Source organism: Macaca fascicularis, chromosome 3 (assembly GCF_037993035.2).
Source record: "Macaca fascicularis isolate 582-1 chromosome 3, T2T-MFA8v1.1".
Lineage (NCBI taxonomy): Eukaryota > Metazoa > Chordata > Mammalia > Primates > Cercopithecidae > Macaca > Macaca fascicularis.
In genome coordinates this window covers 60,831,296-60,903,181 of record NC_088377.1, presented here as the reverse complement: position 1 = coordinate 60,903,181, position 71,886 = coordinate 60,831,296, and the positions used below count along the sequence as shown (strand labels likewise).

At 47.3% G+C, this 71,886-nt stretch overlaps 2 long non-coding RNA genes and 1 pseudogene across 3 annotated transcripts; all 3 read left to right on the top strand.

Moving 5' to 3' along the window:
* Positions 1 to 26,765: 26,765 nt before the first annotated feature.
* On the top strand, positions 26,766 to 38,981 carry LOC123572222 (uncharacterized). Of its 2 annotated transcripts, XR_012433189.1 has the most exons (5): positions 26,766 to 27,028; positions 30,096 to 30,164; positions 30,874 to 31,000; positions 32,780 to 32,883; positions 33,592 to 38,981. It is a non-coding gene; the product is annotated as an uncharacterized lncRNA (long non-coding RNA). The 2 variants fall into 2 exon arrangements; XR_012433188.1 differs by lacking the exon at positions 32,780 to 32,883.
* A 2,410-nt stretch (positions 38,982 to 41,391) lies between these two features.
* On the top strand, positions 41,392 to 41,844 carry LOC141409999 (uncharacterized). Its single transcript, XR_012433190.1, has 2 exons — positions 41,392 to 41,527; positions 41,634 to 41,844. It is a non-coding gene; the product is annotated as an uncharacterized lncRNA (long non-coding RNA).
* Positions 41,845 to 48,954: 7,110 nt separating this feature from the next.
* On the top strand, positions 48,955 to 51,927 carry LOC102142319 (suppressor APC domain-containing protein 2 pseudogene; annotated as a pseudogene).
* Positions 51,928 to 71,886: the final 19,959 nt, after the last annotated feature.

The window sequence follows — 71,886 nt, the reverse complement described above, 5'->3', positions numbered from 1 at the left end:
GTACTCCTGCCTGGGTGACACAGCGAGACTCTGTCTCAAAATAGATAGATAGATAGATAGATAGATAGATAGATAGATAGATAGATAGATAACCAACCAGCTCTTCTGTGAACTAACAGAGCAAGAACTCATTCATTACCTTGTGGCAGGCACCAAGCCATTCATGAAGGATCCACCCCAGGACCACACACCTCTAACATTGGGAATCATATTTCGACATCAGATTTGGAGGGGACAAACATTCAAATTATGTCAGATGCTTAGAGTTCTTTCAGATGAAAGTTGAGTCTTTAACCTCCTTGATAGCCAAGATACACAAAGCTGGTTCTCATAACTTTCAAAAGTGAATTAACTAAAAAGGCAGACAGGGGACTTTTGTTAGGTGCTTTGTTTGAAGAGAAATCCTTAGAGGGCTTATTTCTCCTTGGAGCATAATGTCAATTATTATTAATAGCTTAGAATATACTCTTGATAATATTAACGAAGTAGTCTTTAATACTTATATGTCTTTATAAGACTTTAAAATAATAATGGATTGACTTGATAAAACACCCTTTAATATCTACTCATTTATTGATTTATAGACTCATTTTTCAGAGATGCAATATAAGCTATAGTAATATATTAATGTTTTTCTTAATATTGATCACTTCTATACTTGGGATAGACCGTTTGTGCTTTTATATTATTATTTTAAAGTATCATTAAATTATCCTTATTGACATTGTTATTAATCACATAGTTTTGTATTCACAAGTGAGATTATTCTAAAATACTTTTGGTTATGTTGTTCAGGGTATTGGGAACAGGAACATCTACCTTATAGGATAAATTTTATAGCTTCCTGTCTTTTTGCAAAGACAGGGAGTAGAAAACACCCACATTAAATATTTCTCATTTGTTTCATTCCTTAGTATAATTTTTTTTGAAAATATTTGCAAAATAACTGACAAGGAATTTTATTCAAAATACATAGGAGTTCCTATAACTTGGTAATAAAAACCAACCTAATTTAAAAATACACACTCAAACTCAAAGACATATTAATGGCCAATAAGCACATGAAAACACGTTCATTAGTCAGAGAAATGCAGACTGAAACCACAAGATACCACTACACGCAAAGAAGTCACAATACTTGTGTGCAAATGTTCATAGCAATTTAATAACACTTGCCAAAATCTAGAACCAATAAAATGTTCAATAGCAGGAAAACAGATGAACAAATTATAGTATATTCATACAATAGAGTCCTACTCAGCAATAAGGACTGTTGAACCTCAGCAATGTTTATGCTGAAAGAATTACAAAGTTCCAGGGAAGGAAATAAAAATGAACCCTAGTCTATGATGAAAACATTTGAGCACGGCGGTGGTGGAGATTGCTTAATTGCCTAGGTAGAGATAAGTGAGCTCCTTTTGTCCTGGTAAGGTGTGAGCGAAGGAGAACAATTTACCAAAATTATAGCTTAGATTTATGTATATATATATAATTTTTTTTTTTTTTGAGATGAAGTCTCACTCTGTCACCCAAGCTGGAGTGCAGTGGCAGTCTCGACTCACCGCAACCTCCGCCTCCTGGGCCCAAGCGATTCCTTTGCCTCAGGCTCCTGAGCAGCTGGGACCACAGGCATGCACCGCCATTCCTGGCCGATTTCCATACTTCCAGCAGAGATGGGGCTTCACCACGCTAGCCAGGCTGGTCTCGAATTCCTGACGTCAGGTGATCCATCCACCCCGGCCTCCCAAAGTGCTGGGATCACAGGCATGAGCCACCACGCCTGGCCGGATTTATGTATTTCAATTTAAATAAATTTTATCTAAAAAGGGCATGTAGTTAGTAAACAGATACATCTAACTAGAATGGTGGTGTTGAAACTTGTATGTAACGGTTTAGTGTATCATTTTGTTTACTTCATATGTTTGAAAATTCTCCATATTAAGATTGGGCACGGTGGCTCATGCCTCCAATCCCTGCACTGTGGGAGGCTGAGGCAGGCGGACCACCTGAAATCGGGAGCCCAAGACCAGCCTGGCCAACACGGCGAAACCCCATCTCTACTAAAAATACAAAAAAATCGGCCAGGCATGGTGGCATGCGCCTGCAATCCCAGCCACCCAGGAGGCTGAGGCAGGAGAACCACCTGAACCCCGGAGATGGAAGCTACAGTGAGCCAAGATGGTGCCACTGCACTCCAGCCTGGCGACAGAGTGAGACTCCATCTAAAAAAAAAAAAAAGCCCTCTATATTAAGATGTTTACAAATCTAAAATCGATCGTCTGGGCCCCTAGGCCATATATCCAACAATTTATCAGACATCCCATGACAAGTCTGCTTGATGGTTTTCTTACCATCTTGAAGTCACATACCTCAAGCTTTGCATTTTAAATTTCACCATAGGTTTCTGTTGAGAATCCAGGAAAGCGGTGGCTATTGCCCAAGTCATGATTTTTGTTTTGAGACAGGGTTTCACTTTTGCTCGGACTGGAGTATAGCCATGTGAACACAGCTCACTGCAGCCACAACCTCCTTTTATTTATTGTAGAGACAGGGTCCTACTATGTTGCCCAGGCTGGCCTCAAACTCCTGGGCCCAAGCAATCCTCCCACCTCAGCCTCCCAAACTTTTCGGATTGCAGGTGTGAGCCATGGCGCCCAGCCCAAAGTTCAGTTTTGGAATAAGAATTTGGACACTTGACCAGGCGCAGTGGCTCATGCCTGTAATTCCAACACTCTGGGAGGCAAAGGTAGGCGGACCGCTCGAGGTCAGGAGACAAGTCCAGCCTGGCCAACATGGTGAAACTGTGTCTCTACTAAAACCACACAAATTAGCCAGGTGTGATGGTGCATCCCTGTAGTCCCAGTTACTCAGGTGACTGAGGCATGAGAATCACTTGAACCTGGGAGGCGGAGGCTGCAGTGAGCTGAGATCATGCCACTGCACTCCAGCCTGGGTGACAGAGCAAGAATGTCTCAAAAAGAAAAACAAAATTTTTGGACACTTGCCATCATTCAAGGCACTAGCACAGAGGCCTGTGGAAGGCCCTAAGGGAAGAAAATCAGAAAATTGAAACAAACTAATGGAAATGTTTTAGGAAATCACAGGACAGTCTCTGAAAGGAGGAAAGGATGGAATCCAAACTAGCAGCACCTCTGGGGAGGTTCCTGTTATGATTCCCACTTCCCAGATGAAGAATATTAAAGACTCTGAGAAATGAAGCACTTGCTAATCTCTCCTACATCAATGAAGAAATCATCCAGCCTATAAATGCGTCCTGAGTCTTCCCCACCTCCCCTGCAAAAATCACCTCACCCACGAGGATTGCCAGCTCTGCCCTCACAATAGAGCTTCTCCCTTACCAAATCCTCACCATGGCCTTTGAGGCCCTCTGTGATCTGCACCCCCACCCCTCCAGCTTCACCACCCTCCCCATCCCTGCACTGCACTGTTCCCTGGCTCTCGCTGCACCAGCGTGCCAGGTTCATCCCACTGCAGGGCCTTTGCATTTGCTATGCCCTTTGCTTAGATGCCTTTCCTTCCCAGCAGGCCTGGACTAGGTTGGGGCAAGTGAGATCCCCAGGGTGAAGCCAACCTGCCCATGGCTGAGCCTGAGAACAAGTGCTTCCTTCTATCCTGCACACGAGGCATCTCCTCATTAGGGCCGGCCTCCTGGATCTGGCTCTTCTCATGATTGGGGTATTTGCTTAAATGACCCCTCCTTGCAGAGAGTCCTGCCTGACTGTCTTAGACACAGGCAGCCCTGCTGGTCTCAAGCCTACCACACTGTCTTATTTTCCTCATTGCCCTAATTTCAAAATTTGTGTTTTGTGCCCATCTCTGCCCACTAGATTGAAAGTTCTATGAGGGCAGAGACTGTGTCTGCCTCGTTCTCAGGTATTTCCCCACTGCCCAGCACAGGGCCAGCACTCAGGAGACAGTCAATATCTGTAGCAAATGAATGGAGAATGAATGAATGAATGAATGAATGAATGAATGAATGAATGAATGAATGGGCTAGTCAGTGTCAGAGCCAAGGTTTGAACCTAGGTTTGCCTGCCTCCAAAGTCAGTCATCCCGGCCATGACCAAAAAAGGCAAGAGTGGGATCTGATCACGCAGGGGACCTGGGACTATGACTGTGTCCCTGCTTGTCCTGCTGGGAACCCTGCATCCCAAGGACAGGTTTTCTGAGGAAGCTTCTAGGCAGGGAGGGGTTTGGCCCCCATCACCAGGAGCCGCTCTGAGCCTCAGGCCTTCGGTGGGGCCAGCTGTGACTCCCCTTCTCCGTTCTAGTTTTTATTTTTAGTGTTGAGTTTTCCGGCACAGTAGACTCTCCTTAGGAAAAGTCCAACGAGAGGACAAGGGGGGCAGTTTTGAAATCCAGTGGGAAAGTAGGTCAGGCTGGGTTGCTGGCTGGGCTCCAGATGATAAGACCTGTGTGGAAGTTTAATAACGTGAGCGGCCATATCCATGACATAATTCATAACTGAGAGGAAATAGCAATTAAGGGGCAATTGTGCAGCACGAGACAAGCCTCCTTCACAGCTCTTAAAAGCAGGAGGAGGGGCCGGGCGCGGTGGCTCAAGCCTGTAATTCCAGTACTTTGGGAGGCCGAGACGGGCGGATCACGAGGTCAGGAGATCGAGACCATCCTGGCTGACACGGTGAAACCCCGTCTCTACTAAAAAAATACAAAAAACTAGCCGGGCGCGGTGGCGGGCGCCTGTATTCCCAGCTACTCGGGAGGCTGAGGCAGGAGAATGGCGTGAACCCGGGAGGCGGAGCTTGCAGTGAGCTGAGATCCGGCCACTGCACTCCAGCCTGGGCGGCAGAGCGAGACTCCGTCTCAAAACAGAAAAAAAAAAAAAAAAAAAAAAAAGCAGGAGGAGGAAGAGACAACACTGTCATTCTGGGGCTGCTGGGAGCCTGGCTGGCAGCCTATGGGGATCTGGGGATCAGTCAGTCTGTATGTACCTTGGGGGGTTTATACTCATCTTTCTTCACCTCCTTAGGACCCAGGGAACTGGGAGGGTGTAGAAGCAGAGTGTGCGCCTACTACGTACCTGGCTCGGCTCAGGCCTGGGGTGCGAGCTGTAAAAATGCCAGGTGTTTTGCTGCAGCTGGGAGGTTTGAGCGCAGCTGCACTATTTTGGCATTGCCTTGTCAAAATGGAAAATTGCTTTGATTATCAAGTGAACTGTACCCCAGACACCCAGATCCTTAGTGCATCTTCCCCGCCCCCACCGTTCAGTGACTGTGGACTTTCAGTTTCTCTTTTATTCGTTTTTCTGGGTGGTGGTTCCACAAGCACCATTTGCTTTTATCATCAGTTTTTAAAAAGCTACTAAATCCACACTGGCCCCTTCTCTGTTCCTTGAAGCAGCCAGGTGTGTGCTATCACCGGTCCTTCACACTTGCTGTGGCCTCTGCCCGGGGATTGCTCTTCTGCTAGAGATCCACGTGGCTCGGCCCTCACCTCCTTCAGGTCTTCACTGAAATGCGGGCTTCCCATGAAGCCCCAGCTGACCAGTCTTTTTAAAACTGCAAACCCACCTGGTGTTCTGGATCTACTGTTCCTGCTTTATTTTTATCTAGAGCACTTACCACCAATTAACCCTCTCTACAGGCTGTTCACTCATTTTGTCATTTACTTGTTCCCATCAGTGCCACCAGCAAATGAATTTGTGTCCATCTTGTTCTCGGTGGCATCCCTAGCACCAGAAACTGTGCCTGGGGCATAGTAGGTACTCAGTGAATATTGGTGACTGACTGAATGTTTGCCCTTGTAACTGATTGCCCATGAGATTATAATATGTTGACTTCGTTATCATAAAGTTGACCATTTGCTGGTTTGCTTTGGGGGTGGCCTGAGAATGACTCAAGGTCAAACCTTCTTAGATGCTGCTGGTGGGAACAGAAGTTGGGGTGACTAGGGCTGGCTCAGCTGGCTTGGGTATTTGCGGCTGACACCTGTTCAGATTGGTCAGGTATCAACTTGGATATACCGCTCCCCTCTGCCCTTTTTAAAGAGCTCCTTGGCCACTTCTGTCATGATTTTAAACACATCCACCAGCTGACCCCACCTGTTCATGAACATTTTCATGCAAAGGAGCAAAGCTCTGTGTGCAAAAGGGGTTTCTTGGCTGGGCATGGTGGCTCACACCTGTAATCCCAGCACTTTGGGAGGCCCAGGAGGGTGGATCACCTGAGTTCAGGAGTTTAAGACCAGGCCGACCAACATGGCAAAACCCCGTCTCTAGTAAAAAAAAAAAAAATATATATATATATATATATCAGGGCATGGTGTTGCATGCATGTAATCCCAGCTTCCCAGGAGGCTGAGGCAGGAGAATTGCTTGAACCCGGGATGTGGAGGTTGCAGTGAGCCAAGATCACACCACTGCACTCCAGTCTGGGCAACAGAGCAAGACTCTATTTCAAAAAAATTAAAAATTAAAAATTAAACAGGCAGGGAGGGCTTCTTTCAGAACTTTTCACAACAGCACATATGCATGCACACTCACATACACACACTGACTCCCACAGTCAAGGATACACACATCCCCTCCCCACACTCACTCACACACTCATACAATTAACCATATACACTTATTTTGCATTATTTAAATATTTTAACAAGTATGTGTTGTTATCATAATCAGAAAAACAAACACATTAAAAAAAATTCAGTAAAGTCATCTGTGGCTCTGTGAATTGACTTTGGATTTGGTCAGCAAAATTCAGTCAGAGAGTATAGAAATCTGTTATCTTCTTATGTTTGACACAAGGTTCTGGTGAAATATCTGGACATTTGGCAAAGTTTTCCCTGGGTTGGTTTTTGCCCGAAAAACAGCTTCTTTTTTTGCTATGTATTTGAATATAATTAAACTCCTAGAGTGGGTGCTTTGACGGTCTTGCCCACTTTCTGTTCTCATGGTAAGTACTCCAATTTTGAGGGGATCTCCATGCTTCTCTCATGTGATTCCCCTTTTTGGGGGAGCTAACTGCCTTCTTGACTCCAAATCTAAGCTAATTTTCTAAATCGTACCTTCAGCTGCAGTCACTGGTTCAAGGATGGACATGTAACCACATTAGAGTCTAAAGAAGAATCAACGTCAGGGGCCTCTGGAAAAGATGCCTTCCAAGTAGCCACTCGAAGAGATCTTCATCTGGACAGAATGAGACCTGGAATTGTCATGCTTGTTTTAACGCCATGAAGAAAACCAGCCAGAGGAAACAAACACACACACAAACAAACAAAAGCTAACACGCAGAAGTTGAAGCTCTGATCAAACCAAACCTGAAGCTCACCCTTCTACTAGGCTTTTCATTAATACAAGCCAATAAGTCCCCTTTATACTTTAAATCAGTGTGAGCTGAGTTTCTATTCTTTAAAGCCCAAAGCTAACTTGCACAACCTCCTTCGATAAGAGGAACCTCTCCCAGAGTTCTGCGTTCATGTCATTTTAGCAAATATGTATTGGATGCTTACTGGACACCAGGCCCAGTGTCTGATGCTGGGGGGACGAAGATGATGAAGACGCAATCATGGCCTTTGAGGAACGTGCTACCTGGTTAGGGAAGATGAGGGTGTGGGATTGTGCCATGATGACAGGGACACAGAGACACAGTCGGCTTGGGGTTGGGGAGGAGAAATCCTTGATTGACTGAGCTCGTCTGAAGGGAGAGTAGGGAAGGGAGAAGGGCATCTGCCAGCCTGGATGCTTGAGAGATTGCTGTAGGGCAGGGCAGGCAGCATGTGCAGAAAGGAAAGAGCTGTCGAGATGGGGAGCATGGCCTCCGGGGGACACCACATAAAGGGGGCTCAGGCAGGGCTGAGTCCCCAGAGAGAACCCTGCAACTTTAGAGCATGAGCCCCCCTTCCTCCTTCCCTCACTTGGTGCAGTCCAGCTGCTGGCAGAGAAGGTGGGGGTTGGGCAGGGACCCCTTGTCAAAGTCCAGCTTTTTCATTGCAAGAATGGAAAGACCAAGATATCAGCAAAGATGACACTGTGACCAATATCCTTTCAACAGCGTTCATTCCACACAAGCTCCTATGGCAGAGGGCAAAAGTCTACCCAGGCTTAGGGATTGGTGGGAGATATATAATCACCTATAACCCTGAAAAAATATAAAGCTTCGATCATGCTCTAGGGGTTTCTAAAAGACTTTCCAGGGAAGTCAGGGAAGGCTTCTTGGAGGAAGAAGCACTTAAGCCAAGAGCTAAAGAGAAAGGAGTTCCCTTGGCAAAGCTGGGAGGGAAGGGGTTTCAGATGGAGGGAACAGCCTGTGCAAAGGGCCTGTGGCAGGAAGGAACATATGTGAGCAAGGGCTTTGCATTCACACCCTGCTTTTCATGGGTCCTGACCACATGCCTGTAAGGTAGGTCTTGTTATCACCATTTTAGAAATGAAGACATTGAGACTTAGAGAAGCAGTGAGCTGCCCAGGGACACACAGCCAGGAAGCAGCAGAAATGGGAATTGAACCTGCATTCTTCATCATACCCTGGTCTGTCCCTGGTACGGATCAACCAGCAGCTTTCTGACTGCTGGGATACTTCTCTTTGAGAACACAACAGTTCTAAAAGTGTGGTCCTAGGATCCCCAGGGGTCTCCAAGACCCATTCAAGGGGTTCATAGGATTATTTGCCATTTTTACTCTTATTCTCACATGAGTGTAAAGAGTTTGAAAAGTTCATTGATAAATGTTTAGATTCCACATTGCAACCGAATTTAAGACATTACCACTGGCTAGGTTTTGTGTAGCGTTAAAGACTATTCATGGCTGGGTGTGGTGACTCATGCCTGTAATCCCAGCACTCTGGGAGACCGAGGCAGGCAGATCACCTGAGGTCAGGAGTTCGAGACCAGCCTGGCCAACATGGAGAAACTCTATCTCTACTAAAAATACCAAAATTAGCCAGGCATGGGGGCAGATGTCTGTAATCTCAGCTACTTGGGAGGCTGAGGCAGGAGAATCACTTGAACCCAGGAGGCAGAGGCTGCAGTGAGCCGAGATTGCGCCACTGCACTGCAGCCTGGGTGACAGAGTGAGACTCTGTCTCAATATATATGTATTTCACAATGTGACAATATCCTCTCTTTTTCCAACTATATTCCTTTGGAAGCCAGGTTTTCTCAGGTACTTTATCCTAAACAAAGTCTCACAGCAGATCCACCGCAGAAGCAGGTGTGAGGACTCGCTGTCCCCCAGAGGCCAGCTGTTAGAGAGAGATGCAGAAATACCCACAATCCAACAAGCGCCACTTCTCTCACTAAATTTGTCTGTTTAAAAATGCATAGTTATTTATTATAAAAATGTTATGTTCATGTAATGGATTTATCATTACATTTGAATGAATAAATAAATATGTTATATAGTTCTTAGTTTTCATTTCTAACATGAATATCGACTGGTAGAATCCACACAAGCAAAAGTTCCTTGGGGTTCTCAGCAGTTTTTTAAAATGTAAAGGGATCCTGAGGGCGGCTGTCTGGGGAGGCTGCAGAACTGCCCTGCACACTGCCAGGCCCCTTCTCTCTTTCTTTCTCCCTTCCACCCTTCCCCGCTGTAAGTCTGTACTCAGCGCCTCTGGGAAGGGCCGGGACACCAAGTACGGGGATCCCAGGAGGCTTCCTGGCTTTTGAGTTTGAAAAGTTGAGAGGAGCAGGAAGAACTCACATCTTGCAGAGAGCAAGGCTCCCCTACCCAGAGCCAGAGCCAGGGTCACAGGGTAGGTACAGAAAGGGGGTGTCAGAGGCGGCCCCTCGCCTGGGGTTGAACCCAGAGAGGCCCAGAACCTCAGGTAGCAGCAACTTCTCCAGGATTCTGGAAAGGCAACCTCCAACCAGCCCTTGAAGTAGCCAGGAAGCAGCCAAATGATCCCCACGACCAGGGACAATGGGAAAGGGACAGCCACAGCAGCATGCAGGGCCTCAGGTGGGGGCCAGCCTGCATCAGGCAATGCCTGGTGGGAAGATGACACCCAACACCAATCCCCCATCCTCATTCCTGTCCCCAACACCTTGACCTCACGGAAGGCCAGGGGACCCAGGGCCTTCCCAGGAGAAGTGGGGTGGGGCGGTGGCGAGGGTGGGAATCATTGTCAGATAAAGCCCCCTCCAGCCTGGCATAACCACAGCACAAGATGGAAAATCAGTTCCATTTGCGAAAACACGAAGAAACTCTACAGTGCCAGTGTGTGAACTGGGACTCATACCCACCCCATGTGGAAAAGCCCCACTTGTGTGGGATGTAGCCTCCATGACAGATCTCTTTCTTTGGGCATCAGAGAGGTTGAGTCACTTGCGTGAGGCAGCTCAGAAGGAAGGGGCAGAGCTGGGATTTGCCCCAAGGCCCTGACTCCAGCCCCCATGCCCTTGACCCCTGGCTGCTGAGGGAGGGTGTTCATCCTCCAGGCCTGGCCAGAGTGTGGGGCTCAGAATCCCAGGCTGGGCCTGGGGGTACAGCCCCTGGGATTGGAGGATTGGACCCCAGGGTCCCTTAGGTGAGCAGAGGCCAGTCAGCCATGCAGGGTGTGGTGGAGCTGGGTCTCTTGCCCAGGCTATGCACCAGGTGTCCCCTCACCTGCTGAGTACCCTGGGAGGGGCGGGTGAAGGCCTCACCTGGCAGGACAGGTTCTTCAAGGTCCTCTGCCTGGGCGGTGGTTTCCTGTGCCTCTCACTCCTCCTGGAAGGGTAGACAAAGATGCCCCAGATACAGGCCCGGGAAGGCCAAGAGATTAGCCAGAGGTCACACAGAAGGTCATGGGAGTGCCAAGACCACCCCTTATGGAGCCTTGTGGGAGGCAGAGCCCCTGAGGAAGAAGGCACAGAGCCAGGTCCCTGCACCTGCCCCTGCACAGAAGGCTGTTGGGAGACATGGGGCAGGTCCTGCATGGGTTTCTGACTGAGGCAGCATGGACATTGTCTGTGATGCTCCCCTCTCACCTTCCACATGTACCATCGTAACTGTCGGCTTTATGCCCTAAATATCTCCTGTATCTAACCACAACTCCTCACCTCCCTGGTCAAGCCCTGGGCCAGGCCCATCCCTTTCACTCATGGACTGTGGCCATCGCCCCTTCTCTGCTCTTCCTGCTTCCAGCCTCACCCACTCTCTTCTCCACACTCCTTCCTCTGTCTACAACCTTCTGTGGCTCCCATTCACCCAAGAAAAAGTCTAAACTCCTTTCTGTGGCTACAGGGCCCCTGGCCAGCTCTCCTGTCTCATCACCACTTCCAATATCTGCTCCTTTGGCCTGCAGCTCCGGTGAAATGACCTTCAGTTTCTGTCCACAAGACATTTACACGTTCTATTCCCTCTGTTTCCACTATTTTTTTTATTATTTGTAAAAATTGAGGTGAAATTCATGTAACATGCATTTAAACGTTTTAAAGTGAACAACTCAGTTGGCATTTGGAACATTCACCAAGTTGGGCAGCCCGTATCCTGGCATTATTTTTGCTGATCCTCCTTTTCATCCTTTCAGTCATCCAGATGTCACCTCCCCCAGGAAGCCCATCTTGACCTTCCCCTCTTCCCCATAGTTTGGATCAGATGCCTCTTTGGAGCTGCCAGGGCCCCTGTAGCTCCCCCACTGGTTTGTGTTGCCTGCCAGAGTGTGAGTGGGCTGAGGGCAGGAACCACATCTGATTCTTCTCGGCACTCATGGCACCCGCACATGTGTGGACTTGGGGTGTGTTTGTGATGAATGAGGACAGAGGCAGAGATGGGTGGAGAGATGGTGAAATGTGAACTGAGCATCCCCTTTGTGCCAAGCCCTGTGCTCAGTGTGCTTGTGCGTGTCACGCGGTGAAGGACAGAGCAGACACAGAGCCTGCCCCTGTGGAGCTGACATCCCCAGGGGTGGGGTGAGGGGTGGGCAAACATGCCCCTGACAATTACAAGATGGCATCACCACTTGTCTCCGATGACAAGTATAAGGCATTGTGGGAGCACCCAGAAGCCTCCTGACCAGTCTGGGCTGGGAAGGCTCCTTGCAAGTGGCATCTAAGGGTTGTGAAATACAGAGGGGGTGAGCCAGGTGGGTGCAGAGTGCTGGCAGGAAGTATCCCCAAAAGACAGCGCAGCAGGGACAAAAGCCTGACCCAGGGGGTCCCGACTGCAGTGATTTTGTTCTCCCCGGGAATATTTGGTGCTGTCTGGAGATGTTAGTTTTCACAACTGGGGAGGATGCTGCTGGCATCCAGTGGACAAAGGCCCCGGACACTGCTTAGTGTCCTGCAGAGCACAGGACAGCCCCACAATGGAGAATGGCCCAGCCCGGGCCGGGTGTGGTGGCTCAAGCCTGTAATCCCAGCACTTTGGGAGGCCGAGACGGGCAGATCACGAGGTCAGGAGATCGAGACCATCCTGGCTAACACGGTGAAACTCCGTCTCTACTAAAAAAAATATAAAAAACTAGCCGGGCAAGGTGGCGGGTGCCTGTAGTCCCAGCTACTCGGGAGGCTGAGGCAGGAGAATGGCGTAAACCCAGGAGGCGGAGCTTGCAGTGAGCTGAGATCCGGCCACTGCGCTCCAGCCTGGGTGACAGAGCGAGACTCCGTCTCAAAAAAAAAAAAAAAAAAAAAAAAGAATGGCCCAGCCTGAGGCTGAGAAACCCTGGCACAGAGGCAGGCCTTTGGGGGCACTAAAGAAGCTCAGGAGAGGAAGCTGGAGGGGGTGCAGGCAGCCCCAGCCCCATCCAGGACTTTGGATTTGGGGATGGGGTGTCTAGCCCAAGAGAGGACTTAGGCAGCAGAGGACCTGCTGAGATGCAGGGTCCAGGAAGCTCCCTCTGGCCGCAGTGTGGACTAGGATGACCCAGCTGTATGATCCAGTGGAAGAGAAGTCAAGGCAAAGGGCACAGAGAGTGCAAAGGTCCTGAGGTGGAAACTGGCTGAGTGGGATCTGGAGACAAAGGGGAGGCCGGCATGGGTGAAGTGCAGAGACTACTGGGAGATGCCATGCAAGGCCTTGGAGGCTGCAACAAGACTTAGGGGGTTAGTCCAAGAGCAAATGGGGAGCCCTTGAAAGTGTTTCACCAGGGGAGGGGCACTGTCAGCCTTGGGTCCTAGCAGGCTCCCTCTAATCGTGGGTGGAGAATGGATCTTAGGGGTGAGGGCAGCACAGGGAGATGAGGAGGAGACAAGGCTGGGGTCAGGTCAGGCCAGGAGCTGGAGTGAGGTGTTGAGGGGGTGTGGCCGCCAGGCCCAGATCACGGGTTTGATGGGAATGATAGGCAGAGGACTGGAGAGCGGCTCAGAAGCTTCTAGCGGGCTAGGCAGCCTGGACAAGGGGCCTTTGAGGCATCTCTTTTCACCTCCTGGGGACCAAAGGCCCTGATATCTGTGCTTCCCACCCCTTCCTGGACAAGTCCAGCCTCTTCATGGATGTCCTCAACCCACGCACCTGCAGGAGGCGGCCTGGAACGCTTGCTGTTGGGACTTTCCCAGAGCTCCAACCCCAGGACACACTGCATCTCAAAGTGGAATCCAGCTGCTGGCACCGCCTCTTAAAGGCCAGAAGAGGATGAAGCCAGAAAAGGCCCCGTGTTCCACAGTTGACTCTCAGCAGCGCCAGTCTCTGCTGTTTGCAGGGCCTGAGTTTGAATCCTGCCTCTGCCACCACATGCTCAGTGCCTTGGGCTCCTCACCTGTGAGGTGAGTACAGCAGCACCTTCCTCAGAAGGCTGATGATCATTTGAAAATGAGAGAATTTGTGGAAAGTACCTGGTGTATAGTCAGTGTTCAGTAATTGTCATGAATATTACTATTATTATTAATTAAGGCATTGAAAATAATTCACATTTGCTCCCCTCCCCAGCTGGAAGGGCCAGGTTTGGCTTCAAATCAGCCAGGACATTGTAGCTGACGCAGGGTCACACACAGAGCCCCACGCCAAGCTCCCAGGGGGATAAACCAGGGGAGGGCTGTTCCCCTCATAACTGACAGCCTGAGAAAAATTGCAGTTTGCAAGACACTCATGTGGAAAGGGAGGACTTTGGAGCCATGAACCCACTCCTACGCTCAGATGCCAGGGTCTTGGGCAAGTCCCTGAGCCTCTTGGAGCCTCATTCTTCCCATCTGCGAAATGGGAACTCTGTTGCCCATACAGGTTCCCAGAAGGTGGAATTGCACCCTCTCTACTCTACTTTTGAGACACAGGAGGGGCTAACTCTGCCTCCCAGGGATGGCATCGTAGCCCCTCGAGTCCCCCTTTAAGGCTGAGGGCTCCTCTTTGCCAAGCAGCTCTTGTCTCACAGACCCTTGTGCCAGCCCTCAATTGTTCCAGTTCTGCAGATGAGGACTTGGAGACATGGCCAAGTACATCACAGAGCTGAGGCCATGCCAAGCTCGGCACCCTCCCAGCTGAGGTGCCTCCCCCTTGCTCCCCTCTCAGCTCTTGAAGTCACTGGGACTCATCGTCTCAAGTCAGAAAGTGGGGACAGATGGTGGCAGATACACGGGTGTCTGTTGCATAATTAAGTGAGGGCAAAAAATGTTGCTTGTCATTAAACAAGGAACCAGGACAGTAGCGGCCCCCGCAACAGCTGGGGCGGCTCAGGAAGGGAAGGCCGCTCCTCTGGAAGACTCTGGCTGGGAGTGAGGGGTGGGGGATGAAGCCTGCGGAGGTTGTGACCTCTGTTCCTCTCCCAACACCCCAGCTCCACATCTGCCAGCTGCATGGCCTTGGCTCCATCCCCTCCTCTCTTTGTGTCTTGGTTTCCAGACAACAGTAAGAGTGGGGCTTGTCCTGGTCTTGTCTCACCTGTTCCCACCTCAGGGCCCTGCACTGCCTGGCAGGTGCTTCCCACACCCAGATCTTCCTCGGGAAGCCCCTCCACCTGCTCCAGGTCACAGCTCAACTGCCTCCTCCTCCTAGCGGCTTCTCGACCTCTCCCACCCCGTCACCCGCTTCTGTTTTCTCCATAGCTTGGCTTGGTGCCCTGCACAGAGTAGGTTCTCAGTAAGTACTTATTAAACAAATGGAGATCACTGGGTCATTTGTCCCTTTTATCTGTCATTCTCTTTGCTCCAAAGCCATTTACCATTTCACAGATGAGGGAAACTGAGGCAGGTGAAAGCGGACACACGTTGCCAACCTCCTCAAGTGAAGCACCAGCGACGTGGATAGCCACTGAGCTTGATTACCCCTGGGTACAAATCCTGGCTTTGCCTCTCCTTGGCGGGGGCACCTTGGACAAGTGACTGTGCCTCAGTTTCCTCATGTGTAAAAATGGATGGTTATATAGAACTCTCAGGGTTGTTGCAAGAGTCAAAATGAAAGTGTTAAAGCAGGTGGTAGCCACTAAGTACCAGAAATAATGTTTCATAAAATATCTGCTGAATTAAGGAGGTGAGAATCATTGTCCACATTTCACAAATGGGGAAAACTGAGCCACAGCGAGGTGAAGCTAATTAAACAATGGAACTGAGTATCAAACCTAAGTCTATTCAACTCCAGAGGCCTCTTTTGTGCAATGAAAGTAACATTGTGGAAAATACTAGGCCTCAGGACTTCCAAGTGATGGGAGGGATGGGAGACAACCTAGCATGTAAGAGGATGACTGGACAGGCACAGCCAACCTCCATGTGGTGAGACAGGTAGGCAGCAGAGACGGCCCCACCAGGGCCCACATGAAGGATGGTTGGACCTGGCCAGTCTCCACTCTCTGTCTTTCTGATATTCCATTGAGGAGTCTTGCTCTGTCACTCTAAGTCCATGGAGTTTGAGCAAAGCTGACCCCCACCTCCAGCTTCAAGGATGTGCATGTGGCTGAGGACCTGGCCATGGGCCACGGGGTGTGGTGAGAGATGGCCACATGATCCAGTCACAGCCAGTGAGAGCCAGTCTGGGGGCTTGGACAGGAATGGTTGAGAAAGAGTGCTGGGGTTTCCCTCTGGCTTGCTGGACTGGTAGGGTCATATTAGTATCAGTGGGTGTCATAGTCACAGTGGCAGTAGCCGCAGAAGTTGTAGTAATAAAATAACAGCTAGTACTTATTGAGCATTAGGTGTGTTAGTTAGTTAGTTAGTGCTTCACATATATTGATTAACTCTGTCTTCCAGAGAGACGTGGAAAACAATATCATTCAAACACCTGGATCTAGCTATGCCTGAAGCAAGCACCCCTGGAATTTTTTTATGTGACCCAATAAATTATCTTTCACCTAAACTGGTTTTAGTTGGATTTTTGTTCCTTGCAGCTGAGACAGCCCTGACTAATCCATCTGCCTTCTGGACATGATCCAGGCTTCCATCTCCCCATCTTTATTGTAGCTGAAGCGGCACACCCATTAACTGTTTTATGCCTGTCGCTGACTCACAGGTTTCCATTGGAGCTCTTGGTCCATCCTTCCCAAACAGAAGCCCTAAGCCTACTCTTTTTCCCATTCGCGCTGAGCGGGATGGAGGGTGTGTAGGCATGAGTGCACACCTGTGTTCCAGGAAGGTGCTCTGTGGGGTTTGCTTGGCCCCCAAACACACCTTGTGATGACTGCTACTAAATAGTCCTCCCAAGCAGAACAGCTGCTTTGCATAAATGGTGATCTCACCAAAACTTCCCGACAGCCCTGCAAGGCAGATATTGTCATCCCATTTTAAAGATGAGGAAAATGAGGTTCAGAGAAGCAAAGCCTGAGTCCCACAGCTCTAAGCAGAAGATCCTGCACTCCCTAACTCCAGAGTTGTGCCCCTTCCAAGACCCAAGTTCACAGACCACAGGTGCCAGAACTCAGGGTCAACTTGGTTTATAATATGTGTGACAAATCTATGTGCATGTAGAGCCTATGAGTGTGTGTGTATATGTGTCAAATCCCTATGTATGCAGAGTCTATATGTGTGTATATCTCTCAAATCCACACATACAAATAGAATGCAAAGGAGTAGGTATTCTATAGGTAATCTACTTGAATATTGAATGTGTGTCTAATATATGTGCCAAATCTATATGTATGCAAAGTGTATATATATGTAATATATATGTAAACCTATATGAATGTAGAACATATATGTGTGTGTATAAGATGCATGTAGAATCTACATCTATGTGGACATATATGAGGGTGTGTGAAATATGTGCATGGGATCTATATGAAGGATATATATGAGTGTGTGTCTAATATGTGCATAGGCTCCATATAAGACATAGGACATATATGAGAGTGTATGTGTGTGTGTGTCTAATATGTGTGTGGAATCTCTGGTTTCACCTGCCCTGCATCTCTGGGCAGCAGGTACATTGTGGAGTGGGCGAAAACAATGACCACATTTTCCCACCTCAGCCTGCACCACCCTGGACCAGCCACTGTTCCCTGCTCCCCTCTGGCCTCCTGCAGTCACCTGGCCTTCCTGCTCTGCCCCTCCTCCAACCCATTCTCCCCTTGGGCTGGGGGGATACTATTAGAACCGAGGTCAGGTCAGGGTTCTGCTCAGAGCTTTCCATGGCTCCCATCTCTTTTAGAGCAAAGCCAAAGTCCTTGCAACAGTTTGAAAGGCCCTGCCTGGTCTGGGACCTCCCTCGTGGCCTCCCTGACTCCTAATCGACCCTGTCTCCCTCTTCCCCTTGGCTACAGCTGTCCTGCCTCTTTCTCTGGGGCCAGGCGCACTACAACCCAGCACCTGTGCACTTGCAGTTCCTGCCCCCCACGCAGATCCCCTGCCCCAGATGTCACTTAATTCACGTTCCAGCTGAAATGTCACCTCCCTGAAGAGGCCTCCCCAGATCCTCTCCAGCTCCTTCCCCTGTGTGGACGTTCCTAAGATGCTCCCATGCAATGTTGTCCCACCACCCAGCACAGTGCCTGACATGTGGTAGGTGCTCAGCCACTGGCTGATGGGTGAGGGGGCAAAACAAGCCAGGAATCAGGTCAGCGCTTGTCCTGCTGAACTTCCTCTCAGGCCACCCAGGATCTGCACGGCCTCACCTGACCTCTGCCCACCACTGTCTTCCCACAAGCTCACCCACTCCACTTCCTTCTTGTTTGGGGCTAGAAGTTACCAACAGAGCCTTTCTCTGCCTACATTTAATGGCTTACTTTACAAAAAAGCAAAAAGACAAGTGTCAGCAGCAACACCCTTCACCTCCCATTCCAGAGTGTTTCTCAGTCACTACTGGGCCCCATGGGGAAATTCTGCCTTCTGGGACAGTCCCGCCTGGTGTGCAGGAACCGGTGTTCCAGGTAGCTGAAGTTTCCGGATAACTGAGGATAACCTCCGGAATCAAGGAATGGAAAAAGCGTGGCCTGTGGTTGACTCTAACCCACCAAGGAGTTCTGTTAGGCTAGTACTTTTGTATTTTAACAGCTCTGTCGAAATATAATTCACCTAAGATAAAATTCATGCTGTAAAAATGTACAATTCAATGGTTTTAAGTACATTCATAGAATTGCGCAACCATCAGCACAATCAATTTTAGAACATTTTCATTACCTCCCCCAAAACACCCCGTATCCCATGCCTACTCCCCATACCCCCTCACCCCAGCCTCCTCAAACCACCAATCTACTTGCTGTTTCTATAGATCTGCCACTTCTGGGCATTTCTTGGGAATGGATTCGTGCCCTATGTGGCCTTTTGTGTCTGGCTTCTTCCACTCAGCATCATGTTTTCAAGGTTCATTCACATTGTAGCATGAATTCGTAGATCATTCTTTTTATTGCCAAATAATATTCCATTGTATGGACCCCCACATGGCGTTTACCCATTCATCCAGTGATGGACATTGGAGCTGTTTTCACTGTGCCGCTATGATGAATTGTGCTGCTATGAACATTTATGTGTCAGTTTTTGGTGGACATACACTTCTGTATCTTTTGGGTATATACCTAGAAGTGGAATGTCTGGGTCATATGGTAACTCAATGTACACTTTTGGGGAATTGCTAGACTGTTTTCCAAATCAGTTGTACCTTTATACAATTCTGCCAGCAAGATATGAGAGTTCTAGTTGCTCACACCCTCGCCAACATTTGCTAGTATCTGTCTTTTTGATCATTTGCCATCCCAGAAGGTGCAAGGTGGTATGCCAATGCTTTGCCTTCATTAGTGGAAAACATTTAAAATTTGGGTGAGCTTCTTATTTTTTAATTTTTATTTTTTGAGACTGAGTATCTCTCTGTTGTCCAGGCAGGAGTGCAGTGGTGCAGTCTCGGCTCATTGCAACCTCTGCCTCCGCAAAATTGATGGTTGTGCAATTCTATGAATGTACTTAAAACCATTGAATTGTACATTTTTACAGCATGAATTTTATCTTAGGTGAATTATATTTTGACAGAGCTGTTAAAATACAAAAGGATTCAAGCGATTCCCCTGCCTCAGCCTCCTGAATAGCTGGGATTATAGCCAACTGCCACCATGCCCAGTTTTTTTTTTTTTTTTTGGTATTTTTAGTAGAGATGGGGTTTCCCATGTTGGCCAGGCTGGTCTTGAACTCCTGAACTCAGGTGATCCACTCGCCTCAGCAGGCTGAGTGCTGGGATTGCAGGTGTGAGCCATCGCGCCTGGCCTACAAATTGGGAGAGTTTCTATCAAAATCTGGATCTCTGGATTCTCCTGAGGAAGATGGCTTTTTGGCATGACTGGGATGCATTCCCTGTGGAGGCTGAGTTGCAGCCACCCTCCAGGCCACCACAGTCTTCATCCAGCCAACTCCCTTGTTAAAGGGACTTCAGGGCTCTTTTGACATTGAGGTCTATAACATGTGTTTGAGCCCAGAGGAGGTCGACAAAGATGAAGAACTTTCATCACTTGGCCTTTCTGGAATTGACTTTCCCTCAGGCAGACTGGGGGTTGAACCGCAAATACATTTTCCTACATAGTATATCCCACACTGACACAGGGTACAGGTTAAGGATCCCTTATCCGAAATGTCTAGGACCAGAAGTGTTTTGGATTTCTGTATTTTCCAAATTTTGGAATATTTGCATATGCATAATGAGATATCTTAGGGATGGGGCCCAAGTCTGAACATGACATTTACTTTTGCTTCATACACACCTTATACACACAGCTTGAATGCAATTGTATACAACTTTTAATAATTTAGTATATGAAACAAATTTTGTGTACATTGCACTATCAGAAAGAAAGGCATCCGATGCCTATCTCAGTTACCCACATAGACAATCTGTGGTTGTTTGGCATCACCCTTATTCCCAACTCTGAATTTATATACTATCAATAAGCAACCAGTGAATATTACTATTATTATTAATTCAGGCATTGAAAATAATTCACATTTGCTCCCCTCCCCAGCTGAAAGGGCCAGTTTTGGCTTCAAATCAGCCAGGACATCGTAGCTGACGCAGGGCCACACACAGAGCACCACGCCAAGCTCCCAGGGGGATAATCCAGGGGAGGGCTGTTCCCCTCATAACTGACAGCCCAAGAAAAATTGCAGTTTGCAAGACACTCGTGTGGAAAGGAAGGACTTTGGAGCCATGAACCCACTTCCACACTCAGATGCTGGGGCCTTGGGCAAGTCCCTGAGCCTCTTGGAGCCTCATTCTTCCCATCTGCGGAATGAGTGACAGAGCAAGACTCCATCTCAAAAAAAAAAAAATTGAAACGGGGTTTCACCATGTTGGTCAGGTGAGTCGTGAACTCCTGACCTCAGGTGGTCCACCTGCCTCAGCCTCCCAAGGTGCTGGGATATCAGATGTGAGCCACCACCCCTGGCCATCACTTATGCCTTTGTCTAGCTCAGGGAATGTGCTTTTTTCCAGCAGAGGAACCAATCAAATATGCCTTTATCTCAGGTGAGCAGAGGGATGACTTAGAGTTCAGTAAAGTTCTTGGCGCTCACAAGGAATTTCCTAGTAGGCAAATTGGGTGGGAGGAATGTGGATTATTTATTTATTTATTTAGAGATAGTCTAACTCTGTGGACCAGGCTGGAGTGCAGTGGCATGATCTCGGTTCACTGCAACCTCCTCCTCCCAGGTTCAAGCGATTCTCCTGCCTCAGCCTTGCAAGTAGCTAGGATTACAGGTGTGTACCACCAGGCCCGGTTAATTTTTTGTATTTTCAGTAGAGACAAGTGTGTCACCAGGTTGGCCAGCCTGGTCTCAAACTCCTGACTTCAGGTGATCCGCCCACCTCAGCCTCTCAAAGTGCTGGGATTACAGGCATGAGCCACTGCACTTGGCCTCTCTCCCTATATCTTCATGTGCCTGCAAACCCAAGAGGGAACTCCTGGCCCCTTGGTTAGGGTCAGGGCCCCAGAGGCCCAGGGTCAAGGCTATGGCTCCATCCCAAGGACGTGCATCCCTGCAAGAGGCTGCATTCAACAGGCATGGAAGAGGCTCCGCTGGAGCCTGCTCGAATTCCTGCTGTGGAAAGCAAGAGGAGGTGCTCCTTGAAGAAACAGGGGGATCCCACCAGTCTCAGGGGTTCTGTCCTGGCCTGCAGTCCTGGATCATCCAGCCTGTGCTGGGGTGGGGAGCCAACCTTGCCATTCTTGGCTGAGGCTGAGGGTGAGGGTCCCACTTCCCCAAAGGCCTAGCCCGGGGTTCCAGCTGCAGGCTCCACTGGGCATCGCCAGGCCCTGTTCCTCCCCTCCAGACCTGGCGCTCACCCTCAGCAACGATAGCAAGACACGTCTCGTGACCCGTCCACCAGGCTCCTCCCGCACTGCTCTTAGCCCTGCAGATGGTGGCCGAGCAGTGGAGCAAAGTGTGACCCAGTGGACCAGGGTGGCCTGGAGACGAATCCCCAGACAGCGCAGATGAGGCTGTGGGGCAGCAGGTGAGTGGGTCTGTGGTGGGAGGGGCTCCAGGGAGTCCGAGGACAGGCTTCTTTCCCCCCAGCTGGAGGCCTCCACATCAAGAGAGCAGGGGGTCTTCCTCCCCCAGCCCTGCCCTCCTGTGGCCACAGTACCTGAAATGCCTCCATTAGAGAGACCACAGAAACCACCTGGGTGAGTTGGGCTCAGTGTAGATTTGGCAAACGGTGGGACGGGGGACACCATGACCTTATGACTTGCTAAAATCCCACCATAGAAGTAACTGGGGGTGTCCAGTGGCCTTGGAAGCCAGCTGGGGAGATGGGGGAGAGGAGGGTGAGGGCTGGGGGAGGTAGCTGAGGGTCTTGGGCTGTTCCAAGTGGGAGACCTGGGGAGGGGGTGTCTGGGCAGAAGTGATTGGTGATATTTCAGGGGACAGGTCTTGGGTGGGCACCTGACAGTGGGGGCTCACCACCACTACGACCCCAATGGCCAGGGTGATGTGCCTTCTCTGTGGGGGTTCCTCACTGACCTGGTGAAGCTGGGCACTGCCATGAAGGACTGTGTGGATGGGAGTGAGCCTGGGGCAGGCAGGTTGGGGACCGGGATCCTGAGGTTTGGGAGCAGAGAGCCTTGGACTCAGCCCTTCCATCTCAGCAAGCCTCCTCCCATGTGAGCCCCACAGTCCTCCCCATGCCCTGTGAGCTGGGGCGTCAGGCCCATCTTACCTCTGATGGTGGAGGCTCCAGAGCAGCTGCCAGTCCCTGTTCCCTGAGTGGTGAAGCTGCAGAGCTGCCTGACTGCAAAGCTGCAGGAGCTGGACTCAGCCTCTCCCTCAGGCGGTGCCTATGGAAGGAGAGGAAAATTGTGCCCCTCCCAAGTCAGGCAGCTCCTAAGTGGCCGAGCATTTTCTTTCTATACTGGGCCTCCGTTTGTCAGAGAGTGTTGGGGCAGAAGGTCCCTGAGCCACAGCTCCCACACCTCCTCATCTAGAGCCCAGAGCCTGATGCAGAGCCCAGTGCTGTTCTGTGCACATTTCTCACACCTGCTCACTTTGGGGGAGGGCGGGATGTGGAAGTCAGAGACTCCCACCCACTTACCCTGGGTAGAACACTCCCTGGCTCCATCCTCTGCATCCTGGATTTATTGGGAGGGTTTGATACACAGAGGAGACCCATCCCAATGGAGGGTGTGGGTAGGGGACAGGAATCCTGGACAAATTCCTAGCGGGGGGCTGTTTATCTGTTTATATCCAACTCTGAGAAAAGGGTGAGGCTGCATGGGATTGGAGAAGAGGGGGCCGATTAAGTGAAAAACCCTAGAGATCGGCCCCAGTTTACTCCCTCCCTAAGGGCCCTTCAGTGTCTTCCACCCAGGCCCTGTCAGCCTCCTGTTTTTCCCTCTGGCCAGGAGATTAAAGTCCTCCAAGAAATACAGCTGCTTCCGTGACAAGAGGGAATTATCATCTTCAGACTCAGGAGGAATATGGGGTTTGTTTCAAGTCCATGGAGCAGCACAGTCCGATTAAGAGGTGAGAGCCTAGCTGATTGACAGAGGGTGGGTGGAGACTCTGTCTTGTGGTCAGTTTCAGACAGCCTGTGGCCACAGCTCCCTGGTCAGCAGCAGGCCCTGTTGAATGGGAGCCCTGGGCAGGCACTGGGAGGGAGGCCTGAGGTGTGGCTCCTGGAGCCTCACAGCTGCTGCTCTGTCCTACAGCTACAACCTATCCTGCCGCTGAGCCCCATCCCAGGAGGCCAGTCATGCCTCAAGGCCAAGATGACCAGGCCGTGAAGAATCTCAGGCCCACTGAGTGCCCAGGTGGCAGGGGCAGAGTGCCTCAGGGCTCAGTGAAGTTTGGGCTGAGCATGGGCTCTGGGAGTCAGACAGCTGCACAGGGCTCCCAGCTCCACTGTGATCAGCCCTGACTGGGGCAGGGGACTCACTGCTGTGATACCTGAGCATCATTGTCATAAATTTAATGTGTCTGTCCAATCCTTTTCTCTTTTTATCTCTTCCTCTATAATCACCATGTACTGCTGATCTCTGTTAGTGCTTTTGTTCAAATAAATAAACATACGTTATACAGTATGTATTACATTTTCTCATGATTTCTTCACCATACTGTATGATTCCACTCATACGAGGTACTTAGAGTAGTTAAGTTTACAGAGACACAAAGTAGAAGAGTGGTTCCCAGCTGCAGGAAGGTAGGTGAGGTGTTTAATGGGTACAGAGTTTCAGCTTTGCAGGATGAAAAACACTCTCTATAAATGTGGAGGATGCTCGTAAAATAGTGTGAATGTGATTAATTCCTTTGACCTGCACACTTAAAAACTGTTAAAATGAAAAAACAAATTGTTGGCTGGGTGCAGTGGCTCACGCCTGTAATCCCAGCACTTTGGGAGGCGGAGGTGGGTGGATCACCTGAGGTCGGGAGTTCAGGACCAGCCTGGCCAACATGGTGAAGCCCCATCTCTGCTAAAAATACAAAAAATAGCCAGGTGTGGTGGTGCATACCTCTAATCCCAGCTACTCAGGAGGCTGAGGCAGGAGAATTACTTGAACCCAGGAGGTGGAGTTTGCAGTGAGCCAAGACTGCATCACTGCACTCCAACCTGAGCAACAGAGTGAGACTCTATCTTGGAAAAAAAAAAAAAAAAAAAGAACAGACCATATCTATCTGCAACAGCATGAATGAGTATCACAAATATACTGTTCCATAAAGGTAGATGTAAAAGTATACATACTATATACTTTGATTTATACAAAATCCAATAAGCTGACAAAACTGGGGTCCTGGCTTTCAGTAATACTGGAGTAGCTTGTTGAATTAACGTAGATTATAATGATGACACCCAAATAATATATATTGTTATAGAAACACATCTACATAATACAAATATGACCTATGTGTGAGTAAGAACTCAATGAGAATTTCGGCTGTGCCCACTATAGGGGAGATAGGTATTGGCGTTTGAATCCAGCACAATTAACACCATTTGTAAACAATAACACCGCTCTTGAAAAGTACACAACAGAATTGAGAGTCTCTATAATGATTCTTTACAGTTTTAGTACCCAACTTTGAAATTCATGAGACGTGTGAAGAAACACAAAAATGTAACCCATACACAATTTAAAAAGCAGGCAGTAAAAGTGATCCTAAGATATTCAATGTGTTCTAATTCAGAATGTTTAAAGCAGCTATCACAAATCTGTTCATGGGGGTAAAGGAAAATATTCTAACAATGAATAAAGAGATGTGGAACCTCAGCAAAGACATGGAAATTATGAAACAATAGGAAGATAAGGAAATTTAAAAAATACTTTTGAGCTTATTCAAAGGTTAGAAGCAGAAGACAGGGCAATATAAATCGTCCATTCAGAATAAAAGAGTGAAAAAGCTTAAAGAAAATGAAGAGTCTCAGAGACCTGTGCAGTGATTGAGTCCAAGTTGGAGAGGGGACAGAAAAATTAAATGAGGTGCAAAGTAAATCACCAACTAATAGCTGAAAACTTCCAAAAATTGGTCAAACCCTCCCCCCCCCAATTTTTATACCCAACATGTCAACACGCCCCTCCAAAAAAAAAAAAAGCAAAATCCATACCAAGGCCATATTGTGATTTAGGAGACTGGCAGGGCAGAGCTTTCTATTGATTTGTTGTGGTTTCTAATTTTAACTACTTAGAAGAACGAAAAATAGATTCTCCTTATTTTTTTTTTTTCTTGGAGAAAGTCCGAGTTAGACACAGATGACTGACAGTTATTAAAGGCCAATGACTTTCCAGCCTTCTCTTAAATTTCCAGTGTCCTACGTTGTAAATTATTTAAATTTGTTTCTTTCTCAAATCCTGCAGTAATACTGATACTCCAGAAAGACGTCCCACGGAGATTCTGCTCTTGTGCATCCGTCCTGCACAGAGCTGAGGCTGTGCCTCCTCCAGTTTCATAAAGGTAGATGTAAAAGCGTGTAGTCGTGGGGTACTTCGCGTTAATCTGGAAAATTAAATGTTAAAATGGATTCAAGCGGGGCCCGGTGGCTCACGCCTGTAATCCCAGCACTTTGAGAGGCCGAGAAGGGCGGATTACTTGAGGTCAGGAGTTCGAAACCAGACTGGTCAACATGGTTAAACCCCACCTGTACTAAAAATATGAAACTTAGCCACGCGTGGCGGCGGGTGCCTGTAATTTCAGCTACTGGGAAGGCTGAGGCAGAACAATTGCTTGAACCCCGGGAAGCAGAGGTTGCTGTGAGCCCAGATCGGGTCACTGCACTCCAACCTGGGCTACAGAGTGAGACTCCGTCTCAAAAAAAGAAAAAAGAAAAATGGATTCAAAGAATTATCACTGTTAAGTTCCACCAGCAACTTGTTAAACGTGGTTCCAAAGGGATATTTAAAAAGGGAAATTAAGTGTTTCCAAGAAAGCCCTATTCACAGCAGCAACGCAGACACTGTTCATGACTTCACCACACAAACTTCCCTCATGTGTTGGGAGGGACCAAGGGGCTCTCTGGTTCTGCACCTGCGTTAATTACCACCGGGAGGTCCACACTAGGACCCCAAGGTCTGGGACCAGCCTGGGTCGGGGGCAGAGAAGTGGTGGATGTGGCTCTCAAAGTGTCTTAGGGGCTCCCTTCCCTGTGGCTGTTTCCTGACTGGATGTAGCAGGGTCAGGCCTTTCACTGTGACGTTTTCTACTCTTTATTAGAGTGGCAGGAGCGTCCCTGTGAGAGGCCTGACCCAGGTGTGGGCCATGCATCCAGCCCCAGGTCCAAGGGGCACTCCTGGGGTGCAGAGGAGGATTTGTGACAGCCTAGAGGATGGAGGAAATGGTGGCTTTGAAAAGGCAAGTGCCAGGTTATCAGCGACGGCGTATATCCATTTCTGGCAGTCAACTGACAGTTTCAGACACTTAGGAGGGAGCTTCCCGCGTGGGATGCCAAGAAGTCGGAGAACTATCAGACATCTGGCCATTAGCCCCAGTCCTATGCAGGGACTACACTGCGCATGTCCGAAGGGGCGTGTCAGGGGTGGGGCGAGGAGGAGGGGCGGTGCCGAGGGGAGAGGCAGCCCCGAGGGAAAGAGCAGGGCAAGGAGAAGGGCCAGGGGCGAGGAGAAGGGGCGGGGGCGAGGGAAGGGGTGGGGCGAGTACCGCTCCAGGAAGAGGAGCGTTACTATGGCAACCCTGACAGGTTTGTGAGCAGCTCCTGGTCCCCTGCTGCTCCGTGAGAAATCAAACTTCTGGCAATGACAAAGCATGAAGACAGCATCTTAGGGAGAGGTAGTGACATAATTAAACGGTAAGACCAGCCGCCCTGGTCCCGCTGTCGCCCGGCAGGCAGGAAAGGTTTGAGAATAGTCAGGCTCCCGTTAGTATGGCAGAACTGCTCTGGACTCGGGGAGGTGTGGATTCGAGGGCGGGAGCTACGCCTGGCATACTGGGAGTTGTCATCTTTGATTAGCTTCCAGTTTTTTAATTGCAGGGCGACCGGATTACAATCCCAGCCAGCATGAACAGGGGATGGTGCGCAGTCCTGAAGGGGGAAACCGGGCTGTGCCGGCCTCGCTGTGCATTCTGGGAGCTGTAGTCTCCTTACTGCTCCCGCCCGTTGTTTCAAGCGCTTCGGGACTACAATCCCAGCATGCCCCGGGCTCGGGGGCGGGGCGCAGTTCTCTTCGGGAGAGCGGAGCAGCGCGCGCCTGACCAGGCTGACTGGAAACGGTAGCTCTTAACGGTTCCCCGCCCGTCGGTGGCAAGGCGGCTGGACTAGAATCCCAGCAGACGACATGCGAGAAGGCGGGCAACCCAGGAGTGTTGGGCAGAGCAGTGTGGACCTCGCCGCTTCCACAGCGATGCTGGCTACTGATCGCGGGCACCTCCTTGCCATGGGAAGTGAGTCCGGAGAGGGACAGGAGCCGGAGGTCCAGGCTGGGCGGTGAGGAGGGCGTGACGCCGCGAAGGGCATCTGCCCTTGTCCAACTCGGACGAGTGTGGTCCTCACCCCACTTCCCGCTGCTCTGCTGGGTTCCCTCTCCCACCTGCACCTGGGGTCTTTCCTGGGCGTTGCGCCTCCTCCAGCCCAGGGAGCCGCCTGCTTTCCTAAGCTGCTGTGGGAACCGGCCTGAGGTCTGGGCGCTGTCCATTGTGCCGCTACCCTCTTTTCTCTCCAGGCAGAGCGCAATGCAGCCGCTGTGGGGAGAAATCTGCTGCCTGGCCCACCAGTGCGCAAGTTCCGGGCTTTGCAGGGGGTGACATGGACTGTGGCTTCGTGAAAATGTCACCCTCACCAGCGCCTTTCTCGCGGATGTGGATGTTGAGGCGGCAGGGAGTGTCATTATTGGTTTACCCAGGAGATGTGAAGAGCAGAGGAGAAAATCTCACTTCCCAGGCGTGTGTCTTTGGTGCGCCATTTTCCACCAACCCATTTGGTGGAAAGTTCCCCAAATAGCTACCTAAAGATGAAGATGGTTTAGGCATTTTACATGTGACATCAATGGCCTCTTCTCAACTGAGGCCTGACTGGGCAGTGTCTCAAAGACACAGATGGCAACCTGATCCTCAGGAACAGGTGGTGCTCCAGCTTTGTGGGAGTGACTTTCAAGGTGTGGAGCGCTTGAGGCGTCTTTGAAACTCCTCAGGCTTCACAATTTTGCTTTGAGTGGAGTGTTCATCACCCCGGGCATTCACGGAGGTACCTTTACTCTCTCGGGCTGATCTGTTTAATTTTTCTGTCTAGACAATGGAAACTTCTGGGAGCACTTCTAGTTTCGTGTAGCTTCCTAATCATTGAGTCCCTTAATTCCATATGTCCTCAGGGACAGTTCCTTTGATTCTGGAATGACGCCAGCTTTTATGCTTTTATGTTTAATCTGTAAAAACCAAGGTGTTAATCTACATGAAAATAAGACCTTGTTCATATCACACATTACAACAGGCTTCATTTGTGATTCCTGAATGTGGGTTACTATTTTTAAAAACCCTTAAAACCCTGGTCATGGATATTAGACACTGTAATTGTACTTTGTAAAGAATTTTCTGCTTCAGGATCAATTACACTTGGGCTCAATCAACACCTTTGTAAATAAGGGAACAAGAACCGTGCAGCATCTATGGACGTGATGAGATGAAGTATGGGGAGACCACAGCACAACATTCTCTTCCCTTGTTTTCAGTAGAGTTTGTGGGGTCAAGTACCTGCGTTCCTCCCCCATCCCTCAATATTCTCATTTTACTCCTGACTATTCCCCCTTTAGGTGGGAGTTTCTAAATACATTTGTCCGCAAGTATGGTCAGGCTGTTGTAATGTGAGGGCATCCATCATCTGTCACCTTAAAGATGAATGGAGAGGGTTTTGTGATTTGTGTTCCAGAGGCACTGCTGTTGGGTGTGTGACTGCAAAAACAGGTGATCTCAGCTGTCCCCAGCAGCTGCCTCACAAGATTGGTCCCTGCTGTTCACAGAGCCAGGAGCTCCTTGCAGTTTGGTGTATTCTGCTGAGATTTGTGGCTCCGGCCCTTCTCTGCTCACCTCATTCCTGGTAGTGTCTGCTCAGCTGCCTGGTTTGTTCCAGTGTTTCCTGGGAGCCTGTTGTGTAACTGCATTTCAGAGGGTCTTTAGGGATTCCACCCTCACTTCACCAGTCACTTTACACTGGCCATGCATTCACCTTCTTGTGGCCCTGTGTGTGTCCTCTTCAGTGGAGCTGTGAAGAGTTCTAGTTAGGGATGGACCTCATTCTCATGCACCTCAGGCTGCTTCGAAAGCTGATCATCTTGTCTTTGGACACATGGACATTATTCCTTTTGTGTATTTTGAAGTCTGATGCTTTTTTTTTTTTTTAAATAATGTGAACCCTTGCAGTAACAGTAACAGTCACTTTTAAATATCTTTGTGAATTTAACTCTGGCAACAATTTGATGAAGTTGACATGCAGTTCCCATTTTATAGGTGAGGAAACTGACACTTGGAGAGGTAGAGTAGCTTTATTTACTTCATACAAGCTTTTGATGAATTTCAAGTCTAAACCTAGAAGTCTTCCTCTAAGGTATGACTGTGGCATATTCTTTGTGTTTCTCTGCCAGCGTCCTAAAGGGGTCCACATCCCATTTGGACTCTATTTTCTTCTTAATGACAGAAAACTTGCAGAAACAGGCCTTTGGTTGGGGAGAGTACTTGCTGGCACTTGGCTTTCCCTGTCCTTCGTCTTCCCCTTGGCAGGGTGTAGGTGATTTGAGGGAGCTGGAGCAGCGGTAGATCCTGACCACAACTCACTTGGAACGCTTGTTGCTATGTAAAGATAACACCCACTCACTTTTTGATGTGTGATTTTTTTTGTTCTAATTATTCCTCTGGACTTTCTCTTCCAGGTTTGTGCTGTGCACTAACATGTAATTCAAATACTGATGAAAACAAAACTGGTGCCCTCCTACCAAGTGGTAACAATGCATATTTTTTTCTTTCTCTAATTATAAAAGAAATGCATGCTGTTTTAATAATGGTGGATCATAGAGATCTTTATGTAACGAAAGTTTCACATGTCTTCCTCTTCATTCCAAACTCACTCCCTTGTTAGAAGGAATTATTATAGCTTGGTGTTTATTTTTTTGGATGTTTTCTATAAATTTATAAATACACATAAATTTGGCCAAGTGTGGTGGCTCGTGTCTGTAATCCCAACACTTTGGTAGGCCGAGTGGGGAGGATCCCTTGAGCTCAGGAGGTTGAAGCTGCAGTGAGCTGTGATCATGCCATTGCACTCCTGTCTGGGCAACAGAATGAGACCCTGCCTCCAAAAAAAAAAAAAAAAGAAAAATACATGTACAGTTTTTGAACACAAATTGTATCATACTATTTTTTTATTTTGCTATTTCACAAGCAATATATCATTTACATTATTCCATATCAATGCACGAGATTCTATTTTTAATGTCTTAAATTTATTCCAAAGAATGGGTATACAAGATTTGTTTCACTGTTTATTATTTGATAGAAACTTAGATTATTTCTAATTCCATCATTATTTAAAAATGCAGCAATAAGATACTCGTACATAATTTACTACACTGACAACTAAGCGTTCAGTTTATCTTGCCTTCTTTTAGTCAGAGAATATGTCATGAGTTTATTTTATGATTTGATTTGTAGGGAAATTAATGTTATGACTGGATAAAGTCAATTGTGAAGAAACTGCACTTTGAGGTTGTCTATCTCCATATTCTGATGGAAAAGCGTGGAATTTAGAAGCATTGCTCGCTCCTTCAATTTCTAACAAGTCAGTATTCTCACAGCAATTTTAATTTAAATGTTTGAATTGTTTCTCCTTCCCTTGTTCAGGATAAGTATGTTGTTTTTCTGTTTGTGAAACTTCTGGTCTGGGATATTTCAGCTGGGCTTTAGAGACCATAACTCCCATATTGCTGTTGTATCTATTTCTCTTCAGCATCTGGCTGCATGTGGCAAAGATCATAGAATTAGACCAGGTCCTGTATATATTTTGGGATGAAAAATTCAAAGTAATCAACTCAAGACAGGAGTCTACAATTTTGATTCTTAACAAAAGATTTCCTTTGGTTTCCCCCAATCTTTATGATTCCTAGAAGAAATTCACCCAGGGTGAAGCATGTGGTTCTCTTGAATAATGTTTTGTTGGGGAGTTCCACATCGAGTTTCATGAGGCATACTGTTTTACAGGGTGTTTTTTGTGGGTTTTTTTTTTTTTTTTGTACTGCCTTTCTCCGATTCTATTGGAGAGTAATACTAGCTTCCTAAAATATACAGGGAAATGTTCCCTCCTCTGCTACTTTTAGATAATATTATACTCATAATGACAAGTTTTCTTGTGAAAATGCTCTGAAAAAAAAATGTAGGGTGGGCCGGGCATGGTGGCTCACACCAGCACTTTGGGAGGCCAAGGCAGGCGGATCACGAGGTCAGGAGTTTGAGACCAGCCTGACTGACATGGTGAAACCCCATCTCTACTGAAAATACAAAAATTAGCCAGGCATGGTGGCATGTGCCTGTAATCCCAGCTACTCAGGAGGCTGAGACAGGAGAATCATTTGAACCCAGGCAGCAGAGGTTGCAGTGAGCCAAGATCGCACCACTGCACTATAGCCTAGGCAACAGAGCAAGACTCTGTCTCAAAAAAAAAAAAAAAAAAGTGTTAGGTGCCTTTTCTCTTTTGTACTGGGTAATATTATTTATCTTGATTGGTATTTACCCATATACCTGCCAATGGTTTAATGAGCCCCCATCTTCTACTCACCAATCTTACCCCTACTCCAGCCACTCCTCCCTGCTTTTTGGTACTCAGCCCCATGTTTTTCTCTCCTCACATTCTCAACTCTGTCTCTTTAATGTGGGGACTTCCATGCGCTGCCTATATCCTCCCACCCTGCACTGCCAGAAGGCTCTGCAGGCTCTAAGCTGGGGCAGCAATGTGGTCCCCTCAGTTTCAGCCTCCAGACCACTGTCCTGTGCTCCTTGCAGTTGCTTCTAGTGTCTGGAAACATCTGGTTGATGTAGTTGGTCTGGCTTCCTATGTATCTGGTGCCAGAGGGAGTCTGTTTCTTGCTCTTCCACCATACAGAGAAGGCAAAGCTCTGAATTGATTTTGAACTCAATTCTTGGTTACTTCTTTTGGACTGAAATACATTGTCTATTACTTTATGATGACATAAATATTGTAGCTTAGTTTGTGGCAGTTAGAATTTCATTTTTATTTATTGTTTTACAGGCCATGCCACCATGCCCAGCTAATGTTTTATTGTTTGGCAGAGACATGGTCTCACTCTGTGGCCCAGGCTAGTTCCAATTCCTAGGTTCGCAAAATTCTCCCACCTTGGCTTCCCAAAGAGCTGGGATTATAGGCATGAGCCACTGTACTTGGCCAATAGTTAAAATTTTAGATTATTATGTACAATACTGTGATATGCCATATTTAACTTATTCAGAGACAAGGCTTTAATAAAAAATTTCTTCATGTTAGAATATTTTTCTTTAATTTTTTAAATCTGTTTTCTTTTTTTTTCCCCTAATCTTTTTGTTCTAGCCTCAGTCACCTTGACCCTGAGTTTCCATGTTTCCATCCTGGGCAGCAGAGGCAGCTCCATGGCTGATGGGCTTGTGGCTCTGTGTACTTGGAGCTCTTTCCAAGTAAGACTTTGTGACCAGGAGGCCTCTTTTCAGGACAGATCACCTGCATGTAAAACAAAGAGCCCTTCCAGGCCAGGAGTACTTAGCCAAAATCTTTTTGCTTTCACATTTTATTTTTGTTTGTTAGGTTTTTTTTGTTTTTGTTTTTGTTTTTTTTTTTAGTTTGAGACTGTGTCTCTGTTGCCCAGGCCAGAGTGCAGTGGCGCAATCCCAGCTCACTGCAACCTCTGCCTCCCAGATTCAAATGACTCTCTTGCCTTAGCCTCTCAAGTGGCTGGGTTTACAGGTTCACACCATGGTTTCCTGCTAAGTTTTGTATTTTTAGTAGAGACGGGGTTTCACCATGTTGGACAGGCTGTTCTCGAACTCCTAACCTCAGGTGATCCACCTGCCTTGGCCTCCCAAATTGCTGGGATTAAGAGTGTGAGCCACCACAGCTGGTGAGTTTTTGAGTCTTTATCCGTCTTTGGACACAATAAACATCCAGACACACAGATGTTCCCCAACATGTCTATGAGTTTAGAGACCGGACATTTCTTTTTCCAGTGATCCTGGTTCTTGACCTTCTCATTTAAGGTTTTGTCATCTCCTGGCAGCAGACACAAGGTCTCCTTAAGCCCTGTCAGTGTAGAGGGAGGGTCTTTGAAAAGCACCAGGTTTACACTGTGAGTGTCTCAAGATGCATCCACATTTCTCTGTCTCTTCCAGGCCAGTTCTTGGAGATACTAGGAAGCCAAGAGTTCCCTCCAAGAATGGAGATTCCTTGGAAGTGAGGTTCACCTTGAGTCAAGAAAGATGAATCACATGTGGTCAAAGGTCATTCAGGGTCTCAAGAACAGCCAGAAAGAAGAGCTGGGGCCGACGGGATTGTGGGGGTCCTCTCTCCCTCTCTCCCACCTGAAAAGCTACTGCTGCCTGCCAATCCTCTCAAGAGGAGACCTCTCTGGGCTCCAGCACCTAAAACAGACAAACCTGGGAGGATGCTTTTCTCTTCTGTGTCACACGTGTCCTGGAGAAAACCAGTGTATCTGAATGACCAAAGAAAAGTGTGAGAAAAAGTACAAAATCTGTGCCAGGCCATTCAGGCCAGTGTCTGGATGGGGCTCTGTGGTACACATGCATTCCAAGAAGACTGGAGAGTGCCAAGCCTGTGGGAAATGTCCCTCAGACCTGCCTCTCACACCTGGAGTATGACTGCCGGTCCAGGTTCATGATGCAGAACTGTCTTTAAAAGGTGACTGCGGATATGGAGAGAGGGATTTCTAACCCTGATAGAACATGACCAGCTGTTTCACTGGGGAAAGCCACATCCACCAGTGACATGCTGCTCAAACTGGCCCAGGACACACTCTACTACCTAAGGAATAAGCCCCACATTTGCTCTTTGTGGGTGAAAGGAGAGGGTGAGAGAGGAGAGGAGTGTCCGCACAGACATGAGAAGCCTGCAGATCCAGATGACCCCTTGCTGATCAGAATATGAAAGATCGACTTGTGAAAACAATGACCCCATAGCAGACAGATAAGCTTCTAGAGCAGGCTTCAACCATGCGTCATCCAGACTCACTGGCGGAGAAGTCTGCCCCCACTCTATGTTGATGGTCTGGGGGATACCATTACTGAGACAGATTTAAGAAATAATCTACCTGTTGGTGAGATCTGGATGGTTACTGTTGTGCAGAGACAGCAGTGTACTCTCATCAGCTTTCCACAGGGGAGGCTGCGGAAATGGCCACTGAGAAGTCCTTTTGTAAATTCATTGTCCATGACTGCAGACTCACCATCAAATGGAAGAAGATTCCAAGCTCTCAAAGAAAAGGAAAAAGAGAAGGATGGAACTGCAGACTCTGGGATCCTGCCAGAGCCTATTTCAGTGCTGCCAGGAGCTCCTTCTCCCCCTGCAGCTCTGGTCTCCACCTTGGAGCCTCCTTCCAAGGAGTGAGACTACCTTTCTGACTTTTTCTGACCATAGAAAACTTTTCTGACTTTTTCTGTCCTTGGCACCTGCTGAGGACAGCAGACCCAGGGACTCAGTCTCCTGGGCCCATTCTTGCCCAGCTTCTTCTTGATCATGTGACTTGAAGGCATTCTTGTGCAGTGGAAGCAGGGCCCCAGGACCATGTGATAGATCAATGGTCTCTGGCTTCTGACCCACTGATGGTCAGATGGTGGCCACTCAGGGTGTGAGAGCCCAGCCATCGCTGCTTCCTTGAGTTGAAGAGGTTGGAGGCTGGTCCACCTGCTCCTATCCCACCCTCAGCGATGTGGATGGTTGCTCCTTGAGCCTGGTAACATCTCTGCCTTGGCCTTGCCAGGCATGCCCTGACTTGGAGGGCCCTGCGTACCCACACACTACTTTAAGGGGCTTGCCCTTCCTTGGGCCAAATTCTAATTTTGGCCAGTGCCCCGGGAAGCTCAGTCCCCTGTTTCGTTATCTTGGCTATTTCTGGGGCTCCCATGGTTCTCCTGGGTCCCTTTTCTCCCAGGGCTTGGGCTGGGCTGGGCATCTGTAGGTCTGGGATGTTTGCCCTGTGAGCGAGGCTCTGTCACACAAGTGGGCAGGCATGGGGACATGTGATAGGCACTGGCTGGCTAGGGCTCTGCAGATGCCACAGTCCTTCTGCCCTCCAGCAGCCTCTGAGTTCAGCTTCCCCATTGACACTGATTTCACCCAGTTGAGGAGCTGTCTGGGGTTGTCTGGGTGCTGTCTTGGCTCCTTTAAGGCTGTGCTGCTCCGTGGCCCCTGAGAAAGGTCAGGTCCAGGTGCCACCATGCAAGGGGAGTATCTATGGCCCTGCCGCTGGGGTTTCGGTGGGCTGGGCAAGGCCTGGTTGTGGGGGCCCTGATGGGGTTCAGGGCCAGGGCCTGTCCTATGGTCCTGGGGGTGTCCAGGGAAGATGAAAGAACAAGGGTTCAGCATCCCTGCTCAAAGCTGCACTGTGGACACCATGAGCCCCGGATGTCGAGATCCATGGGGAGTTTGGGAGAGAATTTCAACACAGAACTCACCAAAAATCCCATGGTCTATCCTGAGATGGGAACAGACTTGCCACATCTTGAGCCACTGGGCCCCCAGAGAGTGACCTGCTGTCCTGGGCTCTACAGAATTCTCATGCTGCTGGGCCTTGGCCTCAGGTCAGCTTCTGGGCTTCTGGAGCTGGGCTGGTGGGCCAGCCTGTCCCCCTTGGGAAGGGTCTCCATGCTGAGGGACACCCGCAGAGGCCTGGGTGCCACAGACACTCGCTCCAGAACCACGGCCTTCCTAGGGATCTTTGTGTGTTTAGCTGAATGGAAAGCAAACTTGGTCCACTTCTCCCCCAAACCCACCTGACCCTTGTACGGTTTGGGTTTTTGGAGTCTTGGGGTCTCTAGGAACCCACCTGGTCTGACACTGAAGAAACACTACAGGCTGCTAATCCCACAGTGAGGGGTGTGTGCTGCCTGGGGTATGGGCACTTGTGAGGGTCCTTACTGATTTCACAGTGACAGATGTGTACCACCTGGGATATGGGTGCTTGTGAGTGAGGGTACCTGCTGATCCCACAGTGAGGGGTGTATGCCACCTGGGGTATGGGCACTTGTGAGTGAGGGTCCCTAGTGATTTCACAGTGAGGGGTGTGTGCTGCCTGGGGTATGGGAACTCATGAGTGGGGACCCCTGTTTCTCTCTGGCCCTGTTGGTGCTTGCAGCTGTGGGTGTGGGCTGGCACAGATGGGACTGAACCCTCTAGGGCCCTCCAGGATTCTTCTAGGGCAGGAGGGGAAGTGTGTGGTGGGGGGCTTGGAGGGGTCTTGCCCTCATCCCCTGCCCTGTTACTGAGGTGAGTCCAACACCTGCCCTGGGGCCCAGCTGGCCTGTTTTTAGAAGCTTCTTAGAGAAGGAAGAGGAGGAGGAGAAGGAAGGCCTGGGGAGCAGGGATGGAGGGTCCTGGGCACTCCCCACTGTTTACTGTCTTAGATGGTGACTCAGAGGAGACCTGGTGCTCGAGACCACCTGGGGGGCATGTCACAGGGCATCCTTCTGAGCTCAGCCATGGAGGCCTAAAAGTGCCTGAGAACCACATCATTATCCAGAGCCCAGGTCTGGGACAGTGCGTCTTGGGAGAGCTCCCACAGGACAAACAGGAGAGCTTCAGGAGAGGGTCTAGGTTTGGGGCTGGGCATCAGGCCAGGGGGGGGTTTCCTGGGAGGGGTCTGTGCCTTCACCCTGTTTCTGCCCTGGGCACATTGCACTGGGCAGTGCTGGGTCCTTTCTGGACACCCTTGGGGGCCAGCTCTGCACAGGAGGCAACGGATACGGGAAGGTCTAGGCAGGGAAGTGCTCGCCACACTCCTGCCTTTCATCTGAGTTGTGTCAGGGGTAGGTTCAGTTTCCAGGAGGACTCATGGTGCCCTCTCCAGCCCACCAGAGTTGGATTGGTTTGGCCCTCCCTCAGGGCTAAAGCGGAGGGTCCTGTGGGCAGTGTGGGTACTGCCCTTGGGCCAGGTTTGATGTGCTTATGTGCTCCCCCAGCACCCTCGGGCACGTGGGGACCGGGTTCTGTGCACTTTCAATGCCATATGTGCCCTGGCTGTGAGCATGTGCTTGCCCTGCAGAAAGCACATGTACCAGAGCCTCAGGATGAGCTTGTGATTAGCTTGAAGTAGGAATTTATGGGGACAGCAGGCATGGGAGGACCTGGTCCTTCAAGGTGGAGGGCTGGTGGCCTGAGCAGGGAATACTAGAACCTCAGTCTGTGGTGCTGGGGGCCCCCTATGCATGGGATGAGACCTCCCACATTAGGCTGGATCAGATAAGATCTTGCAGCTTCTTATAGGGGTGGTCTCATCTCCATCAAATGTGGGCCCTGAAAGAAGGGCCTCCCCAAGTACTCTCCCAAGATGAGTCTTGGCCCAGTCTGCCCAGGATGCCGGCCCTGAGTCCCAGCCCCAGTCGTGTGATGCCCCCTCTCAGACAGGGCATGGCTTGTGTGCCCTGCAGGGACCTGCTTCTGCCTCCTGTGCAGAGAAAGGGAGCTGGGTCCTTCTGGAGGAGCCAGACCCCTCAGCTGGGGAAGCCAGGCCCTGTAGGGCAGCAGGGTCTCTGGCCTGGGGTCTCCTGTGCACACTTGTCCCATCAAGCACTGTAGGAGTCATTTTAAGGTGATAATCTGGGTACACAACATTTGCTTGTCTTCATGGAATGAGCAGACGTGTTCAGAGCCCCCTGGACTGCTCTGAAAACCTCAATATTCCAGGCCCCTCTGCAGACCCTTCCCAAGGCCAGAATTCCAAGCAGTTGGCTGGGCTGTCACTCTCTTCTCTGAGGCACTACCCTTGTCCTGAGACCTCCCCATTGCCCCTCAGATGCCCCATCCCTCCAGAATGCCCACCTCCCCGGGGACCCTCCACGCCCCACACGCCTTACTTGATGCAGCAGCGCTCTCTGAACAGGGTGTGGCTTATGAAGGTGTGGCTCACATCTAGGTCATTCTGGTGCACATTCACTGAGGACATCTGGGCCTGCTTCATTTTCTGTAGAGTACGGCCAAGCCTCAGAACAGACACAAGACTCACTGTCAAAACTGCTGTCATGAAACAGTGGTTCTGGAAGGAAAAGAGGCTTTTTCTGCAGAAACTTCATTTCCAAAGCCAGGGAAAATCAGCAGTGTGCAGCTCACCTGTGTTGCCCACGCCACTGTCTGCCCAGGATTTGTGACTGACCCCTTCCGCCCCCTTGGGGTTGACTTTCCCTCCATCTGGGTAACTGGGCTTCTGACACGTTCTGGCCTATGCATCCTGCTCTGGCTGGGACTGGAAGGACCAGACCTGGTGTTTCCCTGGGTTCTTGTCCTTCTCCTTCTTGACATTCAGTAGGGGTGACCATGCTGGGCCCCAGACCTCTGTGAGGATTCCTTTGTAGACCCAATAAGACATCTGTGGACAGACGAATGCTCTGGTGAGACAGGCCTCAGGGTGACCCCAAGGGGGATCCAAACCTAAGGATTCTGGAAGTTTCCAGCCTTTGGCTCCACGGTTCCTCAGGGGAGGTTTGTCTACCTAGGCCTGGGCTTCCCTTCCCATGAATAAAGAGTGAGCAAGAGCTCAGGTTGTGAACTCTGATTGGGATTTATTCCTTCCTTTGGGGTGACCAGAAGGTGTTCCTGTTCCTGGCTTAGAAGTGGCCCAGGCTCCGGCATCAGATTCCTCCCAGCAAGGTGATCCTTGCAGGGATGGGCAGGAGGGCTGGGGACCGGGCCTGTTGTCCTTTTGGTGAGGAAAGTGTACCCTTCTCTGTCTGAAAAGCAGGCAGCACCAGGCAGCAAAAATGGGCACCTGCCCTAAACACTGAAGAGCGGTCACGGGGGACACTCACTCACCGCTGTGCCTTCTTGCTCTTCCTAGATTTATTCCAGTTGTTAAACATTCATAGCCATTTATCTGTGCATCTGATGCCCTGATATGTTTGCTGTAGATAAGAAGTGATGGAGTGAGCTGAGCTGCCAGGCTTCCTGTTCTGATTCTTGGATGCTGGGTCATGTGCTTAGGGGCCCCAATGTGACTGAACTGGAAGGAGCCAGAATAGGACAGAACCCAGCCCCTGAGGAGTGGGCACTGGTGGCCTGGCCTCATGACCACAAGACACACTGTTTCCAGGGCACAGACAACCTGGGCTTTGATTGGGTCTTGGCCTCCAGGTAGGGCCCTGGTGGGCAGCGGGCAGTGACTCCAGAGACACTACTGTGATTCTCGGTGGTGGCTGTAGTAAAACACCTGCAGGGCTGGAGTTTAGTGTGAGATTCAGCAGGAGCTGTGGCCTCTCCCAGTGACAATGTGTCACTCCCCCTCACCAGCAACCATGCCCACAGGCCACGGCCTCTGCCTCATCAAACCCCCACCAAGTCACCCATCTATGGAGCAGCTTCCATGCAGCAGGATCAGGCTCTTACCTCCACCTCCAAAGCACAGACAGGGGCAGGTCTGTCTCACTGTAAGGCCGCGAGGAGAGCTGAGGACCTGGACCAGGTTGGGGGCCATCCCCTTTCCTGAGCAGGTCTCAGGGAAGGACCAGCCCCATCCTCATCTGACCCAGGTCTCAGTCCAGGAGACTGCATAGGGAAGAAAGGACAGACAGGGCCTCCATGCTGGCTGACACTCAGGAGGGGCCGGAGCGATGGAGCAGAGGGAGCACAGGGCCAGGCAGAGGCTGCTTAGGATCCATGGGGGATCAGGCTGCACAATGGGGCTGCCCCTCCTGGGCTGCAGGCAGCATCCCCTATGGGAGCTGAGAAAGTCCAGTCCTGAGATGGCACAGGGCTGCTCAGGGGTGTGTGGCTGGGCCCTGACAGCAGTCTCCCAAAATGTGACTATATCACCAAGCTGAGTTCCAGGAATGCTGAGAAGTGCCCAGTACAGCAAGGATGCACCTGGAGCCCATCCTATCTAATGGACTCTGACCATCCCGCGTCCACCTGCCTCTCCTGCATATCGGCCACCACCCGTTCCCTTTTCCTCATTTCTCCATCGTGACTGACCCAGAGGCTGTGACCCTCTCTCCAGCCCCAGTGGCCCTTCTTTTGTCCTGTCAGAGCCCCTGAGCAAGACTCCCCAGACCCATCCACATGCCTGGCTTGTCCACTTACTAATTGTGCTGCTGTGCACTGCCGGGGTGGCACCAGCGGCAATGAGGGTAACTGAGGGCCCCACAGGTGACCAGCTTGGCCCTTTACCCCATCCCTAGCCTCAGGGGGTTCTCAGGGCTGTCATCCAGCAGCCCTGGTTTGGGGCACCTGGCTGTCCTTCTCCCAGGAGTTCTGACTGAGCCTCGCCCACCTGTCCTCTGTCCGTGGTGCTGACCAAGCCAGCAGGTAGCAGGTCCCCAGAGGGTGCTGCTGAGCTTTGGGGACTGACCGAGGCTCCCCTGCTGAGGGGTCCCAGGTGAGTCACTGCCCCTGGTTCTACGTCATCTGCTGTCCTCTTCAGCACCATCCACCCCACCCCAGGCCGGCTCCATGCAGATGCATCCCCGAGTCACCAGGCTCAGGGTCCTCTGTTGTAGGATGGAGATTGCTGTACCTGCTGTACACATTCATATTTATTGTGTGAAATAAAATATGGAAGCTAAGTAAATGAGGACTTTGGTTTGCATTTTCCTGATGATTACTGATGTTGAGCACTTATTAGCCATTTTTATATCTTTTTTAAAAGATAAATGTCTATTCAGGTTCTTTGCTTGTATTTAAACCAGGTTATTAGATTTTGGTGAGTTTTCTCTCTTTTTTTCTATTCAGTTGTGTGGGCTTCTTATGTATTTTGATTTTAACCCCTTATGATGTATATTGCTAGCAAATGTTTTCTCTGAGGTCATAAGCAGCTTTTTAATTTCATTGATTGATTTCTCCTGTGCAGAAGCTTTAGGGTTAGATATACTCCTACTTGTATTATTGTTGCTTGTGCTTTTAATGTCGTATTTAACAAATTATTATCTGAACCAATGTCAAGGAGCTTTTGCCCTGTGTTTTATTCTAGGAGTTTTACAGTTTCTGATTAAATAACAATGGGCTATCAGCTCCCATCTGTTAGGATGGCTGTTATAAAAAGGACAAGAGATAACAAGTGTTGGTGATGGTGTGGAGAGAAGGGAACCCTTTTTCACTGCTGGTTAGAATGTAAGTTAGTACAGCCATTATGGGAAACAGTATGAAGGTTCTTGAAAATCTAAAAATAGAACTACATATGACTCAGCAATCCCTCTTATAAATTATATATCAACAGGAAATGAAATCAGCATCTTATAGAGACATCTGCACTCCCTTCTTCCCCATGACCCACCACAGCATCGTTCCCAACAGCCAAGCCATAGGATGAAGTTACTGTGCATTGATGTACGAGTGAAGAAAAAAATTGTGGGGGAGGTGTTTGTGTGTATGTGTGTGTGTGTGTGTGTGTAATATATAATAATAAAATATTTTTCAGCTTTTAAAAAGTTGAAGATACTGCCATTTGTGATAACATAAATGAACCTGGAGGATAACAAGCTAGTGAAATAGCTTAGGGAGAGAGAAAAATACTGCATAATTTCTGTTATATATGAAATCTTTAAAAAGATTAAATACATAGACACTTGATAGAATGATGACTTGGGGGAGAGGAGACACAAGTCAACGTTTCAGTTATATAAAATAAATAAATCTGGAGGACTAAAGTACAATTTAAAGGTTATAGTTACTATTTTTATATTATACACTAGTAATTTCTGAACAGGGTAAACTTTAGGTGCTTTGACACCAAAAGGAAACTACATGAGTTCATGCATATGTTACATTGTTTGACTGTAGTCATCACTGATATGTATATGTATACGTATAATTATGGACTCATTAAATTTAAATGCTATAAATAGGTAACAAAGAATAAAGTTAACTGGAAAACTTGCATCATTAGACTTGATTTTGCCTAAATGACAAACTGAAACTGCCTCCTAAATATTAATATTTGTACATCGCATAAACTTCATATATTGGAAATATGTTTACAGAAAAGAAATTATAAATTTTAATAAACACAGAATGACACAGTAAATGCAAAACAGTAGAAAGAGATGAAAATATGATGAATCAGAGTGGTTAATGCCTAGATATAATTGAAGATGTGTTAGGAGCAATTTCAAGCCATTTACACATAGATTTAATGCCAAAGAGTTTATGTGTACACAGAGATTAATAAAGTAAAAAAAGATACATTTACAATGATATTAATTGATATTAAAATGATTATGGAAATCAACTGTCTGGTATAGAAAAAATAGAGTGTTAAGTAACTAGTAGAAAGTTTGAAACTTTATTAGCAAGTTAATCAAGTGAAAAAGTGATCAGCATTTTTGAGCACTAAACAGAGGATGGACATAATTTTTCTTCCTTTCTTTCTCTCTCCTTCCTTCCTTCCTTCCTTTCTTTCTTTCTTTCTTTCTTTCTTTCTTTCTTTCCTTCCTTCTTTCTTTCTTTCTGTCTCTCTCTCTCTCTCTCTTTTTTTGTTTTTTTTTTTTGAGATCGAGTCTCTCTCTGTCGCCCAGGCTGGAGTGCAGTGGCGCGATCTCGATCTCCGCTCCCTGCAAGCTCTGCCTCCCGGGTTCACGCCATTCTCCTGCCTCAGCCTCCCGAGTAGCTGGGACTGCAGGCACCCACCGCCACCCCTGGCTAATTTTTTGTATTTTTAGTAGAGACGGATTTCACCGTGTTAGCCAGGATGGTCAAGATCTCCTGACCTCGTGATCCACCCGCCTCAGCCTCTTAAAGTGCTGGGATTATAGGCGTGAGCCACCACACCATGCCCATAATTTTCCAATATCAAGAAAATCATTTGATATTACAAGGTTTTAAACCTAAATTAGTGTCTTTAACTTCACAAAGGCAGAAATCCTCTAAGTAATGTTTCCTGAACACTTTAAAATGACAATAAATATTAAAGTGTAACCAACAAGTAACGTGTAGCCACATGCAAATTTCCTTTTAGATTGCTTTATTATTTTCTAATTTTATGTGAATTTTTATTTTAATAGGTTTTTGGGGAACAGGTGGTGTTTGGTTACAGGGATAAGTTTTTTAGTGGGGATTTCTGAGATACTGGTGCAGCTATCACCCGAGCAGTGTACACTGTCCCCAATGGGTAGTCTTTTATCCCTGAGATTGTTTTAAATGACATCTAGATTAAATAGAACATTCAAACTGAGATTACTTTTACAGCACCAGAGAAATGCTAAGGAGGAAGCTTTGTGACTGAAACCAAAAGACCTGAATTTATATATTTAATTCCACTAATTAACATTCTTAACTTTATAGAAAAACAGCAATTCACCCCACATGCAGGAGTTATGCATTAAAATGGAGCATGATCACTTTGGATATTTGTCCGAAACATAAAAATTCTTCCAAGTATTAAGAAAATATTTGGGCCTGAGCAACCTGAAAAATGGAGTTGTCATTAATTGAGATGTGTAAGCCTCTGAAAGCTTTCTTGGGGGAAGATGGATAGCTTCATTTTGGACATACTATACACACACACACACACACACACACACATACACACACACACAAAATACATATATTATAAATATCACATATATATGTATATATTTGAGACAGAGTCTCACTTTGTCACCCAGGCTGGAGTGCAGTGGAGCGATCTCAGCTCATTGCAACCTCTGCCTCCCTGGTTCAAGCTATTCTCGTGCCTCGGCCTCTGGAGTAGCTGGGATTACAGGCACGGGCCACCATGCTCGGCTAATTGTTTTTGTATTTTTAGTAGAGATAGAGATTTGCCATGTTGCCCAGGCTGATCTCAAACTCCTGCCCTCAAGTGATCTGGCCGCCTCAGTCTCCCAAAGTGCTGGGATAACAGGTGTGAGCCACCACGCCTGGCCCTGGACATACTAAATTTTAGATGCCTATAATAAATTCAGGTGGGGATGTTGAGCAGACAGTTGGATGAATGATTCCGCAGTTCAGGGGAGAGATCTAGGTTGGAAAAGTAAATGTGGACCTTGCCAGCATACTTGCTGTCTGATACAGTAGCCACCAGCCACATGTGACTATTGGGCACCTGAAAGGTGGCTAGTCTGAAATGAGACATGCTATAAGTGTAAAATATTCACTGGATGTCAAAGACAATACAGAAAAAAAAAGTGAAATATTTTATTAATAATTTTTAATATTGATCACATGTTGAAATGATATTTTTGGCTATACTGGATTAAATAAAATACATTATTAAAATTGAAAAAAAAGAAAATATTTATACTTCACAGTAATGTTAGTGTATAATACATGGGCATTGAGATGTTTCAAATGAGAAAAATTGAAATTTCTCATGGGGCACTGTTTTACACAAAATATTTATGTAAAATTTTTTACTCATATATGCATGTGGACATTTGATGTTTTAGCACAGAATAACATATTCTCAAAGGTCATTTAATGTAGTAAATTAAAAATCTTTAAAGTTTACAAGAATTTTAAAACTGCTCAGCAGAACTGATAGAAAAATATGGGAACTTCTCAGGAACAGAAGTGAATCAAGAGGCAAATTCACAGGAGTCATGAAAGCGAGAAGTTAGAGCTGCCTTCAGGTACAGTTCTGATTGCAGGGCTGATTACACAGACCTCAAGCCTGTGAAAATCGTCCACTCTGCCCCTTGGAATATACAGAGAAAATTTCTAACCGGGGCCATCCCAAATGTGAGATCTCTATAATGTAAGAACCAAATTATAAATTATGAAGCACACAAAATAAGCTACCCCAAAAAAGGGAAAGAAGAAATTATACATCACATAAACTTCACAGATTGGAAACGTATTTAAAATAATTAAGTAACAAATGGGGAAGGAGAATATCAAAATAATTTTGAAAACACATGAAGTTCTAAAGCAGGCACTGGGGGCAGTGGCTCATGCCTGTACTCCCAGCACCTTGTGGGGGCCAAGGCAGGAAGATCACTTGAGGCCAGGAGTTTGAGATCAGCCTGGGCAACAAAGCAAAAGCTGTCTCTACAACAAATAGACATAAAAAAATAAGCCAGGCACAGTAGCGTGTGCTTGTAGTGTCAGCTACTGGGGAGTTGGATGTGAGAAGGTCTCTTGAGACTGGGAATTTGAGGTTGCAGTGAGCTATGACCACCACCGAACTCAAGCCTGGATGACAGAGAGATTCTTTCACACACACACACACACACACACACACACACACACACACACACACAAAACAGGCATATTTTGCAAAGACTCAAATTGAACAACTGAAACTTAAGTAAATTTAATATACAATGTATGGTTTAATTATTAGACCAAGTTAATAACAACAGGATTAGTGAACTAGAATACTGAGATGAATAAATAAGAGAACTACAGAAAAAGAAAATGATCACAATACAAACATGATTTTACATGTACAAAGAATAAAATGAAATGAAATCAAATACATTGGTTTCACTAGCTTACATACAAATAACAAATCACACTAATAACAAATATTTATAAATTTCTGAAACAGAATATCAGATGGGAACCCTTGAATGCAGAAGTGTATTGTGATTAATAGTGACCACCAATAAAAAATACTCAACAGAAATAAAAGTCAAGCTGCATAACACCAAAGAAAAGAAAAAAATGTAAAGGCATGAGAGAGAAAAGAAGAGAGAAACAATGAAGGTGAGAGCAAAGCCTCCACAACCTGTGTTCAGTCAAACACAGAAATAAGTAAGAGTACTGGGAGAAGTTACTGTTCAACCAATAATTAGATACTTCACTAACATATTTTGAATAAGTAAAGATGCACTAAATGATTTCCAAAAGTAAAAAAAAAAATGAGAAATCTTATTACCAATATGAGCTTATTAAGAATACACTTCAAAAAGAAAAATGTTTTAAAATGAAGTTCAATGAATCAAAATGAAATGCAAGAAACTGCAAACATATTAGGCTATGAAATCATGGTGGACAATGAACTAAAGGATCCATCAAGTCTTTGGCAGCATCAGTTTCCAAATGATTTACATAAAATAACAGTGTTAAATGAACTCTATACAATGTAATGAAATAAATTATCAAATCCTCTGATACTTGAATAATTTAACTGATGTTAGAATCTCCTTTTCAGATAATTATTTTCATAGAAAAATATACAATACTTCTGTCTCATGACTTGCAGAATATCAGTTATCCTTTTTTTAGCACCAAAGGGCTAGTGGCATAGGCCCTGGTCACAAGCCTCTGGACACCCAGGACAACTGGATCATATGTTGATCAGGATTGAGCAGGATGAGAGGCGCAAATCCATTCAGTACATGACCGCAAAGAAACTCACCCTTTTTTCTGGAGAGACTCTTGGGGAGAGTCTGGTGCTGTGAAGGTGCTGGGATCGCCTCTGATGCCTGCACAAGAGAGTCTCCATGTATACACTTGAGAGCAGCATAATTCCCACAAAGAAGACATCTCTGGATAATGACAGAGTAAGAAAAATAAGGCTCCTGATGATGGATTTCCTTGGGGAAATGAGGCAGTTTTACTGAGCGTCAGAAAACTGGTCTGAGTCATATGGAAAGAAACCACAGTGTCGAAGATTATGTAACTACTACAGGACAACTGAGGGACCATAAGAAGACAAGAACATGTGACATGTGATTTGTGAGTTTATGTTTAAACCTCACCAACCAGGAGGTGCCGGGGCTGATGGCGATGGCCTGGAGCACGCTCAGGAGGCAGGTGGTGCAGACGGGATAGGCCCCGCATCACCCTGCTCAGATAGGAAAGCATCTTACACTTGAAGTCATTTTGAAAATGAAGGGACTCAAAAAGGTCTGGAGACACCAAGAACACAATAGTGAGCAGCATCATGATGTGGACGAGGCCAAGTGACTGGTGGTGAGGTCAGTGGGCTTAGGATCCAGAAGGAGGGTCATGATACCAGAGAAAAGGAGGATGTTGGCCGAGACTCCAGTAACAGCTTGGGCAAAGAAGTCACTTTTGAATGATAACATAAGTGAAAACTGTGTACATTTTAATGGCAAAGAGGAAATATTTTATGTACCTGAAAAAATCAATAAAACTTCCATCATCAATGTCACTTCAGATTCAAAACTATCACCATCATTATCATTTTAAATCCATCTATTTATTTTGATTAATGTTGATTATCACATATAATTTTTTTTTTTTTTTGAGACGGAGTCTGGCTCTGTCACCCAGGCTGGAGTGCAGTGGCGCGATCTCGGCTCACTGCAAGCTCCGCCTCCCGGGTTTACGCCATTCTCCTGCCTCAGCCTCCCCAGTAGCTGGGACTACAGGCGCCCGCCACCTCGCCCGGCTAGTTTTTTTTTTTTTTTTTTTTGTATTTTTTAGTAGAGACGGGGTTTCACCGTGTTAGCCAGGATGGTCTCGATCTCCTGACCTCGTGATCCGCCCGTCTCGGCCTCCCAAAGTGCTGGGATTACAGGCTTGAGCCACCGCGCCCGGCCACATATAAATTTTTAAACCTACAGCCTGATCATTATATGCTAAACCAAATTATTAATATAGTTGATCGAACACCCACACATGCACAGTCGCACCTGTAGAGGGCGCACATTATCTGTGCTCCTGTAATACCAAGGCCACGCTTTTTTTTTTTTTCTTTTTTTTTTTTTTAATTTATTTATTATTATTATACTTTAAGTTGTAGGGTACATGTGCATAACGTGCAGGTTTGTTACATATGTATAGTTGTGCCATGTTGGTGTGCTGCACCCATCAACTCGTCATTTACATCAGGTATAACTCCCAATGCAATCCCTCCCCCCTCCCCCCTCCCCATGATAGGCCCCCGTGTGTGATGTTCCCCTTCCTGAGTCCAAGTGATCTCATTGTTCAGTTCCCACCTATGAGTGAGAACATGCGGTGTTTGGTTTTGTGTTCTTGTGATAGTTTGCTAAGAATGATGGTTTCCAGCTGCATCCATGTCCCTACAAAGGACACAAACTCATCCTTTTTTATGGCTGCATAGTATTCCATGGTGTATATGTGCCACATTTTCTTAAGGGCCACGCTTTTTAAGTAAGCATTTAGTTTTTGTTTTTGTTTTTGTTTGTTTTTGTTTTTGTTTTTGCATTCCTTCATTTAGTTTTCACCACCCAGAACTGTGACATGTATATAAAAATGAATCATGGGTGTTTGTAGAACTGAACTGAAGTAGATTTTGTGCTAATGGAAAAAGCAATCACCTGATGTATCTTGGAAAAAAAGTAATAATGCATTGAGTGGCTGTGATATCACATCAGCCTGACACCATGCTGAACATCACATTCATGCATGCAACGTTTCATGTATCCTATAAAAATTATATAGCAGATACATGGCAGAAGGTGTTCTTTTCAGATAGTTTGTGGTAGTAAAAAAAATCTCCGTATTAGCAATGAGTATAATAGGATTAAACATAATTTTATTACGGTCATCTACTAAAATCTTAATGTGAAATATATTAAAAAGCTTGGGAGCGCGCCTGACTGGCCCCGCCGTGGGGCCACGCGGGGGCCCACGCAGGTGGACGAGCGGACCCAGCCCAGGCGCCCATGGCCCGGGCCGGGACTGCCCAGCGGAGCCGCATGCCTCCCGCCGGGCCGGCGGGCAGCACAGAGGAGCTGCCGCGAGCCTTCCTGCGGAGCCTGAGCACGCTGTTCCACATCCTGGACGACCAGCGGCGCGGCTCCCGGCACCTGCGCGAGATCCAGTCCCGCTGGCAGGGCGCCGACGCGCGAGAGCTGCCCCGCGGGGTCCTGAGGGCCTGCGCGAGGTGGCCCCGGACAGCGGCTACCTGACCTTCGAGCGCTTCATGGCCGGCCTGCGCACCGCGCTGCTGAGCGCCGACGGCGGCCCCCGGGACCCCACGCACGCCCCGGTCTGGCCCGGGGACCAGCCGCCTCAGCCGCCGCAGCGCCTGATGTTCGCGCCGGCAGACGAGCAGCGGACGGTCCTGGAGAGGAAGCCCCTGCCCCTGGGCGTGCGCGCTTCTCTGGCCGTTCCCAGCGGCGCGGCCCGCAACCCGGAGCAGCTTTGCGCCGCCGCCGAGGTCACGCCCTACCCCGCCGAACCAGAGCGCTCCCAGAGCGCGGCGCTGGAACGGAGCCCCAGCGCGGACGCAGGTGCATCGGCCTGCAGGACCCTGGAGGCGGACTTGGGGGGTGCCCAGTGCCGGAGGGGAACGTCGGAGGCACACCATCACCAGCGGCGTGGACTGCTGAAGCACATGAAGGAGCTGGACCAGGAGAAGGAGGTGCTGCTGCAGGGTTTGGAGATGATGGCGCAGGGCTGCGATTGGTAACAGCAGCAGCTGCAACGAGTGCAGGAGCGCCAGTGCCGCCTGGGCCAGAGCAGAGCCAGCGCCGACTTTGGAGCCGTGGGGAGCCCCGGCCCACTGGGGCGGCTACTGTCCAAGGTACAGGAGGTGGCCGGGTGCCTGGGAGACCTGCTGGCTGCGGCTTGTGCCGGCCGGGCCCTGCCCATGTCCTCCTCCGGGCCCCCCCCCCCAACTCTGCCCTGACGTCCACCTCGTCCCCGGTCTAGCAGCAGCAGACCATCCTCACGCTGAAGGAGCAGAACCGACTCCTCACCCAGGAGGTGACCGAGAAGAGAGAGCGCATCATGCAGGTGGAGCAGGAGAAGTCCGCGCTGATTAAGCAGCTGTTTGAGTCCCGCACCGTGAGCCAGCAAGACGGGGGCGCCTCTGGACCCCACCATATTGCCTGACACTCAGACCTTCGGGGCGAGCGCTCTATCGCACCCAACATCTCTGTCTGGAGACCCCCGGCAGGCCCAGGCAGGCCCAGAATGGTTTCCTTCCTGCACCCCTTGCTATCCAGGCTTCCCAGGCCTGCCACCGGCTGGTCCCCACACCGAGCCCTTGACTTGGTTTTGGCTTCCGGTGCTGACATGGGCTGAGGCTCTCTTAAGTCCACATAGTTCGTGACTACTACTGCCGCTGTCAGTGGACAGTGGGGGACCCCTCCGCCAGTTACCAGATCTCTGGTCGCCCGGGTTTCCAGCGGTGCTGCCCTGGATCCCACCTCCAGGGAAAGGCACTACTCACGCCAGGCTGAACTTCCGACAACGGCCAGCAGAGGGCGCCGGGCGGCACGGATGCGGCTCTGAAGCTATGCCCCAGACCCGGGGAGGAGGTCCAAGGGCAGCTTACCGCCAACCTCAACCAGGGCACCAGGACAAGGTGGCTGTCGCTCGGTCGGGAGCAGATGGAGGGGATAGGGAAGGCCTGTAAACAGGGGTTGCCCGCCTGGCAGGGGAGCCCCAGGGATGGCAGTCGGACTTCAGGTCCGGGCTAAGGCTGAGAGACTCTGGCTGCTGCGGATCGGGGAGCCGGTTGGACCAGAACTTGGCCTGCGTGTACCTCCCGCAGACCCCGCGGTGATGGTCCTCCTCATCCTGGCCAGGACGCTGCCCCACATTGAGTCCCACAGAACAACCTATGAGCCTGGCTCCCCAGGAGGGCCCTGTCCCCAGGAGGGGGATCAGGTTGGGCCGCCAGACAGGTTCCAGGCACGTCGTAGGGGAAGTCTGTCACCTCCCGGGTTCACGCCATTCTCCTGCCTCAGCCTCCCGAGTAGCTGGGACTACAGGCGCCCGCCACCATGCCCGGCTAATTTTTTTGTATTTTGTTTAGTAGAGACGGGATTTCACCGTGTTAATCAGGATGGTCTCGATCTCCTGACCTCGTGATCCACCTGCCTTGGCCTCCCAAAGTGCTGGGATTACAGGCGTGAGCCACCGCGCCCGGCTGACTTTCACTGTTTTCTGTCTGACTTCTCTCCCTGTCCTCTTTGCACTTCCTGGGATTACCTCCCACATTAACCTCTTGCACCTATTAAGTATCACAACTTTCTAATGGAAAACAAATGATAATTTGTTCACTATTTTATCAAATACAATAGAAAATTCATATGGCAAATGAGTAGCAGATGTTATATTTGATAATATTTTTATTGTATTGTGCTTGATAAGTTTTATTATAAAGCTATAAATAACAATCAAACAATTAAACAGCTTTTCAAGCACACCTCTAAAGAATAAGCCCTCTACTAGGCACAGTGGCTCATGCCTGTAATTCCAGGATTTTGAAAGGCTGAGGTAGAAGGATCACTGGAGCCCAGGAGCTTGAGAGCGACCTGGGAAACATAGTGAGATCCCATCTCTACAAAACACTAAAAACATTTTTGAAAAAGGAAAAAGGATATACACTCTCTTTGCATTCACCGTTTTAATATACAGCACCTAGGATTGGTGTTTTCTAAATCTGTGGGGTTTTCTTTATGACATACCCTTCCAGTGTACCAGGTGATGGTCTTTTTGTCAGATCTCATGAAATGGCACAAGTAACAACAGGCATTCCTAGTCATGCTCTCCTGTCTTCCTGTGTTCCAGAGAAATGTTTCTGCCTAGGGAGGCCTTATGATACAGTTCCTGTCAATGAGATTTAGAGAGAAATGCCTGGGGAGGCTGCCCTTCTCTGAATTAAAAGGTAATGGTTTTCCGTGTAATTCTCTGTGTCCTATCATCTTCACATTTTGTCCTTGTTGCTGTTTGGAATGTGGTTAATGCCTGGACATGGGACAGCCAACTTGGAGTCCAGAAGAAGTAAGCATGAGCAGTTACTAAGCATAGACAACATCAGAGAGAGGAGATAAAAATAAGTTGCTACTTCATTAGGTCATTGGGTATTTCATCTGTCCTGGTGCTACCTATTTATGTTGTACATAAAATGAAATACACATAACATGTGCTAGTACTATATGACATTATTGTCTTGATATCACCAAACACAAATTACTAGCTGCAGAATTAGATGCATTACTATGTGTCAATTGCACCAGTGTTGAATGTGTGGGCGTGACCTGTTACCTAATTTTATTGTATCTATTCCCACAGTTGACCTTCAACTTTTCTCTCTAGACAGGCTGCACAGAAGCAGAACATGGGCTGTAAAAGAACCTGAGAACTTCTAGCCTAAAAGCTGTGTGTAGTGCTTGAGGTTGAAACACCCACAGCATCTGTCTGGAAATCTTTCCCCTAACCCCCAACTCCAGCATCTGTCTGGAAATCTTTCCCCCAAATTTTCTGGTTCCTCCCACAGAGCCAGGACCACATGATGAGGCTGATCAATCAGCAGAGTGGACAGGAGGGAGGTTCCTGCCTCCTACAGTGGATCAACCTAAATTGGGGTTATACTTCATGTTCACCATCTGGGACACAGATTGTGTGTAACCACAGCATGCACACCTTGCAGATCCTGCTTCATACCGTCTCCCAAAGACATCGTAATTATTAAGATCTGGTGTGGCTACCTGATATTTTAAAGCTGTGCCTACAAAGTTTGCTTCATCTACTTCTCCTCATCTCTACAACTTCCAGTGATCTAGGCTTGGGGATGTACAACAGTCTGGTCTGCATCACTGCTCAATAATCCCTAGAAATCATGGGGACAGAATCTCTCTTCTCTGATTATCAGAAACTTGACCGAGCACGGCGGCTCAGGTCTGTAATTCCAGCACTTTGGGAGGCTGAGGCAGGTGGATAAATTGAGGTCAGAGCCGGGCACGGTGGCTCACGCCTGTAATCCCAGCACTTTGGGAGGCCGAGGCGGGTGGATCACGAGGTCAGGAGATCGAGACCATCCTGGCTAACACAGTGAAACCCTGTCTCTACTAAAAATACAAAAAATTAGCCAGGCGTGGTGGTGTGTGCCTGTAGTCCCAGCTACTCGGAGGCTGAGGCAGGAGAATGGCGTGAACCCGGGAGGCGGAGCTTGCAGTGAGCCGAGATGGTGCCACTGTACTCCAGCCTGGGCGACAAAGCGAGACTCTGTCTCAAAAAACAAAAAACAAAACAAAACAAAATAATAAAATTAAAATTAAAATTAAAAAATAATTGAGGTCAGGAGTTCTAGACCAGCCTGGCCAACACTGTGAAACCCTGTCTCTACCAAAAATACAAAAATTTGTCAGGCATGGTGGTGGCGCACACCTGTAATCCCAGCTACTCAGGAGGCTGAGGCAGGAGAATCACTTGAACCCGGGAAGGGGAGGTTGCAGTGAGCCGAGATCGCACCACTGCACTCCAGCCTGCATGACAGAGTGAGACCCTGTCTAAAAAAACAAAAAGAAAAGAAAAATAAACTTAATATACTTCCCACATCCCCAGCTCATCTCTGTCACATTTGTTCGTGTGATGACACCACTTGTGGCTATCCTAAGACCTCTGAGTGATTACAGAGAGCTCACTTCAATTTCCACCCCAAATTTCAAACGCATCTGCTATATATTTTTTTCAATAGGCCTCATCTACCTTGCTAAGAAAGACACCATCATCATGTTTAATCTGTCCCCACATCTGCCACAGTGCTGACTGCCTGATCTTATCCTCTGGACTATTGCATTACTTTTCTCTTACCTCAATTCAGTGATCAGAATGTGCTATTTAAAACCCATCAGTGGCCTCGAACTCTTCAGTAAAAAACAATTTATCATTGCATTGTAAAAGTTCCAAACTATTCATCAGAACTGAAAAAAGTGTTGTGTGAGATTCCATGGGGTAAGGAGAGCAGTGAGGAAGCTGTAACCATAACACAGACAAGAAGGTGGCTTTGATACATATGTAGCTGGGGGTAAAAATAAAGAGGGAGTGAGGAACTGGAGATAATTGTAAAATAAAACAAGCAGAATTTTCTTTTCTAAATTCAGTCAGTTCAGCTGAAGAGCAGGTGTCCTCTCTCCACATGCACAATCAATGCTATTTCTTCACTCTAAATGTTTCAGTCTCTTACCTGAAAGATGTGATGTTACTCCAGTAGAAATGGTTTTCTTGACCTGGCACAGTGGCTCTTGCCTGTAATTCCAGCACTTTGGGAGACCGAGGTGGGTGGATCACGAAGTCAGGAGATCAAGACCATCCTGGCTAACACCGTGAAACCCCATATCTACTAAAAATAGAAAAATTAGTCCAGCATGGTGGCACGCACCTGTAGTCCCAGCCACTCAGGAGGCTGAGGCAGGAGAATCCCTTGAACCCAGGAGGCAGAGTTTGTAGTGAGCCAAGATCGTGCCACTGCACTCCAGCCTGGGGGACAGAGCAAGAGTCTGTCTCAAAAAAAAAAAAACAGTTTTCTCTTAAATGTTGAGTACCTGGTACACACCCAGCACTGCCCTCTGTGTTTTGTTTACCTTATATAAACATATAAAAGGTAAATACATATAAAACATATAAAGCTATATAAAAGAACTCCATAACTTATAAAACATTCTAAATTTCCACTGGGAAAAAAACAGCTTGGTAAAATTAAAATATTATATGATGTCGCTTAAAATAAATAGAAGGAACAATTAATTAAAGAAAATTTTGACTTAGTTTTTTCTCCAATCAGTAAGTGAGAAAATGGAATGCAATAGTGAAATGAAATGTAATATGCTCACTCACTGTAGAATTAAATCTTCAAATTAACTTCTGAGCAACATTAAATTTTATGAAAACACTTTAAAAATCCCTGGGCAGATAATACAAAAATACTTCATAAACTTTGGAACAAAAAAATTATATATTCGTTCTCATATGAATAATAGGCAACTAAACAAACAAACAAACAAAAAAAAAAAATATATATATATAAGGAAGATTCTGAACCCAGGAGACTTGAGATTTGGGAAAAGAAAGTTTAGCATACAATAGAGAAACTAATTTTGCTTTAAACATTTGTGAGGTTCCTGATTTGCTAGCAAATTGTCAACTTTTCTGACACTATTTTTTTGGTCCACTATTTCCTCTCCCATTTAAAGAAGTGTACACACACACACACACACACACACAAAATTTCCTCCTTTATATTTCTCTTACACTTATAATTTATTTTTAGCTTAATATATTTGTATATTATATTCAATATAAATCAAAACACAAAAAAAATCTTTATGTGTTCAGTTGGGGACATATACAGGAAATGTGCAAAGAAAAATATTCAGTAAATTTTATTTATTTATTTATTTATTTTGAGATGGAGTCTCACTCTGTTGCCTGGACTGGAGTGCAGTGGTGTGATCTCAGCTCACTGCAAGCTCTGCCATCCAGGTTCAAGTGATTCTCCTGCCTCAGCCTCCTGGGTAGCTGAGATTACAGGTGCATGCCACCATGCCCGGCTAATTTTTTGTATCTTTAGTAGAGAGGAGGCTTCACCATCTTGGCCAGGCTGGTCTTGAACTCCTGACCCTGTGATCCACCTGCCTCAGTCTCCCAAAGTGCTGGGATTACAGGCGTGAACCACCGTGCCTGGCCAATATCCAGTAAATTTTTATAAATAATGATGTAAAATTCAGAAACTATGACTTCCAATTACTTTCCTGTGTGATCTTTATTCTAACTGGCACATCTTCCCATAGTTACCAAAAGTGTAAAAAATGTGAAATAGAGCTTTTGACAACAATAGTCTCCAAATTGTTTAAATTATCTGAACAAATGATTACTAAATAAGTCATTTCACTGCATTACCCAATAGTATATTATTACCATCTGTTGCCCCCAATCTTGATTAAAGTAAAATAGTTTAACATTGGTGGCAGGATAACATTTTATGTATTGCACATCAGTGTTAAAACATTGAAAACCATTTCGTTTATTAATTAAAACTAAGTTCACACATAGTCTAAGTAAGGCATTGCAAACTCTGCTATATTCTTCTTGGTCAAAATATAGTCACAAACACTGAATAAGCATTATTTTTTCTCTGATGCAGTTATCTTAGACACTTCCTTTCTCTACTTTTAAAGACTAAGGTTAATTATTTAGGAAACATTGATTTAAAATACATTTAAAACCTTTCATGGAGGTGTTATCTTTACTTTTCTCTGGTATCTGTAATTTTAAAAACAATTTTATTACCCTGAATAATATTTAAGACTTTAAAACCTTTTACCATAATACATTGATATTTTGAAAGACTGGCCAGCTTTTTTATCCCTTAAGGAGAGATGATTGGTAAAATTATTTATTTCAAAAATTCATAATTTTTCACTCTTGCTTTTTTTTTTTTTTTTTTTTTTTTTTTTTTTTTTTTTGAGACGGAGTCTCGCTCTGTCGCCCAGGCTGGAGTGCAGTGGCCGGATCTCAGCTCACTGCAAGCTCCGCCTCCCGGGTTCGGGCCATTCTCCTGTCTCAGCCTCCTGAGTAGCTGGGACTACAGGCGCCCGCCACCTCGCCCGGCTAGTTTTTTGTATTTTTTAGTAGAGACGGGGTTTCACCGTGTTAGCCAGGATGGTCTCGATCTCCTGACCTAGTGATCCGCCCGTCTCGGCCTCCCAAAGTGCTGGGATTACAGGCTTGAGCCACCGCGCCCTGCCTACTCTTGCTTTAATAGAGAAGAATAATTCCGAGAACATCTACCTCATGTAGAGTTTAAGTAAACCAAAAGAAGCATCTCTCTTTAATTCTTTTTTTTTTTTTTTTTTTTTTTTTTTTTTTTGGTTTTTCAGATGCAGTTTCACTCTTGGTGCCCAGGCTGGAGTGCAATGGTGCAATTTCTGCTCACTACAACCTCTGCCTCCTGGGTTGAAGCAATTTTCCTGCCTTAGCCTCCTGAGTGGCTGGGATTACAGGCACCCACCACCACACCCAGCTATTTTTTATTTTTTTTTGTATTTTTAGTAGAGACAGGGTTTCACCATGTTGGCCAGGCTGGTCTCAAACTCCGGACTCCAGGTGATCCACCCACCTCAGCCTCCCAAAGTGGTGGGATTACAGGCATAAGCCACTGAGCCTGGCAGGTTTTTTTTTTTTATATATTTATTTTTAAATTTTACATTTGCCACTAAGATTCCATGGAGAAATTCATATAGAATGGCCTCTTCCAGCTCTGATGCAGCAACAATAGGCCACATGTTTTCACATAAACACTAGGAATGCAGGCATAGTGCCAACAGATTTGAGAGTTGAATTACATTAGTAATAGTTGTTTCTAAAAAGAATCTCAAATAATGACAATACAAAATAAGTATCCATTGAAATAATAATTATACCTGTCCAAATACCAGAGTCCTTGCTTCTTTGAAACATACAAACAAATAAATTATCTAATTGTTTTGACTTTAGATTATGCTCTATATTAAATATTCTTGTTTAATGTAAAATTTGAAAATTTTAGTGCCTTCGTACTTTATCATGGAAATTCTCCGGTTTATTTAGACTTGATTTTTGAATACTTCCTCACATTTATTGTATCTGAAGAGTTTCCCTATGGAAGAATTCCCTGTGAATTCTGGTTATTTCTAAAGTTTATATTTTAGATCAAACTCTTTCTACAACTATTACATGTATAGTGTTTCTCTAATATGAATTATCTGACATTGAGTAAAGTGTGAACAATAAAGGCTTTGCCACATTTTTTACATTGTATTTAAAAGAGCACATAGAAAGCAAATCTGTTTTATTCATTAAGACAAATTAATTATGTTTTCCATTTTAGAGAAATTGTGAGGGATTTTTTTCTAGCTAGTCATAATCCTTTATTTTTATTTATTTATTTTTTGAGACAAAGTTTCACTCTTGTTGCCCAGGCTGGAGTGCAATGGTGCAATCTCAGCTCACCGCAATCTCCGCCTCCTGGATTCAAGCGATTCTCCTGCCTCAGCCTCCCTGGTAGCTGGGATTACAGGCATGTGCCACCATGCCCAGTTAATTTTGTATTTTTAGTAGAGATGGGGTTTCTCCATGTTGATAAGGCTGGTCTCGAACTTCCAACCTTAGGTGATCCACCCGCTTCAGCTTCCCAAAGTGCTGGGATTACAGACATGAGCCACCGTGCCTGGCTGTCATCATCCTTTGTATAGACAGATTAGGGGGTCCCTGGGTGCTGGAAAAGGGGTCTCAGGCCCACTCAGATATCCAAGAAGGTTCTGGTTGGGATTCTTTCATTTAACACAGAAATACTGAGCACTTAACTTTGTGTGATTACTTTTCTAGAACCTTGGCATAATTCAACGACTTCAGCATTTAGATCTCTGGGCCTCAAATTCTATTCAATGAGTTAGACACTCCTTCAAAGTAGACAGACATCATAGCAGGTCATGTCCACAGGATGTGAGATAAGATGCCCAATGGCTTCTTCTAGATAGGGAGGCACTCTCTCAGATTCTGACCAAGATGACAAATCCCAGGACCAACTATAAGGTGGGTGGAATTTGAGTTCATAACAAGGGCTTCCTGTCCCCCAAATATATGGGAGAAATACAAAGACCATGGTTGGGAAGAGGCCGAAAGAACCCTGAGTCTCATGCATCTTATGATTCCCATGGGAAGGCTGGGGTCTGGGTATTCTGCAGAATAAAAGGAGTCAAAGAGGCTGCAGATGGGCCTCAGGCCCCCTACTAAGAAGAGAGGAGGCTGGAGCTCCCAGCCAGCCCTTGACAGACCCATCCCTGTTACAGTCACATCCCAGTTCTGCCTGTCCCCCTTTATCTCACATCCAGGGCGCCCAGAACTGGAGTTATGATGAGCAGCATGCTTCTCATAACCCTCCTTCTGCGGATGCCATAGACGGGCCTGGGGGGCAGCACGCCCAAATAGTCGAGGGCACTCTTTGAAGACGCTAAGGTCCCCTCCCCGTCTTGGACGCCTCGGCCTGCACCATTGCGCTCCGCCTGGCTACGGCCACTCTGGCGGACACCCCCTCGGAGCTCCTGGAGAGCGGCAGGTGAAGAAAGACTCAACCGGCACAAGACCAAGGTCCAGGTTCAGTGGGTTGAGGCTTCGAGGACGCGGAACGGACACCTGGGTGGAAAGTGGTCACCAGGTGTGAGTGGCACCGTGGGGCCAGTCCCCGGTTTTGCTGCCCCTGCTTTCAGAAGATCGTGGCTGGAGTCACCTGGGCGCAGCGTTTGATGTGGCACCTGCAGCGGCAGAACCGACACCCAACCAAGAGGATGCTGCAGGGAGCCGGCAAGCAGACGTCTGTCCCGTCTGTTCACAGGGCCCAGTTCCTGGCCAGCTTTGGCCAAAGCGAGAGACTGGACTTCGGAGAGTGAGTGTGAGTGCATGAGCTCATGTTCAGCCCTCCAGTGCCTGGCATGACAAGGTGACACCCTCTAGCGTCACCACTGCCCCCACCCTGCTTTCATACCTGGGGCTGATAGGTCTCTCCCCCAGAGATGCAGAAAGCAAAGAGGAGGGGAGCGGCCGATGTCCCAGGGCTGTGGGGCCGCTGGCTGTCAAGGTCAGGCGGGACATAGTGGGTCTTCTAGAAGGGTTTGTGGGCCAGCAGGGGTAAGGCTGCGCCGACCCCAACCTGCATGAGGACCACATCCCCGAGGTGGAGCACCTACAGTCCCCAGCGGAGCCGGGCTAAGCGCTCCGCGTGCCCTCTGCTCCTTACATGGGCCCCAGGCTCCACATGGTAAGCAGAGAGCAGTGGCCTCGTGGGCAGCTGCCAGGCACCTGCCCCCTGGGGACAGCCAATTCCTAGGGGGACCGAGGCATCCTCATCCCTAGCCTGGCAGCTTCGCAGGAAGGCTGTGCCTGACAAGTGGTAGGGGAGGGTCTGGGGAGGGGCAGTGGCCCAGCCAACCTGGGTGACTTCTAAGTGAATAAGCTGGGGGTCCGGCTGCCTCTGGCTGGAGGTTGGGGTGGTGTCTGCCTGGACCTCAGGGGCTCCAGGCTACCAACTGCCTGTCCAGGTTCTGGGCGCCTCCTCCAGACCTCAGATTCCTCAGCTGTCTGAGAGGACTGATAGGGCATGATATGTCAGGGGTGTTTCAGGATTGGGTCAGATGATCCCCTGTAATCTCTTATTACCCCCTCCCTCCCGTCCACTTTCCTGCACACAGCCTCCATTTTTTTTTTTTTTTTTTTTTTTTTTTTTTTTTGCATATTCTGAGTTTGTCATGAGACTTTGTGGAATGTCTCCGGTGGGGAGGTAGGAAAGGTGAAACCCCTTGGCTTCAGTGTTCCTTCCAGGCACCCCTGACTTCGGGCTTTTTAAAAAGCACAGACCTGGCACCACATCCTGTACCTCAGAGAGTTGCAGAGAACTTCATGCGATTCCCAAACCAGAACACTTTGATGCTGACTCCAGACCCTTACCTCACCCCAAAACCCAAATGCCTTGGGGTGGCCACCTTCAGACAGGAGTGAATTTGATGCTTGTTCTCTGGGATTGACCCAAGGCTTACATAATGAAGCACGCCTGCCCCTGTGTTTTGGGGGCGTCAACAGTAGTGACCCGGAACTGTGAGCACCATTCCCCACACAGAGTACAGGGAACACAGCCCTATCCAGCAGGCTGGCCTGGCCATGGCCTGATGGTCATCAGTCCCAAGGCAAGAGACCCAAGGCAGGGAATGTCTCTTGCCCCCAACTTTTACAATGCAGCCATTTAACTGGAGGTTGTGGCCTCTGTGGGTCCTCCAGCCTTCAGATTGTTATCCAGGGCCACCAAGAGAAGCTGAAGCACAGGGCCAGTGGGTGGCAAAATTAGAGACTCTGTGATTGGGAAATATCACTTTAGACCCATCATGGCCCATTCGGGACATCTGGGCTCCATCCATGGGCTGTTTTTTCCATGGGGCACTTTGGTTGTGGTCAGCACCCTGTAGGGTGGGGGTGGGGGCACAAGGAGGAGCAAGTGGTCTGGAATCCACAGAAGTGCCCCATCCTGGGCACAAAAGTTTTGTTCTCTGATATGTGTGGGCATCAGGGCCTGTGTGGGTATGGGTGGGGTTGCCTCTTTTCTTGACCAAGAAAGAACCATTCCTGGGTCTCCTGGGAGGCTTATGGGCACTCCATGTACCTGGAAGCTAAGTGGAGCACGTGAGGGCTCTGCAGGACTCTCCCCTGCTGCCTCCTCCCCAGTGGGAACCAGGCCATGTGCTCTTAGTGCTGACTCATGCCCTGGCCCACATTGCCCTTCACTCAGCAGGCTCCTCCCTGATGCCCCCAGCTCGGCTCCTTTTGAGTCTCCTCAGGCTCTTGTGAGCCCTGGGATAGCATCACAGAAGTTGACAACCCTGCTGCCGGCCTCTGCCTGAACTCAGAGTCCCTCGTGGGCAGGATGGGCAGGTCAGGTCTCAGCTTTTGGCTGAGCACAGGTTCTTTTGCCATGCCACAATGATGGAGACACTGGGCAGGGCTGACCTGGGAGCTGCTCTATGGCCTCCCTAGTCTGTCACTGCACCAGATTGAAGCAGTATTTCTGCAGATGGCTTCACCTATTGTCACTATCCAGACACTAGAACCAACTGGCTGTTGCTCTTGGCCCAGGGTCTTGGGCTGAGGCTGTCATGACCAGCATGTTCTCTGCCATGTGGGAGCCTCAGCTCCCAGTGCTGAGTGATTCCCAAAAGACATGACAGCCAGAACTGGGAGGCTGGAACTCAGAACAGGAGTACCCCTGACTCTGGGGCTTCCAGAAAGCTGGCCCTGAGCTGTGGCCCCTCCTAAAGACAGGCTCCTCTGAGATCACACCGCTGCACTCCAGCCCGGGCGACAGAGTGAGACTCCATCTCAATAAATAAATAAATAAATAAATAAATAAATAAATAAAGGCTCCTGTGGATATTTCAGGGGTCAAAAGTGGGTCCTTCTGGCTGGCAGGATTCTGGTGATCACTGGGCAGGTGGGGCTGGCTTAGGTAGGTCAGGCACAATAGGGCCTGGTAGAGAAGTCAGAGAATGGTGTGGCCAGAATGGACAGCTAGACCTTTGAATCTAGGCCATACACAGGCAGAAAAACAAGCGATGGTGCAGTCAGCTCAGGCAGGTCTAGGTCAGAGCGCCTGCCAGATAGGAACATGCACCCCTGCCCCAGACCCCAATCCCAGAACACCTGCCTGCACTGGGCATTGTCGGGTCTTGGCAGAAAGGCCTGGGGGTGATGATCAGGTGGTGTGTCCCTGGGTCTCAGGCCTCAGTGGCTCCTTAGCAACTGGGCAGTCACTGGTCAGGGGGAGGGGCCCAGAGATCACCTGTGTGCATCTGCCCATGGGTTGTGTTCCCACCCCAGCTTCTCAGCCCTCACAGGGAGAGGCCAGGGCTCCCTGCCTGCTCTGTTTCGAGCTCTGACCCACTCACCTGGTGACTCTGATGGCTTCCTCGCCCAAGCCTGGGTCCTCCTCTGTTAGACAGGGGTCCCAGGCTTCCTGCAGACAGAAGCCAACCAGCAGCCACACCCTGTGGGCCCACCTGGACCTCTTTACCCCACTGACCAGTGAGACCCAACTGGCCAGTCCTGGTGTCCTACTTGTATATTGCCTTTTTCCCCGGTGTGTTTCCTGTAATGACTGCTATGTGGAGCTTCCATATAAGTGCAGAATACAGAATGTCCTCTACCCCACAGAGCCCCCACCATGGCCCTCCTGGGGCTGGTCATGCCTTACTCAACTTGGTGTAAATGACTGCTGTTGGCCGGGTACAGTGGCTCACACCTGTAATCCTAGCACTTGGGAGGCCAAGGCGAGTGATCACCTGAGGTCAGGAGTTCCAGACCAGCCTGGCCAACATGACAAAACCTTATCTCTACTAAAAATATAAAAATTAGGCCGGGTGCAGTGACTCATGCCTGTAAACCCAGCATTTTGGGAGGCCAAACAGGTGGAGGACAATGTCAGGAATTTGAGACCAGTCTGGCCAATACAGTGAAACCCTGTGTCTACTAAAATTACAAAATTAGCCAGGTGTTTTGGCACACCCCTGTAATCCCAGCTACTCAAGAGGCTGAAGCAGGTTAATTGCTTGAGCTCGGCAGGTGGAGATTGCAATGAGCCGAGATCACACCACTGCACTCCAGCCTGGGCGACAGAGCAAGACTCTATCTCAAAAAGTAAAAAATAAATAAAAAATAAAAAACAATGGCTGCTGTAGCATGCACTGTTGAGAGCCACCCATCCACATGGCTGCCCGACCCTGAGTCTCCTTCCTTTTTGTTGCTGAGGTCTTTTCTATTCCCCTGCTCTTCACTTGAACTGCTCTTGAAGCCAAGATGAGGGATAAGTAGGGTGGTGCCAACAGGGACCCCTCCTGGGGTAAATCTCAGCTGTGAGGGGGTTGGGCTCACCCCCTCCTGTCATCTCCTCCTCTGAGCTTCATTTCTGCCAGAGGTCATCAAAGTGCAGCCTGTCCCCACCTGGTCTTCTGTCTCCCATGAGCCAAGGATGAATTTTACATTTCCAAATGGTCGAACGAACCAAAAGAAGACTCATACTTGATGTTTTGAAATTGGAGTTTCCAGTGCCTGTAAGGAAAGTTCTGTGAGATTGCAGCCTCGTGCCTTCATTCACAGGTTGTCTGCGGGAGGCTGCTGTCATGCTGCAGCTGCAGATTTGAGTCATTGCAATCGACATGGGTTGGCAAAGCTGCAAATATTGACCCCTAGCCATTTTGAGGAAGAGGTTTTAGACCCTGGTTTGAGAATTGTCTGGTGGGACTCTGGGCTCTGGGTCAGATTCTTCCCCTCTCGGAGCTGCTTTGACCTTCACCGGGGTGTCTGTAAAGTGGGGGTGCCATGCACCTATTGTGCAGATGTTAAGCCCCAGAGCATCAAATATTGGGGTGCCTGCCTCATGTCACCCACCTCACCTGCAGAGGTCCTAGGATCTGATCCCAACCAGCAGGAGCACTTGGTGTTTGGTAACAGAGACACCACGGAGCTAAGTTGATACCTGCAACTTAGGTATCCCCTGGGGCTCACTCTCTAGGTCAAGGATGGTACAGGGCTGATGTCCTGAATCCCATTCTGGTGGAGCCTCAGATACTACAGGTGCTGAATGAGCTGCTGGCCTGCTGGGATGGGGGCAGCAGCTGGCAGAAATGGTTGTAGCTGCAGGACATTAAGGCAGCTGTGAGGCTACTGGGAGTCACACCTCAGGTCTCACTCCCAGTACCTGCCCAGCTGGAATATTTGTGCCCCAGTGGTTACTATGCAACAGGACCTGACACTGGCCAGGGAGCTATGGCCTCAGGCTCTCTGCAGCTGGCCACAAAAAAAGAGTCTTCTCCTCCCCTATGCTAATTTACTGGATCCTCTTCTCTCATTCTCACTTAACCACTTCATTGCCTGAAAGCAGACCCAAAATTGCTCCTTGGACTGAAAATAGTCATTTTTTTCAGCCACCTATAGTGGCTACATCTCCTGGAGAACTTTGATTTTCTAGACACAGAGGGAAGGACAGGATACTGACAGGGCCTGGGTGGAAGATGCTGAAGGGGTCTTGTGGGGAAGGGAGGGAGTAGGGGTCCAACCTCCTGGGGCCTTTCCCCTAAGACGCTCCCTCCTCTCCTCCAATCCCATGCTGCTCCAATCTGTTCTCAGAGTTAGATAGATACAAGCAGCCCTCCTCCAAAGATTGGTCCTTGATTTCATCCCCTATTCATACCCTTTATTGAGATGGGTCTCCTCTTTCTCTGTGTATCAAACCCTCCCAATACATCTAAGATGAAGAGAATGGAGCCAGGCAGTGTGCTGCCCAGGGAATCCTGTAACCCCTGGCCCGTGGATAAACCCCATCCCCACCCCATCTCATGCTGCACTGCCACCAGGGTCAGGTTTTGGTATCAGGATGATGCTGGCCTCACTAAATGAGTTAGGGAGGAGTCCCTCTTTGTCAATTGTTTAGAATAGTTTCAGAAGAAATGGTACCAGTTACTCTTCGTACCTCTGGTAGAATTTGGCGGTGAAAACATCTGGTCCTGGGTTTTTTTGGTTAGTAAGCTATTTATTATTGCCTCCGTTTTAGAACTTGTTATTGGCTTACTCAAAGATTCAACTTCTTCAAAAAAATTTCAACAACAACAGATAAATCTAGAATTTAGTAACAGATGTACCATAGTTCTTAAAGTGTAAGTTTTACTCTCCCCAGTCTGCCATTTTACTAAAGACAAATCATGGTATGACCAAGTTGCTTTATTATACTTGGCCTGATTATTTGGATGAAGTGCAGCAAGAATAATTATTTTTACATAGGTTTTAAAAATTGGAATTGATGAAATTTTGTTCCATAAAATGAATCTCAGATAAGAATTTTTAAAGCTGAGCCAGTCATGAGTCTATACCCTGAAATATGAGTTGCATACATTTCTCTTTTGATATCACGGGATAACTCAGGCTCATGAGCCTGTGAAAAAGTGACATTATTTACTTACCACAGATTAGGAACCCTGTATAGGGACTGTGTAGACAAGGCATAAAGCCAGTTTTCCCAGTGGGCTTTTATTGGCTCTGTAAGTCAAGCTTGATTCCTTAAAGGAAAGCATGTCATTCCAGTCAAAGCCTTGGCAAAATAACTAATTTCCCCAACAGTGTCCTGTTGCAGAAGAAAACATTCTTTTGCACTTATGCAAATTATATTGCCATAAGTTAAGAATGCTCACAAATAGTTTCCAAATTCTGGAGAAAACAGACAGCAACAAATGTGCTCCAAATTTTGTTTACAGAAATATATTTTATTCGATTGCCAAAAGCTGTAAATAGCTCAAAATAAAAGTTTTCAGGACTCTGAAAAACAAAACAAAGAATCAGCAATATTTCAGGCAAAGTCAAAAAATTACTTTAGTCTTATATTAGTTCACTCCATGCAGTTATCTCCCTTTCTGCTTGATATTCATGAACATTTCAACTCTCCATGAGAGTCCTGAAAGTTTTTTCTTTATTCTATTGCCAAAATTTCCAAAGGTATCAGAAACCTGCATTTAAGAGCACCTATCAATGTCCTAAACATGATTGTAAATCACCTTTCAAAGAGGATTAAAACAAGACAACAATTGTCTGTGGATGACAAAGAAGTCTTAGGACAGCCACTATTAAAGCTACAATTGACAGATTTTGGTTACTTCTGTTGCATACAATGATTTTACATAACAATTATTACTATTAATAACATACACTAAGTCATACTGGAATTATACGAGTTTTCCATTGTTTTGAATCACATACCAATAACATATTTATACAAATACAGCCCAAGAAAAATCAAACACCATTTCATATTTGACAATGCTTTCCTTCTTTCCTTTTTTTTTTTTTTTTTTTTTTTTTTTTGAGATAGAGTATCCCTCTTTTTGCCCAGACTGGAGTGCAATGCTGCAATCTCTGCTCACTGCAACCTCCGCTTCCTGACTTCAAGTTATTCTCCTGCCTCAGCCCCCTGAGTAGCTGAGATTACAGGTGCATGCCACCACATCTGGCTAATTTTTTTGTATTTTTAGTAGAGACAGGGTTTCACCATGTTGTCCAGGCTGGTCTCTAACTCCTGATCTCAGGTGATCCACCCTCCTTGACGTCCCAAAGTGCTGGGATTTCAGGTGTGAGTCATTGCACCCAGCCTGACAATGCTTTCTGACATTTCTTCCTGTATGATTTTTATACCAAATAAGCCAAATGTCATTTTTGTACTTTAGAGGACCTAATATCTAAAAGATGTTTAGGTAAGAAAAATACATAATTTATAATTTGATTTTTTAAAGGTTTGTCAAATATCAAATCCCAGGTTATCATAAGTCACTCATTAACCAAAATGATAACTCAAAAATTTTAAAAAGGCAAAAACCCTTACTCATGAATAGAGGGAAGACTTCACTTTCCAAACAATCTTTTTTTCCTTTCCTTTTGCTCCAGTTTATTCAAAAGGGCAGACAAAATCTTTCATTTTTAAAATATTACATGAAAATCTTGTTCATGAAAGAAAGCTAAATCTCACCGTTGCATTAGTGCACTATTGATGTCAAACCTAATTCTTAATAAAACCTTATAGACAAATCTATCTAGTCTTAATCAGTTTGACCATAAGGTAAGATTCCTATAACCCTGTTATAACACTTTACAAATTTTGTAAAAGAGCAGATTAGTGCTCTAAGGAAAACCAGTTGTACTTTTATTCCAGTGTTCAATTTATAAAAAAAACTGAATACGCCTTTAACTTTAGCCAATATGTTAACACACAGAATTTCTTTTACAAGATGTAAATTTTTACAAACCTTTCACAACTTGGTTAATCCTTCAGCTCCATTTTATCTAACTTAAAACAATTCTTTAATCCTTTAATTTAGGCCAAAAGTAATCCACATTCCCATGACTTCTTGTAATCTTTTACCAAAAACACATTTTACTTTTTTTACATACCTAGCATGTAAAACTGTTTTTATTTCCCAATGATTACTAAAGCGATGTAAACTACAGTACACCATGGTTTCTATTTTTCTGATAAAATATTTGATTTGAGCTCTTATTATTTTTAAACCAATTAATCAAAGCTCCTTCATATTACACACACAACACATAGAAATACACAGATGGAAGAAGATCAAGTACCTGTAAGATTTTTCATTCATCAGTTTCTTAATTGGATTACCACCCTGGCTTCAAGATGGCTCCCTAGGAGAAACAGGGCCAGGAAAGCAAAAACCAAGCAGTTTCTACAGTCTAATAAGTAGGCACAGCTGGAAGGCAAAACAGATTTCCACCCCCGCCCCCCGCAAATTAAGTCTGCTATTTTTATACCAGAACCTGGATCCCAAAAAGAGAGAATCGGCCCATCTCCCATTGGCGTCTTACTTCTCATTGTGGGGAGGGGACATTTCCATGCCTTCTAGGCGGCCAAGAGCACATTTCTCTGATTCAAATGTGCAAAAAGCTGAGTTTCCCCTATAGCTGCCATTAACCATCCCTAAATATATATTTCCTACCTACTTGTTACATATCTAAATTGTCTCATAATGTGAAGTAATTTCTGATACCCTGGAAAGTAAAAACCATCAGATAATGCAATGCAAAAATGGAACAGAGCCTTAGACTCTGAGAAGGATCTATCTACTTCCAATTCCTGGGGTTTCATGAGGAAAACAGACGTTTTTCCCAAAAAGCCTATTGTGGCACCTCCTCTGTTTTTTCCAAGGACTTCCAGCTGTTGGAGCTTGAATATCTGCAATTAATTAAGCCAACTTTTGGGCCAGGTGTGGTGGCTCATGCCTGTAATCCCAGCACTTTGGGAGGCTGAGGCAGGCGGATCAATTGAGGTCAGGAATTCAAGACCAGCCTGGCCAACATGGTGAAACCCCGTCTCTACTAAACATACAAAAATTAGCCACATGTGGTGGTGGGTGTCTGTAATTCCTACTACTCAGGAGGCTGAGGCAGGAGAATTGATTGATCCCGGGAGGTGGAAGTTGCAGTGAGCCAAGATTGCACCACTGCATTCCAGCCTGAGTGACAGAGCAAGACTCCGTCTCAAAATAAATAAGTAAATAAAATAATAATAATTAAGCCAGCTTTTAACCATGATGTCCTTTTTAAAAACATTTATTTAATTCTCACATTGCTTGACTTTAGCCATGCCAAATTGCCAACATTTCTGACTTTTGAACTTCATTAACATAACCTCCCAGTTCAAACCAATAAACTTTTGCTTTGTTTTGTTTTGTGTTTTGTTTTGTTTTGAGATGGAGTCTCCCTCTGTCACCCAGGCTGGAGGGCAGTGGCCAAACTCGGCTCACTGCAACCTCCGCCTCCTGAAACCAATAAGCTTTAACTAAGGTTATGAACCTAACCACGAGTGTACAAGGTATTTTCAAAAAGGTGCCAAGCAGTTTTTACAAAATCTAGAATCTTCAAAGGTAGCTCAGAGAAAGGAAAATCCAAAATGGTTCATGGAGGGGAGGAGAATCAACAAATGTTCACACAGATATCAAATCAGAAAGGACTCATTTCCTAAGCCAGAAATTGAACTCTGAACTCCGGTTGCCACTGTGAGACAGCAAAGCCCAACTACTGAGCTACAGCACTGAGCAGTCTCCAATGGAGTCTCCCAGAAGAAGCCTACAGCAGCCAATTTTGAGCTTGCAAAGGTTTTTAACGGCTCAAAGATCATTTTTAGAGTTAAGTATAACATAAATTTCAAAATTTCTGTATGCTGATAGTAGAAACCAAGAGAAAATACTGCCACACGGCTACAAGTTCAAGCTCCCAAGAACATAAAACAAGAGGGAAACTTGATCCATTATTTTGTTGTTTTTGTTTGTTTCAGGGACTTCTTTTTTGTTTCTTTCTTTCTTTCTTTTTTGAAATGGAGTCTTGCTCTGCCTCCCAGGCTAGAGTGCAATAGCACCATCTTGGCTCACTGCAACCTCTTTCTCCCAGGTTCAAGCAATTCTCCTGCCTCAGCCTCCCAAGTAGCTGGGACTACAGGCGCGTGGGGCCACGCCTGGATAATTTTTGTATTTTTAGTACAGACGGGGTTTTACCATATTTGCCGGGCCTGTCTCGAACTCCTGAACTAGTGACCTGCCTGCTCGGCCTCCCAAAGTGCTGGGATTACAGGTGTGAGCCACCGCGCATGGACGGGAATTACAATTTGAGATGAAATTTGGGTGGAGCCACAGAGTCACACCATATCACTGCAAAGGATCCACAGCAAGAAAGGTCATAAAATCCTAAATTTTAAAATGCTTGTTATTATTTCAATTTATGAATAAATATTGTATATCATTTATAAATGCATGTCACGTTGTACACAAGGTTAAATGCAAATATCCTATGAAGTTGGCCTGGTTCAGATGAAGGAATAAGCCCTGCCTGTAAAGGCTGCAGCCTAGGCTGTTACTTTTGCTCGATTCAGCCCAGTGTCTGATCACGTATTACCTCATTGGGGCATGAAGGGTGGGGCCTGAAACCTTATCCAATCAGGAGCCGCAGACTAGAAACTATCCAATCAGGCATGCAGCTGGAGAGAATAGGCTGCTTCCATTAAGTTTGCGGGTCCTTTGTGTTTCTCTGCGTCCAGAGCTGCAGTTCTTCTCTTCACTGCTCTGCGTCCTCTGCTCCTACAGGTCAAATCTATGTGTCCTTGTATCATGCAGGTATCCGCAAATTTGTGACTGAAAGACCAGGACCCCCTGGAAGCCGAGAAATGGTGAGTGCTGGGTCTGTCATCGTGAGAGAGGGGTGGAGGCTGGTTGGAACCCGCTGAAAGTGGCTGTGGCAGGACCCAAACTTTCCCGCAGTCAGCTCCAGAGTCTGAGGACCCAAATCCTCTTTGGCCCAGCTCGGCTCTCAGTCCCCTTGAGCCGCAAGATGGTGCCTGGGCCAGCGGCTGGGACCCTGGGAGTTGAGTCTTTTTCCTCTGCCGTGGCTTTGCCCTGGACTGGAGGCCTCCCTGGTTTGCTCTGCACTCCCAGCGCCTCATCTCACCCATATTGTGCGGGGATGAGAAAGTCATTGGGGGAGAATCCTGACTCAGGGTACAGGATTCATGAGTGGAAAGAGCTGTGGTCCTGGGTTCCCTAGTTCCTCATTTTTCCTTTTAAAAATGTATGAGAGTCACTGTAAAAATGAGAATCTGATCAAAGTGTGATTCAAGAATAGCGCCCAGCTATGGTTTGTGGGTTGTGATCCATGGGAGAGACTTGAAGAAAAGTCTAAGTTGCATGATGAAGCAAACCAGATTTAATAATTGGTTTGGTAGAGTTATGTAGTTTCCTTATTTGTAAGATCCCGGTGAACATTTCTTGGTTATGTCATCAGATTAATTGGCAGTCTGTGGTTGCCTACGCCTGAATATTTTCTTCAAGATAGTAATTTTTGTTTGTTTGTTTGTTTGAGAGGGAGTCTCGCTCTGTCCTCCAAGCTGGAGTTCAGTGGTGCGATCTCACCTCATTACAACCTCCGCCTCCCAGGTTCAAGTGATTGTCCTGCTTCAGCCTCCTGAGTACCTGGGATTACAGGTGCGTGCCATCACGCCCAGCTAATTTGTGTATTTTTGGTAGAGATGGGATTTCACCATGTTGGCCAGGTTGGTCTCCAACTTTTGGTCTCAGGTGATCTGCCTGCCTCAGCCTCCCAACGGGCTGGGGTTACGACTGTGAGCCACCACACACCCAGCTGAATTTTTGTTTTACCTTTTATTTTAGGTTCAAGGATACATGCAGGTTTGTTATATAGGTAAAATCGTATCATGAAGTTTTTGTGTAGAGATTATTTTATCACTCAGGTACTAGGCATAGTACCCAACAGATTTGTTTTCTGATTTTCTTCATCCTCCAACCCTCCACCCTGAACTGAACCTCAGTGTCTGTTGTTCTCTTATTTGTGTCCACGTATTCTCATTATTTCCCTCCCACTTAAAAGTGACAACATACAGTTTTTGATTTTCTGTTCCTGCACTAGTTTTCTAAAATAACAGTCTGCAGCTCCATCGACATTGCTGCAAAGGACATGATGATGTTCTTTCTTGTAGCTGCATCATGTTTCATGGTGTTTACATAGCACATTTTCTTTATCCAGTCTACCGTTGAAGACATACAGGTTTATTTCTTGATTTTACTATTGTGAATCGTGCTGCAATTAACATATGCGTGCATGCGTCTTCATGGTAGAATAACTTACATTCATTGGGTATATTCCCAATTGTGGGATTGGGAGTGGTAATTCTGTTTTCAGGTTTTTGAAAAAATGCCAAGCTGCTTTTCTCAATGGTTAAACAA